Source organism: Biomphalaria glabrata, chromosome 2 (assembly GCF_947242115.1).
Source record: "Biomphalaria glabrata chromosome 2, xgBioGlab47.1, whole genome shotgun sequence".
NCBI classification, from domain to species: domain Eukaryota; kingdom Metazoa; phylum Mollusca; class Gastropoda; family Planorbidae; genus Biomphalaria; species Biomphalaria glabrata.
In genome coordinates, this window is record NC_074712.1 from 55,307,534 (window position 1) to 55,379,622 (window position 72,089).

The 72,089-nt window shown below is 37.8% G+C and overlaps 2 protein-coding genes and 1 long non-coding RNA gene across 3 annotated transcripts in view; 2 read left to right on the forward strand and 1 right to left on the reverse strand.

The window, feature by feature from the left end:
• Positions 1 to 29,222: 29,222 nt before the first annotated feature.
• Positions 29,223 to 33,607, reverse strand: LOC129924773 (uncharacterized). The gene is made up of 2 exons (XR_008776695.1): positions 33,456 to 33,607; positions 29,223 to 29,576 (listed from the first exon to the last, which is right to left on the reverse strand). It is a non-coding gene; the product is annotated as an uncharacterized LOC129924773 (long non-coding RNA).
• Positions 33,608 to 35,569: 1,962 nt separating this feature from the next.
• LOC106060386 (uncharacterized) lies at positions 35,570 to 51,716 on the forward strand. The gene is made up of 6 exons (XM_056021495.1): positions 35,570 to 35,587; positions 37,463 to 37,662; positions 38,885 to 39,001; positions 39,816 to 39,894; positions 40,281 to 40,454; positions 51,522 to 51,716. The coding sequence occupies exons 2-6, from the start codon at positions 37,495 to 37,497 to the stop codon at positions 51,620 to 51,622; spliced, it is 639 nt and encodes a 212-aa protein (XP_055877470.1). The 5' UTR covers positions 35,570 to 35,587; positions 37,463 to 37,494; the 3' UTR covers positions 51,623 to 51,716.
• A 12,544-nt stretch (positions 51,717 to 64,260) lies between these two features.
• LOC106056074 (lysosomal alpha-mannosidase-like) overlaps positions 64,261 to 72,089 on the forward strand; it is a 54,288-nt gene continuing 46,459 nt past the window's right edge. The window contains exon 1 of the mRNA XM_056021490.1: positions 64,261 to 64,369. Within this exon, the coding sequence (XP_055877465.1) occupies positions 64,286 to 64,369 (84 nt within the window). The 5' untranslated portion in view covers positions 64,261 to 64,285. The remainder of the gene's footprint in view (positions 64,370 to 72,089) is intronic.

Below are 72,089 nucleotides of genomic sequence, written 5' to 3' on the forward strand. Positions count from 1 at the left end.
AAAAAAATCTGTCACTGATATAATTTATATATGCCCCACCCCTATTCTTTAATGCCAAATGCAATCATTACCAGAAATTATAAAAAGGAGCGAGGATTAATCGTTTTCACTCTATCGCCCCTCCCCTTTCCAGGCATAGTTTATGTAATTTTACATGAATTTATCATAATTATTTTAAGAAAGACTTCGCTTTGGAAAAGTCAGAATTCAAACGAAATTTTTCAGTACAAGAGTCACGATCGAGATGAGTTCTAAACCAAAAGAATAGTTTCCTAGTCGCCTTTTTCAACCTTTACTCAATCTGATATCTTCTAGTTACATAAATTTAGGACTATAACTCACAATTTACGCTTGAAGTTTATTGAATATTATTTATCGAATAATTTTTTCTTCGGCGGCGATCCTCAAAGCTTTAATCTAAATATGTGGGGTATCTAATCTTTTAAAGGAACAAATCGGTTTTATTTGCAATGTATTAAGGGCCTATAAATTCATATTAGAATAGTTTACAACACTATTCAAAAGGTCCTTTTATAATAGGGAGCTGCAGGTCAGGAGAATGCGTTTCTTCAGTGAAGAATGCAAGAAAACACTTATGTCGTCGGGGCTTCGCCCCGAACTCGATTGATTAATAATGAGCTGTAGATGTCAGAAGAATACTTTTCTTCAGTGAAGAATGCAAGAAAACACTTTTGTCGTCGGGGCGAATTCCACTGATTAATAATGAGCTGTAGATGTCAGGAGAATGCGTTTCTACAGTGAAGAATGCAAGAAAACGCTTTTGGCGTCGGGGCGCCGAACTCCATTGATTAATAATGATCTGTAGATGTGAAGAGAATACTTTTCTTCAGTGAAGAATGCTTTGCCCCGAACTCCACTGATAAATAATGAGCTGTAGATGTCAGGAGAATGCGTTTCTGCTGTGAAGATTGCAAGAAAATGCTTTTGGAGTCGGGGCGAATTAATAATGTGCTGTAGATGTCAGGAGAATACTTTTCTTCAGTGAAGAATGCAAGAAAACGATTTTGGCAGCGGCAACCTCACTGGAGAAAGATACAGCGTTCCCCCAGACCCCCAAGCTTGCAAGAGAAAGGCCTCAACATGCCTTTTTTTTTTCTTTTTCGCCGAAGGTTGAGAAACACTGCTTTTTTAAAAATTCTTATATATATGCTGTACGCAGGTTTATGCATAGGGTTAGGGTTTACTTGGCGCTAGGTTTAGGGTTTGAAAAAAAAAATCGCCCCCCCACTCCAAAGTTCTGGATCCGCTAGTGGATCTATGACACCGGAAACCTATTACCTCTCTTGCGAATAGAATAGTTCTAAAAATAGAAAATGTTACATTTACAACTCCCAATATGAACATGTATAATGTCACTGCTCCTTTCATCACGCTAATGAACTATAACTCTGATAGCCTTGTTGTTGAAGTCTAAACCGCCCCTGACACAGAAGTTTGATAAGAAGCGGGAAAGGAAAATTAAAAAGAAAGAGAGGGGGCCAGGAGGAAATGCGATTTCTAGTGACTACAGGGGGGAGAAAAGATAAGTCTCTCCAGTTTCAACATGTCAGGGGCATCAAGTTAAAAGAGCGGGCACGTGACCTGAGATAATCACCTCTCATTTCTCTATCAGGACTTTGATTGGTCGCTTTCTTTGATCTATTCCTGGCACAATGGTTGTGATCATAGTAAGGGACATTATCCGAAGTTAACAATTAAATGTGCACTACATGCAAGGGGTGGTTCCCTCCCTTATCGTTCAGGCATCGAACGTAATGATTCTTGTCATTAAATGTTTTGAATTCACATCTCCATTTTGGCATTTCACAGAGACGCAGGAGAATGTGTGGTGAAAGCGCTCTGCTGCTGTTGAAACATCTTGGGTTCGGGTCCTAATAGTCACATTTGGAATTTTCATTATTTTTGTTATTATTGTAAAAATTGTTTATATTTTTTCAAGTTGCGGTTGTTCCTTCAGATTTGAGAAAATTATTTCCAGCCTTAACCTACCTCAGGACGTTGGGGGGGGGGGGGGATGTGGGTAGATGCCGGCAGGCAGGGTTCAAACCCGGAACAATCCAGACAATTGAATGACATTTCAGAGAGCATACCACATGACCAGGCAGCCATCCAATTAAATGGTTTATAATGGTTTTGGCTCCTATCTGTGGTATCAGACAACACTCGCGCTGACCTTTGAACTTAATGTCGTCTGCCCTACCCGCTATAGCTTGAAGAGAACAGACACACACATAAAGTGGTAGAGCTAAAAATAGCACATTACAATCAAATGGGAGCTAAAAATAAAAAAAGAAGACTTTGCATAACAGATTTCTTGGTGTATTTTTTTTTTAATTCAGATTAAAAGATATATAAAAAGGAAACAATGATTGTTGATTTGTTTTACATTAAAAAAAATATAATTTAGATTTATTAGTTTATTGTATTCATCTTTTGTCTTTAGATCTGCAGAATTCTGAAAGAATTTTGATTACACAATTCAAATCTGGGCCATTACATTAATTAATCAGTATAATTATCGATATTGTATACCACACATGCATTCGCCACTTAAAAATGTAATGAAAATAATCTAATGGGCTACTGGCCTTGCATTGCCTTCTCAAGGAACTCGTAAAGAGATATGTATACCTCCTATTATTATTGAGACTTCATGACCCGTACAAAAAAGCGGTACCTCTAGTACTTGTAATTTATAGTATTATAGCAGTGGTCTCAACGTGGGCCTGGATAACCAATCGTTAGCTTCAACAATCCCTTCTGACGTTGCAACCTGTGGGCAGCGGAGACCAATAACCCGTTGCCACGTCACAGGTCTGACGTCATGACCCTGACGAACTTTTGGTCTAAACTGCCCTATCGCGACGTCACAGGTGAGTATTGAGTCTCAACTTACACCATGACGAGTGGAGACGCTTCAAGAAACTAATATGAGCTGAACACTCCACGTGCAAGTCACTGGTGATAGAGTCCTGTGATCTGTAATACAGCCATGTGTACAACATCTGCAGTGAATGTCGTTAGAGCTTCGAGAAAAATGTTTTGATCGTTTACGTTGAGTTTAAGTTTTGTTGTGTGTGGTGTTGGGACGTGGCTGTTGAGAGAGTCTGATAGAGAGAGTCTGATAGAGAGAGTCTGAAAGAGCCAGTCTGATAGAGAGAGTCTGATAGAGAGAGTCTGATAGAGAGAGTCTGATAGAGAGAGTCTGATAGAGAGAGTCTGAAAGAGCCAGTCTGATAGAGAGAGTCTGATAGAGAGAGTCTGATAGAGAGAGTCTGATAGAGAGAGAGTCTGATAGAGAGAGTCTGATAGAGAGAGAGTCTGATAGTGAGAGAGTCTGATAGAGAGAGAGTCTGATAGAGAGAATCTGATAGAGAGAGTCTGATAGAGAGAGAGTCTGATAGAGAGAGAGTCTGATAGAGAGAATCTGATAGAGAGTGATAGAGAGAGAGTCTGATAGAGAGAGTCTGATAGAGAGAGTCTGATAGAGAGAGTCTGATAGAGAGAGCGTCTGATAGAGAGAGTCTGATAGAGAGAGTCTGATAGAGAGAGTCTGATAGAGAGAATCTGATAGAGTCTGATAGAGAGAGTCTGATAGAGCCAGTCTGATAGAGCCAGTCTGATAGAGAGTCTGATAGAGAGAGTCTGATAGAGAGAATCTGATAGATAGTATGATAGAGAGCGTCTGAGAGAGTCTTATAGAGCCAGTTTGATAGAGCCAGTCTGATAAGAGCGTCTGATACAGAGAGTCTGACAAGAGCGTCTGATACAGAGAGTTGATAGAGAGAGTCTGAGAGAGTCTGAAAGAGGGAGTCGTATCGATAGATGACAAAGACGTGTTCACATCGATTTTCTTGTTTGCACTTCTAGAATTAAACAAAATTTAAAATACTTTAAAAAAAAAAAAATGTGACAACCAATAAGGATATAAAGGAAGATAACCCCAAAAATGTCTTACAAAATATAAAAGAGAGGTAACCGGTGACGACTTTGGGTGAGAGAAGTAATTAGCTCCAGTCAATCTTGAAACGTCAGAGATCAATATAGGCTCATGGGAGATAATGTGGCTTAAACTTTTGATCTCAAGGGAGATCATGTGGCTCAAACGTTACAGTCTATCAAGTTCAGTTTTGGAATTTTTAAGATTAAAATTTCAAACATTTGAACCTATTTTTCATATGTATTTCTATTTAGTGCAAATAAGAAATTAATTCTGTAATTATACTCACAAACACCGGCGCTTTATATTAAACTAAGATATTGTAACCATGAGCGTAGTAGAAGATGAAGGGATCTAGAAGGAGTAAGAAATATATATATTAACTCTGAAACAAAATGTAGAACTGCTGATTGTTACTACCATTGTGTTACAGAAAGGTGGTTACAGAATTGAGTGGGATACATACATTTGAATCACCTCGGATTAGCACAGACACCTACATTTTTTATTTATTTCAACATAATCAATCAACTTTCTAGTTTCTTGAAAAGTTGGATGGGGGGAGAGGAGTGTGTGGGCGGCAATCTTCGTGTACTAAAACTGTCCAGTCTTTGATGTTGTCTTCCCATTGCCCTCTGTGTCCTCCTCTTCTTCCTGGTACTGTTCCCTGAATGAAGGTCTGAAGCGAGCCCTGTGGAGCTCTTATGATGTGGCCATAAAAGCTGGGTAATGTGAATGGAATGGCAGGCTGCAAGAAGACTGTTAGGCAAAGAACCAGAAATCATTAACATGGATATCAGAAATAGTAAGCTTAATCAATTGGGAAGCGTGGTCGAGGGCCTCTTACGCTTGAACTTGGTTTGGCTTGACTACCCATGAATCTATGAAGGGGGCTGGAGGTTCGACATCCGATTCGAGCAGAGTCGTGTTTACTGAGCGCCTCCTTCCCATCGGACCATAGCGCTCTGAGCATGCTATAAGCATGAAAGTAGCGCTATATAAAAGGCATGATTATTAATATTATTATTATTAATACAAAGGTAGGTAGAACAGACAACATTAAAGGCGACATTAGGTTCGACTTAAACAATGATACTCTAACTTTGACTATTTCAAAACAACATCTGGATAGACATCTGACTTTTTCTTTGTTTTCCCTCTGACTAGTAATAAGCAGTCCATATGATATAGTTTGACAGTTGTCGATCGGAAGAATTGCTACACATGTTGAAAGATAGAATTTATTTATTCAACTCCTTATTTAATACAAAGTAACATTTGAATTGAGTGCGAGAATACAAGCTGAAAGTGGTTCAATATAGCCAATTTTAATTTTAAGATCATTATGTTTCAAAAGATTATAACGGTTATCACTGTGTGGCTAATTACATTTTTTTTTCACCAAAGATATACATAATCTGTCACATTTCTAGGATAATCGTGATAGCACTTTTCGAAATGTGCAAGTAATGAGGTGCCACTCAGTGTTCCACATTTTGAACCCATATAGAAATTGCAAGCTAATAGGAGGAATAGCAATAAAAATCTAATTCATTCGGATACAATAAATACAAACAAATAAATACATGTGTTACAAAACTTACTATGACTCTAAGTGTAAAACAGGTACAATACAAGTAAGTATAACAAAAAAATGGGATATTTCTCCAGAACTATTTAATTAAAGCCAAATAGCCCTGTGAATCGTAAGTATCCAAACATAGACACCTAGACTTCATAACATGCTCTTAAAAACAATGTCAAACTTGGTGATTTATTGATTCTGTCCATCTTCCAGGTGGTGATGCATCATTAAGTAGTCCACTATTGCGTCCTATTGTTCTCATTCGTGGCCTTTCGTGGGATAGCACCCACACCCGCGCGCACACATACGCGCACACAGACACGCGCACCCACACACAAATGGAAAACATGGCTTTCATTCATGAACAATAGTTTTAAAAAAAAAAAGGTTTGAACCAAGTGATCGAAGAGTTAATCGATGCGAGGAAATTGGGGCACTAACCAGTTCACAAACTTTGTGTAGATGTTAGCCGAAGGGAAATGGACTTAGTCGACCATTCTATGTGACTGTCTTTGATCCTGGAGGTTAGTGGGGCACTTGGAAACGATTAAAGATTGAATTTATTACACGTCACGCCATCACAATGATGGAACTAGTGCACTTGAAAGCACCAGAGTTGTTCTCACTTTCCTGATTTGGAATCTTGATCTGCTGAAAACCTAGATAGATTTCTACCTTTCCGGATTAGGAATCTTGATCTGCTGAAAACCTAGATAGATTTCTACCTTTCCTGATTTGGAATCTTGACCTGCCAAAAACCTAGATAGATTTCTACCTTTCCTGATTTGGAATCTTGACCTGCCAAAAACCTAGGTAGATTTCTACATTTCCTGATTTGGAATCTTGATCTGCTGAAAACCTAGATAGATTTCTACCTTTCCTGATTTGGAATCTTGATCTGCTGAAAACCTAGATAGATTTCTACCTTTCCTGATTTGGAATCTTGATCTGCTGAAAACCTAGATAGATTTCTACCTTTCCTGATTTGGAATCTTGACCTGCCAAAAACCTAGATAGATTTCTACCTTTCCTGATTTTGAATCTTGATCTGCTGAAAACCTAGATAGATTTCTACCTTTCCTGATTTGGAATCTTGATCTGCTGAAAACCTAGATAGATTTCTTACTTTAATAAATTGGAATCTTGACCTGCTGAAAACCTAGATAGATTTCTACCTTTCCGGATTTGGAATCTTGATCTGCTGAAAACCTAGATAGATTTCTTCCTTTAATAAATTGGAATCTTGACCAGCCAAAAACCTAGATAGATTTCTACCTTTCTCGATTTCAATCTTAATTTGTAGAAAAAAAATTGAAATAATAAATAACTAAAACAAAAACATGGCTTATATTCAAAAGCACTATAACGTAGACACAAATGCTTGGCCAAGTCGCACTACACATTTTGTAAGTCAAATTCAAAACGTTGGGTGTGAATTTCACTTTTTCACATACTACTCAAACACACAAACACACACACACACACACACACACTTGCACATTTTTTTGTACTGAAATTTTGTAGCAAAACATTATTTGTTTACTTTTCAGTGAGTTTAATAAAAGCGTTTTTTTTTTTTTTGTTTTTTTTTTAAATATGCTTCTATCAACTCACTCTGTCTGTCTGGTACAAATCTTGAACACGTTATTTTTCCCACTTTTCATTCTCGGATCAACAAGGCCGGCCCTAACAATTGAGGGGCCCTATGCAAACGGAATGCGTGGGGCCCATTCTGGGTAGGGATAAGCATAATGTCAAAATTAAATTAAGATTTTGTATTACAAATTTTGATTAAAGAAAAGATTACAATGCCTTTTTTATCGCGCGTACGATTGGCACCCCAAAATGACGATTTTGTCTATTTTTCAGGAGATTTAAATGAGTTTTTAGGAGATTTTAATATTTTTCAGGAGATTTCCAGGACTTTTTCACATATTTTGCAATTTCAGGAGATATCCAGGAGGCCCTAGAAAATCACGAGGCCGCTGAAACCCTGTTATTTTTTATACACACATTATAATGGTTTAATTTTATAATTTACATCTTGTAAGTCAAATTCAAAACGTTGGGTGTGAATTTCACTTTTTCACATACTACTCAAACACACAAACACACACACACACTTGCACTGAGGCCATAGAAAATCACGAGGCCGCTGCAACCCTGTTATTTTATACAAATCACGAGGCCGCTGAAACCCTGTTATTTTATTATAATGGTTTAATTTTATAATTTACATCTTGTAAGTCAAATTCAAAACGTTGGGTGTGAATTTCACTTTTTCACATACTACTCAAACACACAAACACACACACATACACACACACTTGCACTGAGGCCATAGAAAATCACGAGGCCGCTGAAACCCTGTTATTTTATACAAATGACGAGGCCGCTGAAACCCTGTTATTTTATTATAATGGTTTAATTTTATAATTTACATCTTGTAAGTCAAATTCAAAACGTTGGGTGTGAATTTCACTTTTTCACATACTACTCAAACACACAAACACACACACATACACACACACTTGCACTGAGGCCATAGAAAATCACGAGGCCGCTGAAACCCTGTTATTTTATACACACATTATAATGGTTTAATTTTATAATTTACATCTAAAATTACCGCGGATCCTATGAAAGTGAGGGGCCCACTGCTGCCGCGTATGCTGGGGCAGCGGATCAAGAATAAACTTTGAACAATCTTTCACTGTTCTTAACAACACATTAAATCAATTTTAAATAAATAAACCAATTACTTAATCAACTATTTTAGTTAATTAATTTTGTTTATAGAGGAAATAGTAAGATAAGTCTTGCAGTACGGAGATATATGACAGTAGTTGTGCGGTTCTCTCTCCTATAATAGCTTGGTCTTTCAAAGTATTAGTTTCGCTTAGTTTTTTTGTTGTTGTTTTTTTGACCATTTATTGTTTTTAGAGGCACCCGTAAGGTGAAAGCCGCTATTAGGTTTGTGAAAAATGTCCGTTAGTCCGTCTGTCACACTCAGATCTTGAAAACAAGAAGAGAAATGAAAAATATCATTTCACCATGCGATGCGGCTTGAAAAGTTTATGTGCAACGGCTACTTTTGGTTTTCTAAAAGCAAACCGTTTAGTTTATAAAATTAATTATGCAAGAGATTTTTTCTTTAAAATACACCAATTCTAAAACAATTACATAAATGTAAGGGAGGCTATGTTACAATATGTTAACAGAGAATAACAACTTTTTGTGTATTTTCAGTATCACTTAGTCAAATATATTTATAAAATGTATTAGAAATGTTCACAACAAATATAAATAATAGTTAGAGGTGTTTTTTCTGGTCAACTAGCTGCTAAAATTAAAAGAAAACATTTCTGTTTGTTTATAAAGGCTAACAATGCACTTTGTATGTAAATATCACGCACATTTTTTTAAATGGGATTTTTTATACAGCGACTTTCGTGCAGTAGCGTAACGCCTCAGCAAAATACAAATACCAAATGATCAGATTTTTATTAATTTTTTATTTAGTGCCCACATCAAGAGAAAAGCAGCTTATTTTTTTGTATTTTGTCTGTCGGTCGGTCTGTCAGTCACGTTAATATAAAAAAAAAACACTAAACGCTATTGAAGATCTGAATTAACCTTTAATGTTCCTTCCAAAACATTGCAATAGTTTCAAGTTTCTATAATAGATTGTTCCGAATGTTTTTGAGAAAAACAAATGTAGCATTAACATTGAATGTTTTTTTGCTCTTCTAACTCATATTACATGTAATTTCCGTGCAGTGAACTGTGTGGAACTATGAAGTTGTTCCAGATATTGTTTTATAAAAAAAAGAATTATGTGAAACGAATAGGGTTAGAGTAATTTGAATTCTTTTAGCTTATAATTTACAGAAAGGAAAGAATTGTATAAAAATATTATGTATTAAACTTAAGCAGTTATTTTGAGATTACTGTAAATTGATAGGACATTATCTTCTTCTGTTACTATCGGTGCATTTATTCTATGGTCATTCTGAGTTTGTCATACTTTGGTGTCAGATAACAAGCTCTCATGGGAAGACCACCTTGGAACTCTGACAAAGAAAATAGCCCAGCGACTATTTTTTCGTATACAGACTCTATAGCTTTAAACTAAATAAGAAGATCCTAGATACTTTTTACGGCGCGACTTTACAAAATCTGCTAACATACGGAATAACTTGTTGGCAAGGCAACGCTTCATCTAAACAGTTGCGCCGCCAAGAAAACATCATAAAGAGGGCATCAAAACTCACACGCACAACCATACCCTATTTGAATGAACTTGATGAACAGAAATGTCTCAGAAAAAATCGTGAAAATCTTGGAACACAACAGCCTCCCGTTCCATCATAACTACGTCAAGTCGTCGCGAAGTGGGCGACTGCTGTCCAAGAAAAGAACAGAGCGGTACAAAAACTCGTTCGTATCTTACTCGGTCAGACTATATCAACGTCGAGCTGTTTACATCCTAGGAATATTTGGGCTTTTGCCTCTTTTCTTTGCCTCTTTTTTAGGCTCTGCCTCTTTTTTTTTTTTGGGGGGGGGGGGGCTATTGGCCTCTTTATTGGGCTTTTTTTTCCAATATATATATTTTTATTAGTAAAGATACAAAGTAAATAGTTACAATTAATAATACAATAATAATAAACATGGAAACAGAAATATTTACATTAAGGTTTTCATACCATTGAATGGATATAAGTGGATTTGTACAGGTTATTCATCATACGACATTTTTGTTTAATAATAGCAAAATATAATAATAATAATTATAACTGTTTGTTTAAGTATAAAGTTCTTAAAATATATAAACCGTAAAAATGTTAACAATAGTGGGTTCAATAGAAAAACCAAAAGTAAAAATAAACCTTTAACTGATATTTAAACATTTTAAAACCTCTTAGTCACACATTTTTCCCCATTTGTTTGTAAAATGTTTGTAAAATGTTTTACATGTTTCGGATGTTCCTTCAGAGTTGAAGATAGTTTACTTCCTAGTCCAAACCTCCCGCAGGACGACGGGGGATGGGAGCGGGCAGGGTTTGAACCCGGGACCATCGATAAATCTGAACGACAGTCCAGCGCGCAAACCGCACGACCAGGCAGCCATCCATTTGTTACTATAGCACAAGGTTTGTTTCCCTTTAACTTTGCTCTATTAAAACCAGTTCTTTATATTAACTTATATATATATAAATACACTCATACGTACATAGGCATCCGAACATTTTATTTTGTTTCTTTTGTTTTGTTTCTTTTATTTTGTTTCTTTTATTTTGTTTCTTTTATTTTGTTTCTTTTATTTGTCCCTTAATGTGACAATTTTTGATTTCCTCCCTTGAGATTTGGAACACTACTTCCTCGTCACCCAGGTGACAATCATGTCTGCTAGAGTCAGTATCCGAGGTGTTTCTGCTCTGCGACAATTTCTCTGTGACTGTGTTTTGGTCACAGGGGCTATTAGAGTCGTACAGAAAAGTTGTTTTTTTCTTCTTTTACTTTTCTCTTTCCATCTTTTTCTCTTCCTTTTTCCTTTTTTTGTTTCCTTTTTTTCCCCCTCTGTCTTTGTTTATCCAAACCGTATATTTGTCTATAGACAATGAGGGTAGAGAATAATTGTTGCAACATTGGTAAAGCAATAACATACAAGTTTAAAAAAAACAACAAAAAAAAAGATGTACACAAACATTAAAGTTTGAAAGTACAACACTTTATAGGAAAGTTTGTTGAAATATCATGAGGTTACGATTGATGTTCCATATAAGAACAACAGAAGAAAGACAGTGTTTCAAGGAATAGTAAAAGTCTGCCCTTGTTCTTCTTACTTTGTTTAGAGTTATTGTTCGTTCCCTTTCCTATGATTCTCGCGTGTTCCCTTCTTGAATTGTTATTTTGATTCGGTTCTTTGACTTGCTGGCTTAATGCTCCATGACAATTTCGTTTTCTGTTTAATCGAATAAGATCTTTCGTTTCCTCCTTCCAAACTCGCTCGTCCTTGTAGATCAGGCATGTCAAACACGGCATTCGGGGGACGCATGCTGCCCGCTACCACTTTGCATGCGGCCCGTTTGTCCACCTTAAAAATTGTCCAAAAAATGTTAAACTATTTCGCTGGTAAAATAAGACAAGCTACTTGAATTGAAAAATAGTATTTGTTAAACTGAACAACGAGTGTGAGTCTGCAGTGAAAGCAAGTTACATTTTGTCAAACTTAATTGCAAGCCATGTGAATGTGATTTTATGAAGGCGTGTGTCGTTAAAGCTTCGGAAGTAATTTGTCAAGAAAAGGTGGAAGCATTCAAAGAAATAGCGTTAACTAGGAACACTGAACACTGTGGCAGATAGAATAAATGACATGTCAATCAGCTTGCGTTAACAATTAAAAAACAAAATAGTTGATTTTAAACAATTGTTATTAGCTATCGACGAGTCCTCAGATGTAACGGGTGTAGCACAGTTGGCTATATTCATAAGGACCTTTGAAAGGAAATATGAGATACATGAGGAGCTACTTGAGCAAAGCTACTTGCAAAAATAAGAGAGACTGATGCTAATTTTAAATTTGCTCATTTTAAGTGCACCATTCACCAAGAAACATTCTGCGCAAAGCAACTACAGTTCTAACATGTCATAAGACCGTTTTAAGTCGCTCTCCAATTTTATTCGTGCCCGTGGCCAATTTTCAATGTTTCTGGATGACATTGGACACGAATTAGATTGTGTTCCCTACTACACAGAAATTCACTGGCTCTCATGTCATACAGTATTGAAGAGATTTTTGCACTGCGTGAGGAAATTGTATTGTATCTAAACATGAAATGTGAACCTGTTGAACATTTCCATGCTGAAGAATGGGTTCAGGATTTGGCATTTGCAGCTGATCTCACTGGTCACCTGCAAGATTTAAATTTGAAACTTCAGGTAAAGAAAAAATTGTCACAACTGCGTGTGATGATATGAAGTGATGATGTGAAGTGCTTTCAAGCAAAGCTACGACTGTGGATAAACCAAATATGAAGAGAAAAACTTGTTCACTTCTCAACGTGTCAGGAACCAAAAAGATTAAATAGGGATGCAACATATGGTAAATATGTCCTACACCTGTAATCGCTTTCAATGACAGTTTTCTTGACCTTGTTTCATACCAGCAAGAATTTTCGTTGTTTATATCTCTATTCTCATTTGCTCCTGAAACTGCTGCTGGTAATGTGCAACTAGAGCTGATAGAATTTCAGTCAGATGCTTTGTTGAAAGTGAAGTATATAGAATTGGCTATGCCAAAGTTTTAGTTATTTACCTGAACGGTACGTTGAATTGGGGAATTTTGCGGCTAGAATTATTGCTTTGCTGCAAGCATTGATCTCTGAGAGCAGTTCTTTTCCATAATGAAAGCTACAAAAGCAACTCACTGTTCGAGATTATCTGATCAAAATTTGTCGTCAGTGATGAAAGTGTCAGTGGCAAAAAAACTTCAACATGACATTAATATACTTGTATCCCAGAAAAGATGTCAGGCATCAGGACAAAAAAATAATGTGTAATCATAGTTATTTTTAATTATCAAATTGTACTACAAAATTAGCTAAGAGACAGGTATGCCATTAATTATTGTATTCTATTGTTTTGTAATTTACATAAAACTAGTAGGTTGTTTTGCAACTGATTTTTTGCTGCGGCCCCTCAGGTCACAGTAAGTTTTTTATGTGGCCCATACACCTTAATGAGTTTGACATTCCTGTTGTAGATCAAATCTTTTGTTTAAGTCTCTACAAAGTCACAAGGTCAAAATGTGACCCACGTGGTTGCGAACTGTCTTTGAATTGTCTTAACCTTGGTAAATTTCGAGAAGCTTTTACAATTTTTTCCCACTTTATTTTCCAAATGATACATTGCAAAAAAATAAGTATTGTGTTATGTTATCACAACAAATGTAAAAAAACTTTGTTCAGAAATTATTCATATTTCTTGCTTTCCTTTTCTTTTTTACAATTTTTTTTTTTAAGAACACATTTTAATGAAATTCGGGAACTCAGCTCCCAACATTGAGTAGCATACATAGCACGTAGGGGTTGATTGAAAGATAGTTGTTTATTACTATTATGATGTTAAATCTGTTATGATACTTGTGATAAGTCATTACTGAATACCTTGAAATGCTATACACTATTAACTAATACATACAGAAATACATTTGACTTTTGTTATACTCAACCTTCTTATTCCTAAACTCGAGCTAAGTATCATCATTATTGTAAAAAACATCAGTTGCTTTTCAAGTTAATTTGATCATTTTACTTTTTTTTTATTCAGTACTGAAGAGATTACATTACCAACAACACATAAGACACCAGGGGCGGACTGGCTATATGGGCATTCGGGCAAATGCCCGGTGGGCCGGTACCTAAATGGGCCTGTAGGACCACAGTAATCATCTTTGTTTTTGAAATCACATCTGTTTTAAAAGATAAATGTCGCATGGATGTCACTAAGGCACGTGTTAAATTGTGGAAGGTTTTCTAGTATTCTCTTACAAGAGGCCCTCTGAGTGAAGTATTTATAGTCACTATATGCATGTGTACAGCTATCGATACATTATCAAACTTGACAGAATGATTTTGAGGACATGTTGACCTAGAATTGGATGTCCATCATATAATATACAATTTATGGGCCGGACGAAATATAGATGCCCGGGCCGATTTTGATACCCAGTTCGACCCTGTAAGACACTAACATAAGTTTACGGTTTACAGAAAAATTCACGTTAAAATTGTTCATGAACAGTCCAAAACTGATGATCACTGGGTTGTCCAATGACATGCGTTAAAGACTAAAGAAGTTATTGGGATTCTTATGGAAGGATCAGTCCTTAATTCCTATGGAAGACCTAAGATTCCGATTCTTTTATAATGTAGTAGGGCGGAAACATTTTACAAATTGAACAATAAAAAATGAAAGTGAATCGTTTGATAAGCCTAAACATTATGTTTCAGAAAGAGTCTACTTATCTGCAAAGGGAAGTAATTAGCAAATTAACCCAGTCACAGTAGAACGTGTCGGAGCTCCTGACTAACATTAAGTCAGACTGATATTTGGTGATGTGGCAGTGTTTGTTTATTCGCAATGTTAAGACCGAGACCAAGATGACGGTAGACTGCTGATGAGATACACATTGAAAGTCATTGTTTAATAATATTTGTTTGTTATTTTTTCTCACTTTCTCTTACAAAATTTTACAACACATTTACAGCAGAATGGTTGAATCTAAACCACATTCTTATTTATGATACATTCCCAATATGACCAATTGTCTGAAATATACGAAAAAAGAACTATAGGACAGGAGAGCATTGTATAACACAGTGCCATATAAAGTTTGTTGTTTTTATTTAGTTTTTTTCTACATTAAATGTGTGTGTTAATGTAAACAGCGTTTATTCAATGTTATTGGAGGTTTTTCTCTATGGCAGCATCTTTACACTCCTCAGACAACGCCGCCAGCGCTGGCCCGGACATGTTCGCCGGATGGAGGACAAACGCATCCCGAAAATCATTCTCCACGGGCAACTCGCGTCTGACTCAAGAAAAGCTGGTCGTCCCCCACCTCCGTTACGTGGATGTAATAAAACGGGACCTAAAAACAGTGATACAGACTATTGGGAAGACATAGCCATAGACCAGGGGTGGGCAGCCTTTTACCATCGAGGGCCGCATTAAAAAAATTTTGGAAATGTATGTATATAAAATATGTAATTACAAATCAGAAAACTACGCTAGCTAACTGTGTAGAATATCTTTTAATTCACATTTTTACTGTCTTACACATTTACATTTCATTTTTTTACCCTCCCAAATGAGAAATTAAGACAATTCTGAAACTAATTCTAAATGGTGTGCTTGCTGCTGCGCAACATACACGCTGGTGGAGGGGCAGAGTAACAACACTTTATCTAATGGAGTCCTAGGACACTATCTGTGTAGAACTGTAGATGTCCATAACTCACTGACTATTTCTGCTCTTTTTGATCAGTGCTATGAAAGTAATAATCTATTTGAAATGATATTGGTTACCATACAAGTCACATAAAATATCAAAATACTGTAATGAAAGAGAGTTAACCAAGTAGATCTGTGATTTAAACACACGAACCTTTTAACCCCCTTCAGCTACTTCAACCAACCATTGAAAGATTCATCTATAAGTAAATGCTGGTTCACTTTTACAATATGCATGGATTGTATTTGCATAGGTGTATGGATTGCATTTGCATAGGAATTAAAGTGTGCATTATAGGTTAGGAACAAGAACCGTAACTCTACTTGTTCATGTTTAATTCTAGCTACTTATTCTCTCCCATCTACTTAGCAATGCTGGAACAGTTCCCGCCCTTTGAAAGTACGAGTAACGAAAATTTAGTGTTTTTTCTTATTTCTAGCGGAACACGGGTCTGACTTAATAGGATTATAATGAAGTAATGTAATAAAAGCAAGATTACAAAGACAGTTTGTTTTATCGCACAAACTCAGAAGCGGACCCTAGTGGATCCGTTTTGAAAAAAAAGAATAATGAGTGTCTAGGTTCTTCCAAGCGGAACTTTTAAACCATTGTTTGACTTACGAGTGATAATAATGATGTGATTTAAAACTGAGCGCATGAACTAGCAGGTTTTAGTGCAGGTTTTAGTGCAGGTTTTAATGCAGGTATTAAACTAACGATGAACATGATTAGGTAACTAGACAAAATGTTTATATATATTTGAATACTTTGTCAAATGGAAAGGACCTACTGCCTTACTTGATAAAAACATCGTTACTCTATTTCTCTAATACAGCTTGTCAAGGCGGGTTTACGGGTTTATCTCGGGGTTGGTATCAGTCCCCGGGTTCCCCACCCCTCTCAGGATAAAGCAGAAACCAAAGAATAACAGCACATTTAGTTGCATGAGACTGAACATCGAATAGAAGATCATTCAAACGGAATAGTTAATGAGTAATCAACCAAAACAAGAACAATATTTACAAATAAATCTGTCTGTCAGTCTATCTAGCTATCTGTATTATGTCTCTGTTAGTTTTTTGTCTGTCTTTTTACTGTGTCTGTCAGTCTATTTTTTTTTCTTCTGTCTATCACTTTTGTCTGTCTAAATCTGTTTTTTTATAGTCTATCTAGCTAACTGTATTATATCTATCTGGTCTGTCTTTATGTTTTCGTTTAATTAGCAGTTCATACAATTCAAGGAATTTGTTTAATATAATTTTACAGATATAAAAATAATTAATAATGAAGTAACTGTCACTTCTTACAGAACATTACTGTACAATCTGGACAAGTCTTGACAGGCAGATTTAGACATACAAAACGTTACATACAGAGGAAGACAGACAGATAGACATAATACAGATATCTATATAGACAGATAGACATAATACAGTTAGCTAGATAGACCAAAAAAAACAGATTTAGACAGACAAAAGTGACAGACAGAAGAAAAAAAGATAGACTGACAGACACAGTAGATTAGACAAAAGACTAACAGATAGACATAATACAGATAGCTAGATAGACTGACAGACACTGTAGATTAGACAGACAAAAGACTAACAGATAGACACAAGACATAATAGATTAGACAGACAGATCATGCTTATTATTTACATACCACTAGGCTGCAACTCACTAGCTCCCCGTTCATAGTCACAATACTAGCAAACACCCTACAAGACACTGGCCCTTGTTTAGTTCAGAATTAAAAATCGAAGCTGTATTTTTATTTTTCGCACACTCATTCAAATACAACTTTTTTTTTACCCAATTTATTGGCATTTGTTAAAGTTACTCATAAGAGTAGAATAAACAACAAGTAATTACCTGTCAAAGCCGTAGTTTACAATTGGCCTAACTATTTGTCATTGTTCTTTATTTACATAAAAAGTTAAATTCGTTTTAAGAAATTAGTTTTTAAAACTTTAAACTCTATAAAGAATTATTATTTTTGGATTTTTTCTATTTGCTTGATATAACATGTCTTTGAAGGGAGCAGAAAGCTAGTGTCAGATTACCATTTTTTATATTAAAAAAAAGACGTTAAAGTTGTGATACTATTAGCAGAGATAATCCGGAACTTAAAAGAAGGATTTTTGTTTAGATTTATCTATCATGAGACAAAAATAAAACAGATTTGTTTTAAGATTCATAAACATTATGGAAGATGCTCATGGTATTGTGTTGGCTTGTACAGAATATTGAGAATTTGTTAAAGATTAATAGACAATATGGAAGATGCTCATGACATTATGCTGGGTTGGTCATTTTCATGAAAATGTAACTTTGGGAATTTAAACTTTCTTCAGTAAGATGGTGGCTGAAATGTAGACAGGTCCATCAGATGAATTTGTTTTGGGAATAGTTTCATCTTGGTCGTGCAAACAAACAGCATTGTTGTTTCCCTTTTCTAAAAAGAAGATAATTATTTCCTACGCGTGTTCCTAGGTCAGTCTAGTCATGTATGTTAATTAATAAATTAATTTCTGCCTAGTCATTGGCTTGTCTTGCTGACTCTGGCAACCCATTCCATGATCTATCAGCACTTTGGAAGAACGATCATTTGTACACATTTTTTACAAGCATATGGAACAAAGTATGTGCTGTTATCTTTGTGTCTTTCTGAGTATTTTTTTTTAATGTTTATTTATTGTATTTGAAGATATTGGTTCTGTGTTTTCTTTATAATTGCTACTTAACTTTTTAAGTCTTCTATCCTAAAAGCTTTCTAAATTTTGTGATTTTACGAAAGGTGTTACTCTTGTCAAATGCGAATATTCGTTTGTTATGAATCTCACTGCTTTAATTTGTGTCTGTTCCAGTTTTTTAATGTTTTCTTGAGTTGAGGGGTCACAAACAAAAAAATGCATATTCTGTTATTGGCCTAACCAAGGTTACATAACATTTTAATTAACATGTTATTATTTGATTTGTAGAAATTTCTTTTAATAAACCCTAATGCTTTGTTTTTAAAAGTTTTAAAAAATTTTAAGGGGACTAATTCAATTTATACCACCTTATCATTCAAGTACAATTTCTTTCCCTGTTCGAGATTCCCCCCCCCCCCCAAAAAAAATATTAATTACCAATAGTCAATCAACTAATTTTTTGTGTTGATTGTTGTGTTGTCAGATAAAATAATAGTGCCAAATTTAAGCTTGATCTGAGATTGGGTTTGGGAGAAATAACTACAAACTTTTTACAAGACAGAGTGAGTTGATATAAGCTTTGTGAAAGACTTTCGTTATATAATCACGATATACATTGAGCCCAGGAAGCTGAGAGGTTGAACACAATATTATCCAGTATATCAGCTTCTCTTTCCTATTTTATGTACTCCGAACAGATTTCATATCTTTGTTTTTCTTGCTCTAACAAAACGTGAGAGGAATACAGTCCTAACAGTTCAGTGACAGTCATTTATCAGCCCAGCCACGTAGCCACACATACACAGAGTAATGGTGATAAACTTTTGTTTTTTTTCCCTAATGTGTCGATATGAGACGAAATCCTTAATAAAACATTAGCATTTGTTGTTCTCTAATTTTCATACATGCAAGAATTTTTTTTCTAGTCTAACATGCGTGAGAGATGAATGGACATAAAAAAATGTATTAAAAAAACACAGAAAAACAGATATATAAATTATTATTTGTTCTATAGCTATGACAGATAACTTCATTGTCATTGAATCTTTTTACCCAGCCATGACTAAATCATATATATATGTATATATATATATATATATATATATATATATATATATATATATATATATATATATATATATATATATATATATATATATAAAGAGAGAGAGAGAGAGAGAGAGAGAGATAGATAGATAGATAGATAGTGTTATATATATATATATATATATATATATATATATACATATATATAAAGAGAGAGAGAGAGAGAGAGAGAGAGATAGATAGATAGTGTTATATATATATATATATATATATATATATATATATATATATATATATATATATATATATAAAGAGAGAGAGAGAGAGAGAGAGAGAGAGAGAGAGAGAGAGATAGATAGTGTTATGTTTGTGTGTTAGTGTGAAAAAGGTTACAGTATTGTTATATCCCTGCCATGCACACCGCCATCCAAGCTAATCCAGAAGGTGCGCACTGTTAGCGACTCGACTAGGAAGGATGTTGACATTAGGGACAACTTAAAGAAGTTCCGTCCAATATGAAGACACTGTGCTCAAGGCAAACGATGTTTAATTTATTTGTGGTATCCTTATGTAAATAAATATATTTGCTTCCTTGAGTAGCCTCTTTGAAGTTATTACAGTATATTAATACTTTTTTTTAGATAGTTTTAGCTATTCCCATGAAAGATCGATTGAATTATTTAAATAGAAATATAAATAAAATCAAGAACGAGACATTCAGGCTTGTTTTTTTATTTTCTGTAGACTTCTGAGCGGGGGTGTCTTTGAGAGGTGTCCTCATTTTGACATTTGTGATTAATTAGTTTTTTTTTCTGGACATTAAAAATTTTTTTTTTTTTTTTTTTAATCATTCCTTGCACTTTCTACTTAAGAGAATATTAGGAACTAGTAGTTAAAATGAATCAATTTCTTTATTTATTGCAAACATGGCTTTGTAGATGAACCAATATCATTTTTATTTCTTGTTCTAGCCCATGTGAGACTTAAGAATGGAGGAGAGTCTCATACACGACCAGCAGTTTTATACTTGTTACTTCCAAGCTACGGCCCCTGGCACACATCGATATTCCTGAGCTAACAAAGCTGCAGGAGGATAAATTCCATTTGGACTGGACAAAGATATTTTCCGGTCATGAGACCAGTAAGAAGCTTGTCTTAAATGTATATGGTTAGGGTTAGGGTTAGGACTCCATAACTTTCACTTATCTGCAGATTCGGCCTTTGGAGGTGGCGAGTAGGGCAACCGCACAAGGCGCCGCGTTTTATGGAGGGCCCCGACATAAGGATTCTTATCAAAGTCAGCGCATTGTACAAATATTCTTGGACCTGACCTGATATAACACTCGGCCAGGGCCCCGCGCACTGGTAGGGCCAAATTTGATGCGAGGTATGTGGCTAAGTCGTGGCGAATAACGCCTGGCTACCTATCAAAGGACTCTCGCTCAATACCCAACTTATGATGAATAACACCTGGCTACCTATCAAATGACTCCAGCTCAATACCCAACTTATGGTGAATAACACATGGCTACCTATCAAATGACCCCAGCTCAATACCCAACTTATGGTGAATGACACCTGGCTACCTATCAAATGACTCCAGCTCAATACCCAACTTATGGTGAATAACACCTGGCTACCTATCAAATGACTCCAGCTCAATACCCAACTTATGGTGAATAACACCTGGCTATCTATCAAATGACTCCAGCTCAATACCCAACTTATGGTGAATAACACCTGGCTACCTATCAAATGACTCCAGCTCAATACCCAACTTATGGTGAATGACACCTGGCTACCTATCAAATGACTCCAGCTCAATACCCAACTTATGGTGAATAACACCTGGCTACCTATCAAATGACTCCAGCTCAATACCCAACTTATGATGAATAACACCTGGCTATCAATCAAATGACTCCAGCTCAATACCCAACTTATGTTGAATAACACCTGGCTACCTATCAAAGGACTCTCGCTCAATACCCAACTTATGTTGAATAACACCTGGCTACCTATCAAAGGACTCTCGCTCAATACCCAACTTATAATGAATAACACCTGGCTACCTATCAAATGACTCCAGCTCAATACCCAACTTATGTTGAATAACACCTGGCTACCTATCAAATGACTCTAGCTCAATACCCAACTTATAATGAAGTGTGTTTCCTGGAAGCATGAAGAGATTACGCAAATCTTCTGCCAGTAACCCCATGTCTTTAAAGGAGGTTGGACCAAAGCGAGGAAAGCATACAATAAGTATGCACATTCTCTAAGCTTAAGCTTTTTTTTCTTTTAAAAAACAGCTCTTTTGATACAATTGTTCACTTGGGTGACAACTCAAGTAAGCCAGATATGGATTTCTGGTGTTCTGCTTCTTGTCTTTTAACACTTGGAACACCTCCAGAGAACTTTAAACACCAAATCTTAACAAAGTTAGACAACTCTTATACAATGCTAATTCCTCTTACTGCTGAGTTGTCTTCAATCAGTCCAGGGGGCCACTGAGTACATCCTGAACGTAGGGAATAAAAAAAAGTTAAAGCAGGAACCGAGCTCCCCCCGTTCCATCTCTTTTTGTAGTGGTCAGTGTTTCAAGCAATATCCGCAGTGAGACTAGTCAATAATTATTATGGAGATCAGTCAGCGCGGACACCCTTCTTTCCTCACCCGGTCCGTGGTTTGTCCTCTGTTATGTTGATGTAAATTATTGGCGGCAGGAGACAAGGGAGTTAATTGGTCAACTTGAATATTAATGCGCAAGTTGTCTTTTAAAGCATGGGTACGGAGTGCAGTTGAAAATGAGAACTGCCTTTATGTTATTAGGTCTTGTAGTAATCATGCACGTCACGTCTCCAAGTCACCAGAGAACATGCTTATGCCTTAAATGTTTTTCTTTTAGACTAGTTCCTTTATAGACCTAGCAAACATCCCAGTAGATTTTTCCAATTTTGACAAGTTTATATTTTATTTTCAATTCTATTTGTAATAAAAATGTTTTTCTTAACATAAATGTATTTGATTGTATAATGTCCTGGCTTGGATTTTTTGTGCTCTCTTATACATATTGTTTTCTATTTCACTAGGGATCATAGGAATGACACCGCTATAGTATAGAAAAAAATGTCCAAATACTTGAGAAGATTGAGATACATGAGCAATAATGATAAATGAGACAAAATGACTTTCTTTCACTGTAGAACGCAAGTTATACTCATAAGATTTAATCATAAGTTTTAATCATAAATTTTAATCATTAATTGTAATCATAAAAACAACAAGAAATTTATTTAAAAGATGAACTGCATAAAAATAATCCGATGTAGGCACTGACCAATATAAAAAATTCATAGGAGGCGCGGTGGCTGAGTGATAGAGCGATTGGCTTATGAAACGGATGCCCTAGGTTCAAAACTAGGTAAAGACTGTAATTTTGAATTAGGGGAAATTTAGGGCCCCTCTGAATCCACCCAGTTCTGACATTAGTTGGAGAAAAGAAAAGAAATGGCGGTTGATGGTTGTGCTGGCCACATGACACCCTCGTTAACCATGAGCCAAAGAAAAAGATGACCTTTACATAATCTGCCATAAAGATCGTAAAGAGCCAAGACAAACATAATTCTATTCATATAACGAATTCCAGAATTGTATGGGGTTTGTACTAAAAGATATGCCATTGAAAAAAACAAAATTGAAATTAAAAAGTCTCGTCTTGCTTATACACTGTTTATCCACATTTCATTCTCGTCAATTATACACTTTTCATAAACAACCTATACACTTCATAATATCTAATTTATATTAATATAGTCTTATCTTATAAAATAAAGACGTTACTTCAAAAAAAAAAAGGATGGTTACGTCCTACGCGTCATGCATCTACTCATACATGTTAACCAATGTCTTAAATTATTTTATTATTACCTTGAAAACTATCAATTTTTTGGTGTGTTTGTTATCATCAGGCAGAATCTCCCAGCTTAGTCTTTTTTTGAGAGTACGGAGTACATGTTGATTTCAATAAAGCATCAATATTTTAAGATTTACTTTTGGGGTTCTCTTAGTGTTTAGTTGTGAGTGTTTGGGTGTTAGTGTTTAGATGTGAGTGTGGTTGAGTTGAGCCTTTTGAATCAGACCAAAGTCCATCATTGGTATGGACAGCGGCGCCCTGATGAGCTACAAGTCCAGTTGATCTCTCATCAACGTTCTCAGAGTACTGACCGCCTGGTTTCTTGCACTAGTCCTGAAGATTATAGCCTCTATTGATTGGCATCTAATTTGGTCTGACCACTTGCGCACCTTCTCACACGCGACCTACTACCCCCCCCCCCCCCCCCCCACAACGCTGATTTTTTACTTTCAAACCATCTAGACGCCAACATTTCCATTTGGCCGAAAGAATGAAGATTTTAGCAGTGAGATAGAGTTTAAAATTGGGCCAGTTTCAGGTCACGAGAACGGTAAGTAGAAAGTAATCGATGATAATTTGCTTAGCTAGAGCTTGGGAGTCTGTCTTCGAATCCACCCGAAGCTCATAAGTTAAACTCTTTGAAAAGAAGAGCTCCGTAATTTCAGTATATAACTTTTCAAAATAAAAGTCTAGTATCCTGACTGGGCTTCATGTACATATTTCCTTTGTCCTGGCTTCATTATTTATTTAATAAAGGTGATAACAGACGACACTGTGTGTTGAGTGACATCTTGATAAACAACAGAAGGAACTATTACAACTATCCCCTAAATACGATTGTCATGTCACTGCAGCCTAACACTTCGTATGGCAGTGCTCAATAACTGAAGAATACAAAAACAGGAAGCTACTTTTCCTTGGCACAGACTCCAAAAAAACCTGCAGAGCAGCAGCAAAAAGCTGGTCAGACGTAATAGAAGAATGGCTCTATGGCTGCTGGTTCCATGGCACATACCTCACACACTTGGGTCTCAACCAATTATGAGCAACACAACAAGATATTCCAAGAGTTAAAAACTAAAAGAAAAATATAAATATCCAGCAGATAAAGCTTCTGTTCTCGCATCCCTCTACTGTGTGCCACTTTAAGGTTGTATGTTTTTTAACACTCTCTCTAATCAAGTCACTCCTTCATGGAGGGGTGGACGCTGAAATTGCATACTGCAATAATGATTTCCCTACAGATTAAACAGTTGTTATAATCGCAGAGAAAAGAATTACTAGCTCATTAGCCTAATGTGTAGAATCTCTAGTTATACCGTAAAAGTTTTTTAAAGTTAAAAATAAATAAATGTAAACTTATCTAGGTCTAGAGCCAACATGGTGTAAACAACCGTCTTATCGTTATTATATTATAACAGTAAATTTAAAGTTGCATCAATTTTATAGAAGTTATAAGCGTTGTATATATTTTTACTTCAGTTTAATATAGATTAGATCTAGAAGTAAATCTAGTCAAGTGATAAGTCATCTCCCTTATGTTTATAAAATTATGTATAACTAGACATATGTTACCCGCGACCCGCGGGTCTTTATTTGCGCATTACTGTCGATATAGTCACTGAGAGAGTTTTGTAAACAATTAAACGAAATAATAATGTAATAAGTAAAGCGAATGTGTCAATGTAAAAATAGCTAATAGGCTTAAATCCATTTTTTTTAAATTAAAACATTTGCTTTTGAATAATCTAGTGGATTGGATTTAGATGTATGTTAAACGTAGCTAATGATCCTTTCACGTTATTTCTCTTTCGCTACGAAAATAAAATTAGTTTTGCGAAAATGGTTTACCCGAAGTCGATACATTCTTATCTATTAAAAACGAAAAGAGCGATAGCTTTGTTAAATAAATGGGATTATAAAGTGAACAATTAAACGAAACAATTTTTAGTACGCGAGTCATGAATGAATATAGATCTAGGCCTTTAACTCGGCTTCGCAGCTTTCGTAAGCGAATGTAGCTTTAGAAAACCAAATTTGAATGTTTATTTGATCAAAATATGAAATGAATGGACTTTAATTAATATGTTTATGTGTTAAAGTATAAGACTATCTGTGCGAAGAGAAGTTTTATCATCTTAGTGTTGAATTAGAGTTTTAGATCTAGGGATGGGATTATAAAGTAAACAATTAAACGAATTAATATTTAGTACGCGATTCGTTACTGAATTGTCTAATGAAAGAATGTTCGTCAGGAAATCTGTAATCACAGATATAAGGAACTAATTAATGTAAAAAATGCTTTTGAAACACAAAATTGAAGGTTAATTTGATTATATAATGAAATCAATGGATCTTCTTTTGTCTTTTCATGTGTCAAAGTAAAAAACTATCTGCGCAAAGTGTATTTCTTAAAATTAGATCTAGGTCTAAATCCTTTCTATCTTTTCTCATGTCAACATTGTAGACATGGCCTAGATCCATAAAATACTATAGCTGTAATAGAGTCGGACAACTTTATTTTTTTTTGAGGGTCTTACATTTGTTTTAGGGCTACAATACATTCACTAAGGTCTAAGTTGGTACCCAAGGAACATTCCTGCCTAGTTTTATCAAGATTGGTCAAGCGGTTTTGATGTCTATAAGTAACATACATACATACATACATACATACATACTCCACACATTCTACTTTATAATATAGATAATATGAAATATTTTTCCAATTTAGGTTAGTATTACTCAAAAAATTTTGAAGTAACTTTTCAATGCTTTTCCATTGACGTAACGTAGAGTTATGTACGTATTACATCTAGAATTATCACTCCATTCTTATGCTCTGACTGTTACTTTATTAGAGTGGTTATTATTATTATTATACAAGTATTTTCCTAACTGAGCGTCTAATGGGAAAAAATCAAACCTGAATGTTTCTAGTTACTTCCTTTGTTAAAGTATTTTTATTTAACTTCAAAATACGTCAGTGAATGTGATACTCCTACCTCTCTATTATATATAGAATGTCATCTGCACACTTCTATAAAACAACTTACAAATATAAACACTAACAGCCCTAACGTTATATGAATAGTCAAACAATGATTTATAACGAAAACTGAGACTCTGTATAACAACAACCAATTCTCCCCCTCCCCGTTATGTCTCTGAAGGCATGGCTTTATGATATTGCCATTATGGCTTTGTTTTTGCTTGTAATGACTACGAAAGGTGAGATCGATACAAGGGGAGATAATGCTATTACCCCCAAGCCAAATAGTGTCTAAAGTCTTTCACCATCTCTGCCCCGCCCCAAGCTTAACTATTCCGTATGCATCCCAGTTGTCAATAAATGACTTAGTCAACTGCTGCCCTGGGAATGGGGGCAGCAAGAAGACGGGCATAAATAAACGCTTAAGGCCAAGGGAGGCAAACACAACTGGTCTACGAGGGGAGGTAAAACGTGTTATTCAAATGATGTAGCAACACAAAACAAATCCGCTTTTTGTTGAACAGTGAATGAAAGAAAGAAAGAGAGAAGGAAGGGAAGAAAGAAGAATGACAGAAAGTTATAGAAGCTGGGGGGTGAGAGTCTGGAGGTATATGAGGAGTCTGATTTCTAGCATCAAGCGGACAGACAGAAAGACGGACAGAAAAACTTCAACGAAAAACATTTTAAGACACACAATATATCAAACCCGCATTAAGGCTTCAAACCTGAACAAAACATATTTAGATTACCAGTCAATCAAATTTTCAAGGGCTAGACGACACAATGGGACATAACTCAGCTTATACACACAATACTACACACACACACACAACCATTTCCGTATCTATTTACACCAGATGGAATTCAAGCTTACCAATTCTATTATACAGATAAAAAAAAACTTAGTGAAGTTATTTCCTCAAATCTACATCAGACTGTTAAACAGCTCTGCAATACAACTTATGCCAATGAGATTAATAAGCATATTGTCAATTAGAACACCGGGCAGTCTAACAGACTGCTGGCACTAGACTGCTAACCAGGGCTCGGGTCCAACTCTGCTACAGGGAAAGACTACTCTGTTATCAGTTTGTATACAAATTAATTTCGCTGTTGATTCCAATGAATGAGATAATGAAAGAGAACTCCCATGCATCCATCAATGTTGTACCAGGGTCTGAGTTCGCTCATCAATAAATAAAGACCAGTGATTCTATATTGATCAACTGTTCACTAAAGTTAATGTGCCTTTTTTATCTCTGATAAGCAAATTCCACATACAACGTCCCCGCATCAACAAGCCGGTCTTACACAGTAACAATAACGGGTTGAATGTGGCAGAGTTAGACTTCAAAGATTCTTTGTTACATATATTTAAACATACGGTAACGTAGGATAGCTATTGCCTGGTGGCTATTTAGACCTGGTGTGTTTATCTATGTGCGTGTGTGTGAGGTGTAAGGGTGTTTATACAATTTCATAATTTTCACTATCATCGCCATCATCATCTATTTCCTGGCTTTCGTCAGCAGCAGTTTCGAAGAAGGATATGAACAAAGAGACTGGTCCATTTTATAACAAAGTTTTTATCAACTCACTCTGTCTGTCTGTCTCGTAAAACGTTTGTATACTTAATTCTACCAAACCCATTATCGGAACTAGTTGAAACTTTGTACAATTATTCATTGACATAGACGAGACATAAATCAATTAAAAAAATAACCATTAAGTTAATTAATGACTGGTAATTAATTATTTTGTACTAACAATAGAATTTAATTCTTCATTATTCACATATACAGCTAAATATGTAGGGTTTCGTCCGATTAGATAATAGAAAACGTTATTTCTTCCACACCCATTCTAGGCTAAGGTTAAACTTTAAACTATTATTTGTTTCTTCTTTTTAGGTTCTGAGTGAAAACTTTGTGTAGCCTCACTCTTTACATTCTCTCTTGCAAGACTTGAGTGTATCCATCACAGGATGAAATGTTCATGTTCTGAACTTTTCTCTTGGCTAAATGTTCTTTTAAGCATCACCATTGATATATCCTATTCCTCATCTGCTTGTCTTGTAATCAACATATGGCAATGTTTTCTTTGCCCTTCCTTGAAACTAATGTAACATATCCCTGGAAACTTTGACAACATCAGAAAAGGAAGTTCACAAAGTCCTACAAGCATCTAGACTTTTTTTGGACGGGAGTTTCTCGTTGTGATTGACTTTTTGTGATCTTCATCTAGCAGTGATCTCCAAAAATATAATACTACCAGGGACTCTTAACTCCCCCCCCCCCCCCCCCAATTTTATTCATAATGTTTTTGGCTTGATTCCTTATTTTGCCTTTCTCGCTAGAATCAATATGAGGCTGATGCAATGCAGACATTATTTCATCATTTTTTATAAAGAATCCACTAGCCGCATTTGTCAAAAGCTTTGGAAATATGCAAATCTGTACCAACCATTTTTATTATTTACAACCATTCAACAAAGAATTTTAATTGACAATGTCTAAAGTTGTAGTCGACACCGTTAATATGTAATTTCTTTATGTATTTAAGGTTCAAATTTAAGTCATATAAGGGCACAAAAACATCCTCGTCAAATGATGTCAACAATCTAATTATAAAGCAGGCTAACAGTACATACTAAATAAAAGATGGGAACATTTGTCTCGTCTGCTGGCTCACTTGAACCATGCTGGTGTGTAGCGAAGCGACATAGAGAAATTCCCTAGGCATCAGCGTTGAGAGTAGAACAAATTAGATTAGTTTACTCTTTCCATTTTTAGTATAAAATTGTAATGAAATATTTTTTTTAATTAGTGAAATTCGATATTAAAAAAATATCATTATTAAGTATGTATGTGTCAATTGGTCATAGGCAGAACTTTTTATGGGGGCCCCAGCTCTCGGGGGCCTTAAACTATAGCTTATGTTACTAGTAACATATATCCAGCACCAAAGAAAATCTGACCACAATACAGACTTCCAATTAAACAAAATCTGGAACTTTGCTTAAATAAATCATGATTTAATTTTTTTTTTCTTCTTCTAAAGTCTCTTCATCATGTCGGAGGTTGAGAAAACTGGTCTTAGGTTATTTCTACAGCCTGTGCAGTAGTTCCCAGGTCAGGGAGCTCTCCAAACAGATTTTCTTCTATACAGGTGTTTGAGAGACCGGAACTCTCGATAAAGTTTGAAGTTTTGTAGGACATGGTCTTCATTCTCAAATAACACTCCACAAGGATGGGTTTCGGTAGTGTCCATTTCCATTGTCCGGAACATGTGTCGCTTCATTCTGTTGTGTCCGTTTAGGAGACGAAACATTCTACGTCGTGTCTGGATAGTTAGTAGTAGCTAGTATCTGTTAGTAGTAGCTAGCATCTGTTTTGGAGAAATGAATCGTTCAATTAATTTACATTGAAAAGAGACATATATTAAGCATTATTTATCTACCTTCTCAGTGCTTTTGTTTTTAAAGATCCCCTACACTAGAATATAAAGCCTAAGCTCTAGAAGAAGATGAAATGTTGAATGATGTATGATGTATGATAAATGCAATGGTGTGACAAAGATGAAATCGGGAAATAATGTTAACCTTTTAAGAAAAAAGTAAAATGCTAAAGCTCTATCAACAAAGTCCCTAAGACAGAGTTGGCCTGACGGTAATCCAACGCTTGACAGTGAAGATAAGTGGACTGGACATTTGCTTCATGATTTCAGAAAAAATAAAATGAGGAAAGATAACCACATGGGAGCACGGCCGGTCACGTGATTCGAGGCGTGACATCGAAAAATAGAAATGGGGGGCCATGACGTCATACATTGTTGGCAGCTCATCGAAAAAGGAAGGGGGATTATATATCACGTCATTACTTCAAATCAATAACATATGTAATTATACATTTCTTAATGATAGATAAGATACAAACAGAGCTATATCGTTTTTGTTTTTTTTTACTTTTACCAATGGAGTTTTTTGAGTAATGTGTTATTTAGTTTAGATAGTAGTTAGACATAATATGTAAGACACTGAACCAGTATCTTCAAAATTCAAATACAAAAACAAAATCTAAAAAAACACTCAGAAAGACACAAAGATAAAGGCATATTCCTCGTTCCATATGCTAGGACAAAAGCTCCTTCTTCCCTAGTGCTATTAGCGCAAGAAATTGGTTGCCTGAACCAGCCAGGAAAACAAGCGACTTGGCAGAATTTAAGTCATTGATTAACATGCATGAATATGTTTGAGTGCAGTGTTTCCAAAACGATTTTCCGCGGATCCCAAGTGTTCCCCTAGGCTTGAGTATGTGCTCCACGAGCTGTTGACATAATTAACTAGTAGGCCACCACGTGAATCTTTATTAAAAAAATAAGCAAAATGTTTCGCTAATTTCTCACAATGTGCGAAGTGTTTCGTTAAGGATAAAGAAAACAGGCTATCCTACAGTGTTGTTTCTCAAAGAGTTATATCTAAGACCAGTAATTTCATCTATCCACTCCTTCCAGAAATCTTAGTGATGAATAAAACATCAGGACTTATAATTGAACCATATAGCTTATTTTTACAAAGCTTATATTAACTCACTCTGTCTGTCTGTCTGTCTGGTAAAATTCTTGAACATGTTTTTCTCCCATTTCGTATTCTTAGATCAAGCTGAAACTTTGCATGGATCGAAAAAAATAACCAATTGTTAATTAATTATTGATGATTAATTATTTTGTTATATATCGAAATATGCTACTTAATAAGAGATGTGGATGTATATATGGATTTAATCCTTTTAGTACTATTGTCACGTTTTCTCACATTTACATTCTTGTATCAATTTGAAATGTTGCATAATTATTTATAGTCGATGACAATACACGAATCAATTTAAAAAATTAACCTATTATTTAATGAATTAGTACTGATTAATTAATCGTGTTTTGTGTTGCAGAAAGGGAATTAAACCCTGTCATTTACAGATAGATGGCAGTGATTAGAGGCTCTTTCGTTGACATGACTTGAAGAATAGTACACTCTTTAAGCATTCGTAACTTTGTTGAGATTTATCTATTTTAATGGCATGTCACCTACAATTAATAACTCTGAACATATGATTCACCATTAAGTTTGAAGAATATTTGTTGTACTGTTTAAACTTGAATAACGATATGAATAAACAGATATGAATAGTTAATGAATTTCATGTCAGCGAGGACAAAATATCCGATTTCCTAGTAGAGAATCTCCAACAAGATGTCTGCTTACAAAGGAAGAGCATCAACTATTCCGACTACATAAAAACAAACAGAATAATTAATTCGCTCAACCCGTAACCTGTTTTGTTTGGAAGTTCATATTTATGTAATGTGGCATTTCTATTTTAGGAAAATGCAGGACAGTCGTAGACTATTATAACCAAAACGACCTCGTTGGGCACTAATTCTTTAACTAGTACATTTTAACCTAAATGTCTTTTCTAGTATGACACATTTTAACCTAAATGTCTTTTCTAGTATGACACATTTTAACCTAAATCTCTTTTTTAGTATGATCTATTATAACCTAAATGTCTTTTCTAGTATGACACATTTTAACCTAAATGTCTTTTCTTGGTATGACCTATTATAACCTAAATGTCTTTTCTAGTATGACACATTTTAACCTAAATGTCTTTTCTAGTATGACACATTTTAACCTAAATGTCTTTTCTTGGTATGACCTATTATAACCTAAATGTCTTTTCTAGTATGACACATTTTAACCTAAATGTCTTTTCTTGGTATGACCTATTATAACCTAAATGTCTTTTCTAGTATGACACATTTTAACCTAAATGTCTTTTCTTGGTATGACCTATTATAACCTAAATGTCTTTTCTAGTATGACACATTTTAACCTAAATGTCTTTTCTTGGTATGACCTATTATAACCTAAATGTCTTTTCTAGTATGACACATTTTAACCTAAATGTCTTTTCTTGGTATGACCTATTATAACCTAAATGTCTTTTCTAGTATGACACATTTTAACCTAAATGTCTTTTCATGGTATGACCTATTATAACTTAAATGTCCTACTTTCCTTGGCATGACTAATGGTTACTTATATGTCTTACTATTCTTGGTTTGACCTATGGATGATCTTGCTACTTACATGGACTATTTATTTACATCACATTTGCACTTTGACCTTTTACTTATAGTAAGCTCAAATGTATGTGTGTGGGTATGACCTGCAGTATTGAATGGTGGTGTGTATGGCTGTTGGCTGTCTAGAAACCTACTTAAGAGCATTACAGTAGTTGCTTGGCGTTGGAAGCAGTAGAAATAACGTGAACTATTTTGATTGACAATATGGAGAGTTGCAGAACTTGGGTAGCTGGTAGCTGGTAGCTGGGTCATCTTGGGACTCTTTAGGTCCTGTCCTGGTAGAAATACTCATCACGCAATTTGGAGAATTATTACATGTTTCTATTAATTTCTTTTCATTTTTGGTGAAAAAAAAACTATAAATAGCTATCCTTTTGGTGTATTCGGTGTACAGAATATAGTTAATGTTGATACGTTGTTTTTTTAAGTTCAATTATAAATTTGTACAATTTCTCGCACTGGGGAATTAAATCTGCTAAGCTGTTTGTTTGTAGCTAATTTGTTTTTTTTTTTTGTCGAGTTGGCAGGAAGAGGTAAAAGGAGAAAATGTGTCGTTGTTTTTTAATCATTAAAAAAATGTACATAAAAATGAATTCATTAAAAAAAATTGAACAAACAGAAACAATGCAGACGAAACAGAAAGAGGACTTTTATTTGAGAAGAATGTTTTAATTGAATTCAACAGAATTATATTATGAATCCTAGGACAGAATTTATAATATTGAGCATGAATGTGGTCTGCGTTTGTGCTATGTCTTGTGTACTTCGAAGTGTGTGTTGTACTTCGATGTGTGTGTTGTACTTCGATGTGTCTGTATTTGTGTTGTGTGCTGTTTACTTTGCTGTGTAATGTTTTGACATTTTATTGTGTTTGTAAAAAAGTACGGCTTGATTCATTTTCCGACATTTTGTTATGGTATTCAAGAGATTCGTGAATTTGAAATGTAATTTATGTCATTTCAACTTTTCCGAAGTAGGCGCTTTTATCTGGTCACAATGATAAATACAACATAAAGAAAACAACAAATACACTGAACTCTTACATGTCAATGTTATTGAAAAAATCTTATGAAATTAAATTATTAAAAACAGAACATCAAACCTCTATAAGAAATCTAGATATTCACTTTTATGATCCAATATTGCAACCAATTGACAAGAACTAGAAGGATATATTTTTTAAATCTCCAACCAGACACCTTTGTATTCAAGTGATCTCTCTATTTCTGTCTCCCTACAGACTTGACTGTAATAAACTATCCTACCCGTATTCAGGAGACCGAAGACTATTTGCTGGCCAAAGGCTAATTGATCCCATGAAACCCCATAAAGAATTACATTTAGCGTTACGACCGATCCCTTTCCTTTCGGCACGCTCTGAAGTCTGTAACCAGGTTCTGAAAAAGAAAAAAAATCTAAATGGCCATTTAATATTGCTATTTATAAGAGATGGGTGCAGTGTGGGAGAGGTGCAAGGTGGGGTGTTGGATGTGGACAGTCGTGAGTCATTGGACAGTAGTGACGCAAGATACTGGGAACATCCTCATCTTTGATTGACAAAAGTCAAATATGAGAAGAAATGGAACCAGCTCAAATACAATCTTATTTAATCCGATTGATAAGTTCAGCTGATACATGCATACGAGAAATAAGGACAGACAGACAGACATTCTCAACAATACTGAATATCAATGCTGTGCAGAGACGTATTGTATTTTATGTTTATTTTATGTATTTTCTTTCTGAATCCTTTGAAAAAAAAATAGGAATATATTTGTTATCTGTGACTACGTGTTCTGTTATAAACCCAGACATAAAACTGGCATGTTTATCTCCAGCATTAACTACATGTATTTATGATCCTACGTTTTATTCTTGGTTTTTATTTCCTAAGTGTGTCAAAGATTAAATTAAATTTTAGTGCGTTTTTTCAATAAAATATCAATTAGATACCGTGTATAAACGTGGAGCCACTGTTTTGTCAATAATTTGTGAACTTTTATTCCCAATGTAACCTTTTTTTTTGGTATTAAACTAAAGGAATAAATAAAGCAGGGATATCACTTCTGGTTCCGTGTCGACTATTGGAGTCTGTCCCAAAAGTCAATGCAAAACTTTGCTATTGCTACTATCCAAATGATCCTGGGTCTTCCTTGTATTCTGGTGTAATTTTCTTTTTATGTTCTCAGTAAATAACAACACTTGAGCTGCAGTTCAACATATGTGCACTAATATGACCTTCGGTACTCAAATGGACTTTGAAAGTGCATAAACTTTGCACGTACTTGACCTTTGTACTTATGCGGGACACCACGAAAAAGTCATGGAAAGATAACTCATTTATTTCTGCAAGTCGGACTAGAGTTACCCCACGTACATTTTACGGCGACAGAGAGCACGCGCAGAAAATAAAAGGGGGGGGGGGGCGGAACAAGTAATCTTTCTCATTATACATTCGATATATGGCTACATTATTGTGTGTATCTAGTGTCATTAAAATAGTTGCATGTTTTTTTCTGTCGCTTTGTTTTGATTTTGCCCCTTCGTATTGCCCTTCGTTTCCTAACCATGGCCACTGCTTCAGATATATTTCGTGGAGTCAACAGGTCTTTCAATGTAGTCGAAATTTCTGGAAAAATGTCGTCGACAAAACTGTTGCTCTTGAACTTCGCAAGATGGCTGTAAGCTTTGTTTGCAAACATTGGGATAACTATGGCGGCGCCCTGTCCGTTGTTCTTAGTCACGGAAGCACAGTCCTACACTCTGCTCGACAATACGCTGCCACATGAATACTTCCGGCAAATAGCGGCGTATGCTGCGCGGCGGGTCGACTAGTTAAATGAATCTATTCTAATTAACTAATTCAAGATGATTGCATATTTCGTTTCTTTAATTAAAAAAAAATGAATATGAATGAAAAAAATTAGTTCATGTTCATTTCGTTTCTATAAATAAATAGGCAGTCTAAAAATGTAATCAAGTGCCTGGAGCAGCACTCAACTCAGGATTACATCAAATGTGCTGTAGTCTGAAACATGTTTCAATGCGAATGTAAATATGTGTATAGCTGCAGTATAGCCACAATTGTTGCAGGGATTACACTGACGTCACTATGTATTTTTAGGTGACAGACCTCTAATTACATAGTATTGAGGCGTCAGTTGTTTGAAGACCTGGGGACATAGATCCTGGATTACTCTTGACTATCTCAATCTGAATCGCGGGAAGTAACAGGTGCGGTTATAAACAGAGGGCTTATTTTAAGCATTTTGTGTGTGTGCTTCTGCGCGTGCGCCTGTGTGTGTGTGTTGTCTGTGCACACATGGTGGACTAATAGTGCATGGTGTGTATAGAGCTTATCTTTGTAAGTACAGACGTGGTGCTTAGTCCTGTAGTTTGTCTCATTCTGTGGTATTCATGAACATCAAAACCTTTTTAAAAACATTGTTTAGGGTGTGCACGCGATTCGATGCGGTAGTTACGGTAGTACACCAGGAATACATTACTAATTTAAAATGTGAAAAACATTGTGGCACGCTTCAACTAAACTCGGCAATTTGGACGCTACCAAGATATTCTCACATCCAAGATATTGTCTAGGTTTGATCGCCACATTAAAACGTAAGCTTTAAATTATGTACAGATAATTGATCCCAAGATACCGTTGAATAACAATGCAGCGAAGATATTATCTAGTTATTTATTCGCTGTTGGTAAATATGTGATTACGTCAAAATGTATTGTGTATTTAAAAATGTACATAAACACTATAATTATTTATTGCAAAGATTTGTGCGCCGTTCATGTCATGGAGTCAGTATGATAAAGTAGAACAATAAAAAAGAAACTTTTTTAAAAAAAAAAAGACATTACATCTTTTATACACCTCAGTTTACTCTTAATTTGTAACGAATGTTAGATTTAACTAGAAAAAAATTGTGCGAAAAAATTCTGGTAAATCAAGAAGAACAATGGCAGAGGTTCCCGGTGTGCTCAGCCTTCGGCCTTGTTTCTAGTCCGCGATTCCAAAGTTTCCGAATGACAGTGTAAGTATGTAAGTAAGGCCCTCTTACAGACAGAACACTGTTCAATCAGGCTGGTGAGAGAGACGTTTAGTTTGCCTACGCTGGCCTAGAGTTTCAAGAGTCTACTGACTCAACTCTACATGACAGTTTCAAATTGGTAAAGCAAATGTATAAATCTGCTAGAATTTATTATATTCTAATGCTAGGCCTTCAGATATAGACCGCCGGCGGACAACGGTTTTGTCTGCACTAGATGCGGACAAATATGCAGGTCGCAGTTTGGTTTGGTAAACTCGTAAATGAATAGGGCCTGCATGCAGGAATACTCGAAGACTAATAGTCTGAGCAAGAAAAAAGATTTTCTAGTTCTCTATCCTCTTATAAAATAAACAACAATGAATACATGACTGTGGAGAAGTTAAAGTTATTAGATTTATGCTTCTTATACACAAGTTATTCCGTTTTTTTTTTTATAGTTTGACAAGAAAAACATTCAAAATAACTTTTTAAAAAGACAATACTTTCTTTATACGAGTTATAGAACGACTTGTGTTTCTCTTAATAACTAAAAGAACTAATGAATGTAAGATTAAACAACAGTGGGACATTTCTTAGTCCACCCCCTCTCTCCCCTTCTTTCCCCTGTGAAAGAATCGCTGGTTAAGTGAATGTATAGATTTATAATGTTCCAATGATAGGCCTTTAGATCTAGACTTAGAGGACGATGCTGTTGAATCAATAATGTATTACATTCAGAAACTCTTTTCAAAGCCGATGTTGGATCTAGATCTAGACGTAGCTCTCAAGCCAAATTTAATTTTTCTTTTTACTTAAAAAAAATTATAACGGTCAAACAAGAAATAGCCATTGAGGCCATCGAGCTAGTAATTCTTTTCTCAGCGATATACATCAACTGTTACATTTCTAGGAAAGTCGTTAGAGCCGATTTTGAGATCAATATTTAGGTTCCTCCCTCCATGTAATTGTGACTTGAATAGAGGTATTGTAAAAAAAAACAACAACATTAAATTTGTTTTGTGTCTATGTATCTTGTTTATGTTTTTTTTTTAATTTTATTCTGCAGGCCAAGAGCCATATTCGATATCAATTCAAGGAATGGAGCTCTCTGTATTTCTATTAATTATTTACCTGGTGATAGTGAAGTCTGGAGAGGTGGCAGCCGACAGAGGCAATATTCACAATACAACTCCAAGACCTTGCTGTTTTCCTTATAAGTTTCAAGCTGTGGTCACTCAACTGACCAGTTTCAGTGTCCAGAATAAGGTGATTACACGTAGTCTTTCTTGATACGTCCAAACAACGTAATGTTATCTTTCGGAGTAAATGAAGCTTTTTAGTCTAAACCAGAGTCTTACGCCTGGTACGAGTTTTTATAGCATTTTAAACTGTTCCCAACTAATTCTAACAGCTATATGCAATGCATCATTACGGGATTTTGTGTTTAGCTTTGTTAATTAAAAATAAATCTATAATTATGCACTGTGATCAATTTAGCTTTAAATGCAAATACTTGACTTATATTATCTGTTATCTACATGCGAGATAAATCATGTGAAATAAAGCATGTGAGATAAAGCATATGACGTGAGATAAAGCATACAAGATAAAAGCATGTGAAATAAAGCATATGATGTGAAATAAAGCATGAGATGTGAGATAAAGCATGCGAGATAAAGCATGCTAGATAAAGCATGCGAGATAAAGCATGCAATGTAAGATAAAGCATGTGAGATAAAGCATCAGAGATAAAGCATGTGAGATAAAGCATGTGAGATAAAGCATGTGATATAAAGCATCAGAGATAAAGCATGTGAGATAAAGCATGTAAGATAAAGCATATATTGATAATGTGGCTGTTTTTAAATCATACATGTTATGAAACAGACTTATCTAATACCATTCAACTGTTCTCATTTATTCCCTGTACAAGCAGCAAATTTTGAAATCATAGATGAATTAATACGAATGAAAAGGATGCACAGGATCACCACTGGAAGACCTGTTCCTAGAGGTTTCAACCATCATAGAGAATATTTCTTTTCTTAGGGATAGATTTGTGGAAGTGACTGGTGTCAGAAGTAGGGTTGATTGTCACAGGCAGCAAGAGCTAGTAAAAGAATTGTCGAGTCCAATGGAACAGAACAAATATGCAGAAGATTGTTTTAGATAAACTGCAAACTTCCCATCAATCAATGTAAGAACTCGATCCGCGGATTTCTAATAGAAATGGTTTCGAGTCGATTTCATTTCGTTGGTTTTATTTTTTAAATTTTTCGTTGTATATAAGTGGCCCGCGCCACGAGTGTCGACATTAAAATGGCCCGAAGACTGAATTAGGTCAAAATACAATATGAATAAAGTATGAACAATGTTGTGATAGAAGTAATATTCTAGATATAACAAATTAATGTTGTAAGATTTGGGTTATAGAAGAACTAGACCAGTACTATGACAATAGTAAGTTGATTGTATTGACACTGTCTAGGTTGTGACTCGCCTCTACAGGGACTGGGACTCCAAAATTCAAGTCCAGGAACAAGCCACATTTACAGTGAATAACATACAGAGTACAGGCTTTAAAACAATAATGGATTACAAGCATGTAAGTTTGGCTTTCTTTTTAGACTTTGAAGATTTCATTTGACTAGATCAAGTTACTTACTACCAATAGATTGACATTGTTACAGTCATAGGTGGGAAAATATTGATCTATCTTTAATTACAATGCTTGCTGCATTTTAGATTGTTTAATTTATTTTCAAAGTGTTTTTCTGCTGAGACAAATATAACAATAAGACTTGTCCAAATATTAATGAGTATTGCAGTATTTCAATTGGCTGCGTAGTCCTAGTATTGATCTATATATTTTGGCACATCCAGCGCAGACATAACCGTTGTGTCCAATTCTGGTCGATTTAGGTTCTCTTTCCGCCGTCTCTTCAGTAGTAGATTTTCTTTTGGTCTCAAATGTGTATCCTGCGCCTTTTGTAATAAATCTCCAGCCGCCGGCTACCAGGTGCTTTCTTCTATGCCAGTTAAAGCAAGATGGCGCCTAAGACCCTCACCAAATACGTCTGCACGCCATCATGGGCATTGGCTGGCAAGACAGCACAACTACAGATAACGATGTTGTTGAGAATGTCTCTATGGACAATGTAGACTATAGAGGGACTACATCTAAGTTGGGTAGGGTACATATCCTGTATGGGTAACGCCCGAATAACAATAGCTGAATGAAAGGTGATCGGCGTAAGAAATGCATCCCCGGAAAACGCTTTAGACTAATATAAAATAGAGCTTATAAACTTTTATTGAGTTATTTTTGTAATTGAAAACATTGACTCACTTCATGCGATAGCTTCACTTTACTATATTGTTTGTTTTTTTTTATTTTCAATACGCAAACTATTTGTCAGGGGAAACTGTATACGGTTAATGGTGATGAGTGTAGACAAGCGCCACTGAACAGTGGAATGTTAGAGCCTTGTATGCCAGGTATGTCTTTGTCTAAGTTTCGTATCTTTATCTACAAAAATGTAATTCAGATTAGCTCATACATACCGTAAGACCGTAAAAGATATACAACACTATTTAATTAGTAATCAAGATGTTCGTACGCAAAGGAAAACTAAAATCCAGAATTAGTTAATTGATGAAAAAGGTTTGGTGCCAAATGAATTAGGATAGTTATTAAGACGAATTATATATAGAACAAAAATCGATCCCACGACCACGTTTAGGAAGAGACATCACTGTAAGAATTATTCAACGGATAGAAGTCAAATTGATCACAAAATCCGCTCTTATCGAGAATTATCTCCCTTGTCCCATAGTTCCAATGACGCTTGTAAATAAATCATCTCATTTTATATACATTTCAGACAATGCGGTGTATCTCGGGACATCCTACGTTGGTCAAGAATCCAACTCGGCCAACTTCGACACCTGGTACTTTAAACGTAATGATTTCAACAGAAACCTTGAAATGACCGTCTCAGTGACCAGCGACAGCTGTGTACCAATAATGGAACATATAGTCGGAACCATAGGAGGGGGTATGTAACATAGAGGGATCTGCACAGCTCAGACAAACCATTTCTTATAAGTGTATTTTATATTTAATGTAGTCATGACATAATTTGTTAATGAGAGGAAATACGACTATTTACAAACAATACACTTTCTTTATTACTCTATTTATGGTGTAATGATAAGTAATCTTTCTAAATTGATACGGTCTGACGAAAGAGCGATAACCATACATTTCTCATACCTATGTGGAAATAAACCACAGTTATAGCCCCTTGATAATAAATACTCTCTTTATGACATGTGCTTCGTTATTTGACAAAGTCGTGTATTATCAAATATTAAAAGTGTAACACAACATGACCCTAACGATTGTTTGGAAATAACGATAGAGAGATAAAAAGAATAATCTAATAGGGAAGGAAATAAGGTTACCAGGGGTAACCAGGGGTAAAGTTATATATGAAACTGAAGGGCAGAAAGCCTCGAGTAATACGGAACTATCTACATTGCTTTTTTTTTTCTCCAGGCCCGTAGTGGAAGACATCTTGAACAGTGTTTAGGACTAGGAAGTAGGCGTTAGAGGGGGTTGGCGAGTGTCACTTGCAATGTTTTATATTGTATTGATGGTTGTTGACTCTTGTAGAATGTGCCGTGTTGTAGACATCCATCTATCCAAGTAGCATTACAACCCATGGAGTGGCCCTGGCCTGCTTTAGCACATCTCTCCATTCTGATCTATCCTGTACTTTACATCTCCATGGAGTGGCCCTGGCCTGTTTTAGCACATCTCTCCATTCCGATCTATCCTGTACTTTACATCTCCATGGAGTGGCCCTGGCCTGTTTTATCACATCTCTCCATTCTGATCTATCCTGTACTTTACATCTCCATGGAGTGGCCCTGGCCTGTTTTATCACATCTCTCCATTCTGATCTATCCTGTACTTTACATCTCCATGGAGTGGCCCTGGCCTGTTTTATCACATCTCTCCATTCTGATCTATCCTGTACTTTACATCTCCATGGAGTGGCCCTGGCCTGTTTTATCACATCTCTCCATTCCGATCTATCCTGTACTTTACATCTCCATGGAGTGGCCCTGGCCTGTTTTAGCACATCTCTCCATTCTGATCTACCCTGTACTTTACATCTCCATGGAGTGGCCCTGACCTGTTTTAGCACATCTCTCCATTCCGATCTATCCTGTACTTTACATCTCCATGGAGTGGCCCTGACCTGTTTTAGCACATCTCTCCATTCTGATCTATCCTGTACTTTACATCTCCATGGAGTGGCCCTGGCCTGTTTTATCACATCTCTCCATTCTGATATATCCTGTACTTTACATCTCCATGGAGTGGCCCTGGCCTGTTTTAGCACATCTCTCCATTCTGATCTTTCCTGTACTTTACATCTCCATGGAGTGGCCCTGGCCTGTTTTAGCACATCTCTCCATTCTGATATATCCTGTACTTTACATCTCCATGGAGTGGCCCTGGCCTGTTTTAGCACATCTCTCCATTCTGATCTTTCCTGTACTTTACATCTCCATGGAGTGGCCCTGGCCTGTTTTAGCACATCTCTCCATTCTGATCTATCCTGTACTTTACGTCTCCATGGAGTGGCCCTGGCCTGTTTTAGCACATCTCTCCATTCTGATATATCCTGTACTTTACATCTCCATGGAGTGGCCCTGGCCTGTTTTAGCACATCTCTCCATTCTGATATATCCTGTACTTTACGTCTCCATGGAGTGGCCCTGGCCTGTTTTAGCACATCTCTCCATTCTGATCTATCCTGTACTTTACGTCTCCATGGAGTGGCCCTGGCCTGTTTTAGCACATCTCTCCATTCTGATCTATCCTGTACTTTACATCTCCATGGAGTGGCCCTGGCCTGTTTTAGCACATCTCTCCATTCTGATCTATCCTGTACTTTACATCTCCATGGAGTGGCCCTGGCCTGTTTTAGCACATCTCTCCATTCTGATCTATCCTGTACTTTACATCTCCATGGAGTGGCCCTGGCCTGTTTTAGCACATCTCTCCATTCTGATCTATCCTGTACTTTACATCTCCATGGAGTGGCCCTGGCCTGTTTTAGCACATCTCTCCATTCTGATCTATCCTGTACTTTACGTCTCCATGGAGTGGCCCTGGCCTGTTTTATCACATCTCTCCATTCTGATCTATCCTGTACTTTACATCTCCATGGAGTGGCCCTGGCCTGTTTTAGCACATCTCTCCATTCTGATCTATCCTGTACTTTACATCTCCATGGAGTGGCCCTGGCCTACTTTAGCACATCTCTCCATTCTGATCTATCCTGTACTTTACGTCTCCATGGAGTGGCCCTGGCCTGTTTTAGCACATCTCTCCATTCTGATATATCCTGTACTTTACATCTCCATGGAGGTCCCTGGCCTGCTTTAGCACATCTCTCCATTCTGATCTATCCAAGTAGCATTACAACCCATGGAGTGGCCCTGGCCTGTTTTATCACATCTCTCCATTCTGATCTATCCTGTACTTTACATCTCCATGGAGTGGCCCTGGCCTGTTTTAGCACATCTCTCCATTCTGATCTATCCTGTACTTTACATCTCAGTGGAGTGGCCCTGGCCTGTTTTAGCACATCTCTCCATTCTGATCTATCCTGTACTTTACGTCTCCATGGAGTGGCCCTGGCCTGTTTTATCACATCTCTCCATTCTGATCTATCCTGTACTTTACATCTCCATGGAGTGGCCCTGGCCTGTTTTAGCACATCTCTCCATTCTGATCTATCCTGTACTTTACATCTCCATGGAGTGGCCCTGGCCTACTTTAGCACATCTCTCCATTCTGATCTATCCTGTACTTTACGTCTCCATGGAGTGGCCCTGGCCTGTTTTAGCACATCTCTCCATTCTGATATATCCTGTACTTTACATCTCCATGGAGGTCCCTGGCCTGCTTTAGCACATCTCTCCATTCTGATCTATCCAAGTAGCATTACAACCCATGGAGTGGCCCTGGCCTGTTTTATCACATCTCTCCATTCTGATCTATCCTGTACTTTACATCTCCATGGAGTGGCCCTGGCCTGTTTTAGCACATCTCTCCATTCTGATCTATCCTGTACTTTACATCTCCATGGAGTGGCCCTGGCCTACTTTAGCACATCTCTCCATTCTGATCTATCCTGTACTTTACATCTCCATGGAGTGGCCCTGGCCTGTTTTAGCACATCTCTCCATTCTGATCTATCCTGTACTTTACATCTCCATGGAGTGGCCCTGGCCTGTTTTATCACATCTCTCCATTCTGATCTATCCTGTACTTTACATCTCCATGGAGGGGGGCCTGACCTGTTTTATCACATCTCTCCATTCTGATCTATCCTGTACTTTACATCTCCATGGAGTGGCCCTGGCCTACTTTAGCACATCTCTCCATTCTGATCTATCCTGTACTTTACGTCTCCATGGAGTGGCCCTGGCCTGTTTTAGCACATCTCTCCATTCTGATCTATCCTGTACTTTACATCTCCATGGAGGGGGGCCTGACCTGTTTTAGCACATCTCTCCATTCTGATCTATCCTGTACTTTACATCTCCATGGAGGGGGGCCCTGACCTGTTTTAGCACATCTCTCCATTCTGATCTTTCCTGTACTTTACGTCTCCATGGATTGGCCCTGGCCTATTTTAGCACATCACTCCATTTTGATCTATCCTGTACTTTACATCTCCATGGAGGGGGGCCCTGGCCTGTTTTAGCACATCTCTCCATTCTGATCTATCCTGTACTTTACGTCTCCATGGAGTGGCCCTGGCCTACTTTAGCACATCTCTCCATTCTGATCTATCCTGTACTTTACGTCTCCATGGAGTGGCCCTGGCCTGTTTTAGCACATCTCTCCATTCTGATCTATCCTGTACTTTACATCTCCATGGAGTGGCCCTGGCCTACTTTAGCACATCTCTCCATTCTGATCTATCCTGTACTTTACATCTCCATGGAGTGGCCCTGGCCTACTTTAGCACATCTCTCCATTCTGATCTATCCTGTACTTTACGTCTCCATGGAGTGGCCCTGGCCTGTTTTAGCACATCTCTCCATTCTGATCTATCCTGTACTTTACATCTCCATGGAGGGGGGCCTGACCTGTTTTAGCACATCTCTCCATTCTGATCTATCCTGTACTTTACATCTCCATGGAGGGGGGCCCTGACCTGTTTTAGCACATCTCTCCATTCTGATCTTTCCTGTACTTTACGTCTCCATGGATTGGCCCTGGCCTATTTTAGCACATCACTCCATTTTGATCTATCCTGTACTTTACATCTCCATGGAGGGGGGCCCTGGCCTGTTTTAGCACATCTCTCCATTCTGATCTATCCTGTACTTTACGTCTCCATGGAGTGGCCCTGGCCTACTTTAGCACATCTCTCCATTCTGATCTATCCTGTACTTTACGTCTCCATGGAGTGGCCCTGGCCTGTTTTAGCACATCTCTCCATTCTGATCTATCCTGTACTTTACATCTCCATGGAGGGGGGCCCTGACCTGTTTTAGCACATCTCTCCATTCTGATCTATCCTGTACTTTACATCTCCATGGAGTGGCCCTGGCCTGTTTTATCACATCTCTCCATTCTGATCTATCCTGTACTTTACGTCTCCATGGAGTGGCCCTGGCCTGTTTTAGCACATCTCTCCATTCTGATCTATCCTGTACTTTACATCTCCATGGAGGGGGGCCCTGACCTGTTTTATCACATCTCTCCATTCTGATCTATCCTGTACTTTACATCTCCATGGAGAGGGGCCCTGACCTGTTTTATCACATCTCTCCATTCTGATCTATCCTGTACTTTACATCTCCATGGAGGGGGGCCCTGATCTGTTTTATCACATCTCTCCATTCTGATCTATCCTGTACTTTACGTCTCCATGGAGTGGCCCTGGCCTGTTTTAGCACATCTCTCCATTCTGATCTATCCTGTACTTTACGTCTCCATGGAGTGGCCCTGACCTACTTTAGCACATCTCTCTATTCTGATCTATCCTGTACTTTACGTCTCCATGGAGTGGCCCTGGCCTGTTTTAGCACATCTCTCCATTCTGATCTATCCTGTACTTTACGTCTCCATGGAGTGGCCCTGACCTGTTTTAGCACATCTCTCCATTGTGATCTATCCTGTACTTTACGTCTCCATGGAGTGGCCCTGGCCTACTTTAGCACATCTCTCCATTCTGATCTATCCTGTACTTTACGTCTCCATGGAGTGGCCCTGGCCTGTTTTAGCACATCTCTCCATTCTGATCTATCCTGTACTTTACGTCTCCATGGAGTGTCCCTGGCCTACTTTAGCACATCTCTCCATTCTGATCTATCCTGTACTTTAAGTCTCCATGGAGTGGCCCTGGCCTACTTTAGCACATCTCTCCATTCTGATCTATCCTGTACTTTACGTCTCCATGGAGTGTCCCTGGCCTGTTTTAGCACATCTCTCCATTCTGATCTATCCTGTACTTTAAGTCTCCATGGAGTGGCCCTGGCCTACTTTAGCACATCTCTCCATTCTGATCTATCCTGTACTTTACATCTCCATGGAGTGGCCCTGGCCTGTTTTATCACATCTCTCCATTCTGATCTATCCTGTACTTTACATCTCCATGGAGGGGGGCCCTGACCTGTTTTAGCACATCTCTCCATTCTGATCTGTCCTGGGCTTTACGTCTCCATGGAGGGGGGCCCTGACCTGTTTTATCACATCTCTCCATTCTGATCTATCCTGTACTTTACGTCTCCATGGAGTGGCCCTGGCCTACTTTATCACATCTCTCCATTCTGATCTATCCTGTACTTTACATCTCCATGGAGGGGGGCCCTGACCTGTTTTATCACATCTCTCCATTCTGATCTATCCTGTACTTTACGTCTCCATGGAGTGGCCCTGGCCTGTTTTAGCACATCTCTCCATTCTGATCTATCCTGTACTTTACGTCTCCATGGAGTGGCCCTGACCTACTTTAGCACATCTCTCTATTCTGATCTATCCTGTACTTTACGTCTCCATGGAGTGGCCCTGGCCTGTTTTAGCACATCTCTCCATTCTGATCTATCCTGTACTTTACGTCTCCATGGAGTGGCCCTGACCTGTTTTAGCACATCTCTCCATTGTGATCTATCCTGTACTTTACGTCTCCATGGAGTGGCCCTGGCCTACTTTAGCACATCTCTCCATTCTGATCTATCCTGTACTTTACGTCTCCATGGAGTGGCCCTGGCCTGTTTTAGCACATCTCTCCATTCTGATCTATCCTGTACTTTACGTCTCCATGGAGTGTCCCTGGCCTACTTTAGCACATCTCTCCATTCTGATCTATCCTGTACTTTAAGTCTCCATGGAGTGGCCCTGGCCTACTTTAGCACATCTCTCCATTCTGATCTATCCTGTACTTTACGTCTCCATGGAGTGTCCCTGGCCTGTTTTAGCACATCTCTCCATTCTGATCTGTCCTGTACTTTAAGTCTCCATGGAGTGGCCCTGGCCTACTTTAGCACATATCTCCATTCTGATCTATCCTGTACTTTACATCTCCATGGAGTGGCCCTGGCCTGTTTTATCACATCTCTCCATTCTGATCTATCCTGTACTTTACATCTCCATGGAGGGGGGCCCTGACCTGTTTTAGCACATCTCTCCATTCTGATCTGTCCTGGGCTTTACGTCTCCATGGAGGGGGGCCCTGACCTGTTTTATCACATCTCTCCATTCTGATCTATCCTGTACTTTACGTCTCCATGGAGTGGCCCTGGCCTACTTTAGCACATCTCTCCATTCTGATCTATCCTGTACTTTACATCTCCATGGAGGGGGGCCCTGACCTGTTTTAGCACATCTCTCCATTCTGATCTTTCCTGTACTTTACGTCTCCATGGATTGGCCCTGGCCTATTTTAGCACATCTCTCCATTCTGATCTATCCTGTACTTTACATCTCCATGGAGGGGGGCCCTGGCCTGTTTTAGCACATCTCTGCATTCTGATCTATCCTGTACTTTACGTCTCCATGGAGTGGCCCTGGCCTACTTTAGCACATCTCTCCATTCTGATCTATCCTGTACTTTACGTCTCCATGGAGTGGCCCTGCCTGTTTTATCACATCTCTCCATTCTGATCTATCCTGTACTTTACATCTCCATGGAGGGGGGCCCTGACCTGTTTTAGCACATCTCTCCATTCTGATCTATCCTGTACTTTACATCTCCATGGAGTGGCCCTAGCCTGTTTTAGCACATCTCTCCATTCTGATCTATCCTGTACTTTACGTCTCCATGGAGTGGCCCTGACCTGTTTTAGCACATCTCTCCATTCTGATCTATCCTGTACTTTACGTCTCCATGGAGTGGCCCTGGCCTACTTTAGCACATCTCTCCATTCTGATCTATCCTGTACTTTACGTCTCCATGGAGTGGCCCTGGCCTGTTTTAGCACATCTCTCCATTCTGATCTATCCTGTACTTTACGTCTCCATGGAGTGGCCCTGGCCTGTTTTAGCACATCTCTCCATTCTGATCTATCCTGTACTTTAAGTCTCCATGGAGTGGCCCTGGCCTACTTTAGCACATCTCTCCATTCTGATCTATCCTGTACTTTACATCTCCATGGAGGGGGGCCTGACCTGTTTTAGCACATCTCTCCATTCTGATCTATCCTGTACTTTACATCTCCATGGAGGGGGCCCTGACCTGTTCTAGCACATCTCTCCATTCTGATCTGTCCTGGGCTTTACGTCTCCATGGAGGGGGGCCCTGACCTGTTTTAGCACATCTCTCCATTCTGATCTTTCCTGGGCTTTACGTCTCCATGGAGGGGGGCCCTGACCTGTTTTAGCACATCTCTCCATTCTGATCTATCCTGTACTTTACGTCTCCATGGAGTGGCCCTGGCCTGTTTTATCACATCTCTCCATTCTGATCTATCCTGTACTATACATCTCCATGGAGGGGGGCCTTGACCTGTTTTAGCACATCTCTCCATTCTGATCTGTCCTGGGCTTTACGTCTCCATGGAGGGGGGCCCTGACCTGTTTTATCACATCTCTCCATTCTGATCTATCCTGTACTTTACGTCTCCATGGAGTGTCCCTGGCCTGTTTTATCACATCTCTCCATTCTGATCTATCCTGTACTTTACATCTCCATGGAGGGGGGCCCTGACCTGTTTTAGCACATCTCTCCATTCTGATCTATCCTGTACTTTACGTCTCCATGGAGTGGCCCTGGCCTACTTTAGCACATCTCTCCATTCTGATATATCCTGTACTTTACATCTCCATGGAGGGGGGCCCTGACCTGTTTTAGCACATCTCTCCATTCTGATCTTTCCTGTACTTTACGTCTCCATGGATTGGCCCTGGCCTATTTTAGCACATCTCTCCATTCTGATCTATCCTGTACTTTACATCTCCATGGAGGGGGGCCCTGGCCTGTTTTAGCACATCTCTCCATTCTGATCTATCCTGTACTTTACGTCTCCATGGAGTGGCCCTGGCCTACTTTAGCACATCTCTCCATTCTGATCTATCCTGTACTTTACGTCTCCATGGAGTGGCCCTGTCCTGTTTTATCACATCTCTCCATTCTGATCTATCCTGTACTTTACATCTCCATGGAGGGGGGCCCTGACCTGTTTTAGCACATCTCTCCATTCTGATCTATCCTGTACTTTACATCTCCATGGAGTGGCCCTGGCCTGTTTTAGCACATCTCTCCATTCTGATCTATCCTGTACTTTACGTCTCCATGGAGGGGGGCCCTGACCTGTTTTAGCACATCTCTCCATTCTGATCTATCCTGTACTTTACATCTCCATGGAGGGGGGCCCTGACCTGTTTTAGCACATCTCTCCATTCTGATCTATCCTGGGCTTTACGTCTTCATGGAGGGGTCCCTGACCTGTTTTAGCACATCTCTCCATTCTGATCTATCCTGTACTTTACGTCTCCATGGAGTGGCCCTGGCCTGTTTTAGCACATCTCTCCATTCTGATCTATCCTGTACTTTACATCTCCATGGAGGGGGGCCCTGACCTGTTTTAGCACATCTCTCCATTCTGATCTATCCTGTACTTTACATCTCCATGGAGTGGCCCTGGCCTGTTTTAGCACATCTCTCCATTCTGATCTATCCTGTACTTTACGTCTCCATGGAGTGGCCCTGACCTGTTTTAGCACATCTCTCCATTCTGATCTATCCTGTACTTTACATCTCCATGGAGGGGGGCCCTGACCTGTTTTAGCACATCTCTCCATTCTGATCTATCCTGTACTTTACGTCTCCATGGAGTGGCCCTGGCCTGTTTTATCACATCTCTCCATTCTGATCTATCGTGTACTTTACATCTCCATGGAGGGGGGCCCTGACCTGTTTTAGCACATCTCTCCATTCTGATCTATCCTGTACTTTACATCTCCATGGAGGGGGGCCTGACCTGTTTTATCACATCTCTCCATTCTGATCTATCCTGTACTTAACGTCTCCATGGAGGAGGGCCCTGACCTGTTTTAGCACATCTCTCCATTCTGATCTATCCTGTACTTTACGTCTCCATGGAGTGGCCCTGGCCTACTTTAGCACATCTCTCCATTCTGATCTATCCTGTACTTTACATCTCCATGGAGGAGGGCCCTGACCTGTTTTAGCACATCTCTCCATTCTGATCTGTCCTGGGCTTTACGTCTCCATGGAGGGGGCCCTGACCTACTTTAGCACATCTCTCCATTCTGATCTATCCTGTACTTTACGTCTCCATGGAGTGGCCCTGGCCTACTTTAGCACATCTCTCCATTCTGATCTATCCTGTACTTTACATCTCCATGGAGGAGGGCCCTGACCTGTTTTAGCACATCTCTCCATTCTGATCTGTCCTGGGCTTTACGTCTCCATGGAGGGGGGCCCTGACCTGTTTTAGCACATCTCTCCATTCCTATCTATCCTGTACTTTACGTCTCCATGGAGTGGCCCTGGCCTGTTTTATTACATCTCTCCATTCTGATTTATCCTGTACTTTACATCTCCATGGAGGGGGGCCCTGGCCTGTTTTAGCACATCTCTCCATTCTGATCTATCCTGTACTTTACGTCTCCATGGAGTGGCCCTGACCTACTTTAGCACATCTCTTCATTCTGATATATCCTGTACTTTACATCTCCATGGAGGGGGGCCCTGGCCTGTTTTAGCACATCTCTCCATTCTGATCTATCCTGTACTTTATATCTCCATGGAGGGGGGCCCTGACCTGTTTTAGCACATCTCTCCATTCTGATCTATCCTGTACTTTACATCTCCATGGAGGCGGGCCCTGGGCTTGTGTCTTAGTATTGAATGAATACTGGCCTGGGCTTGTGTCTTTGACTGAATTTATCGAAATATTACCATTTAAAATAATCTTCGTTTACTTTCAGCTTTTTAGAATGACGTTTAAAGAAAGTGTTTCTTTAGCCTCTTCATTAGAAGTGATAAGAATCAAGTTTCCATAATTTCTATAGATATTTACAATTATTTATTTTATTATTTTTAATATACTTGCATTTTTGTATGTGTAATGTGTGGGCACACCTAATTTCTTTAAGTGTCAGCGGGCCGCATAAAACATTTTGGCGGGCCGCATGTTGCCCGCGGGTCGTAATTTGCCCACCAATGATTTAGAACGTTGGCATGCTTTTACTGAAATGTAATGGATAGCACATATAAAGTCAAAAGATACAATATTTCAGTAGCCTAATCCTGTTACAGATGTGAACGGTTTGAAGCTTAAGGAGGAACTAACGAGATTAATGTTAATGATAATGTCGCTGGTTACTTATATATTTACAGTCTACGTCACGGTCCTAATTGATTCTGCCATTAGTTTTCCGAAACACAGTCTATGTTATATAACTCCTCTAAATTCATCGTTTGATTAAGAAGGGGGTGAATTTAGAATTTTAGTTTATTCGTGTTATTTACCATTGTTATTGCCCTTATTTTAGGTCTTCCTTATAAAAACAAGAATTGTATCTATTCTCATTCTTATTGTTGTATTTGTGATTCTTTCAGGGGCTACAAATAATCTCGTCTTCTTCACTAACGTCACTAGTGTGACTGACGTCTCTGTCTTCAACCTCCCTAACACCTGTCTCAGCAACGTTCAGATGTGAAACAGAACTAGTGAAGATGTCAAGACTGCGTTGGCGTGCATTGACCAAGGGAAGCAACTCGCAGATTTACTTGAAATAAAAGTGATATAACTTATGAATGGATTGAATTGTCTGACCGTTTGAACTGGTGTTTTGTAAAATATAAAGAAATGACTATCTGGGAGGTCCAAAGTCTTTAGTAAAAAAAAAAAGCATCCAGTTTCATACTTTATTTGCCTTTTTTCTATTAATATTTACTTAAGTGAAACTTTAAGATCTAATGGTATTTGCTTAGGCGCCCTTCCTACATCTCTCTATATACACGTTGTGAAAGTGGGTCAACTATGCGGAATTTGCACGCACGCCGATTCCCTTACCCTCGATGAAAAAGTCAAGGAAAGATAACTCTTTTATTTCTGCAAGTCGGACTAGAGTTATCCCACGTAACTTTCGCGGCGACAGAGAGCGCGGCTCAGAAAAAAAATAGAGGGGGGCGAGAGAAAAAAATATCCTATATCCTCCCGGCCCACACCCGCGCCTTCCTCGCTCTCCAGGCATGCTCACAGAGTCGTTTGCCCAAACCCACTCCATTTAAACAACTGTGTCTTTCAGGAAGTATGCACCCATCACTTAATAGCAGCGTAAACTACGCTGTGGGTATGTAATATAAAGTTCCTTATTCTGAACTTGTAATCTACAGGTCATATAAAGGGCATCTGTTTCTTTGGCTTACGGTTAACGAGCAGGGAGTCCAGGTCGTGTGGACAGAACAACGACCAACCGCCTTTACTTTCCCTAACTAAAGACAGGTACACATTAGAGTTGGATGGACTCAGTGGCGCCCTGAAAAATCTGTAATTCAAAATCCCATATTTAACATACGGCGCCTGCGTTCCCGTACACAAATAAAAGAGATGATTGCTACTGAGTTGCTCTATGCGGACGATTGCGCCCTTCTTGCACAGCCCGAATAGGAGCTTCAACTTGCCGTCCATGGTTTTGCCGAGGCTGCTGCCTCATTTGGTTTGTCCATGAACCTAAAAAAAAGTGGAGGTCATTCTTCAGAGGTCTCCAGTTGGAACAAATCCAGGTCCACAAATCCATGCGAATGGTCATTTCCTTAATCTTTTTGGCTTCTATACCTTCCTGGGCAGCACAGTGCCAAACTATGGGTCACTATCTATAGAAATAGACTACCGTCAAGCAAAGACAAACGGCGCTTCTAGTGGCCTCAAAACTCAGAGTATAACGGAATAGATTTAATCAACAAAAATCAATGTTTATAAAGCAATGGTTCTGATCACACGTGTGAATGGCTCCGAGACCTGAGTGCTCTATCAAAGACGTTTAAGGCTCCTCGAACGCTTCTATCAAAGACGCCCTAGCACTATAATGGACAAACGCTTGCAAGACTACATCAGAAATAACTATGTTCTGCTGTAGGCCGCTGTGGACAGTATAGAAGGGCTAATTATCATTCGACAGCTGCGCTGGGTTGGACACTTATCCCGTTTTGGAGACGACCGCTTGCCAAAGGCGATCTTCTTTGGCGAGCTTGAAAGAGGACGGCGAAACAGATTTGCCCTCATTAAGCGCTATAAAGATCACCTCAGGTGCCATTTCACCCTCGCTTGCATAGAGGAAAGTAGCTGGCAGCAGATGGCCTCTGAAAGAGACGGAGAGCTCTCACAATGACTCCGGAACACACTTTTAAGACACAAAGGAAAGCCCTTAATGAAGACAGACGCAGAAGATACAATAAAACTTAAATAGACCGCCGGCGGACAACGAGATGAGGAATCGAAGACACTCCCGTTATATATATATGTGTGTGTGCAGAAAGATAGATAAACAAGTAGATATTAGATCGTACATATGTATTAGATAAAAAAAATTATAATGTCTTTGATTCAGAAGATTAAAAGTTTTGTATGACTACCCAAACCCAGCTGCGACCTATATATTTTGTCACACCTAATGCAGACAAAGCCGTTGTCCGCCGGGGGTCTATTTAAGTTTTATTTTTGTATTTGCCTTCAGATTTAAAGATGATTAAATTACATGCTAGCCCTGACCCTTCGAAGGGTCGAGGGGATGACAACTACAAGGTTTGAACTCGGGCCCTTCGTGACCATCAAACGACAGTCTAGAGAGCATACCACATGACCAGGCAGCCATCAAACATTCTCTAAAGTAAGAGAAAATAGGAAAATATATAGAAATATAGAAGTAGATGCAAGGATATTATTTATAGAAAAATAAAACATTATAGTATATGGGATATACAGTTTACTTTATACAAAGAATGATTACAATATATAAATAACATGTTACTATTCTATTGTTTTGGAAGAAAAAAACAAAAAGCAGCAGAACTAGATTTGAAAGAAATCTGTAATGAAAAAAAAAAAGCGCGGTCTCGACAGATCGTCACATTCTATTGTGAGACATCAAAGTCATTTTGTTAGTTACTATCAATAATGTAGCTGTAAGTCTGTTGACAGAAATGTCTTTATATCTCCAGCATTGTCACAAAAGAAAGCCAAATAATAGAGTGTAGACTCAAAGGTTTAGGGTGTAGACTCAAAGGTTTAGGGTTGTATTTTTAGCTTAATGTGTTTTAATTCCTACGTTCACATGATTTCAATTCATCGTTATCTGCAACGTTTTATGTACGTTAAAGCAAAACTCTAGCACGAGGCATAAAAATGTTTCTTCTTAAGTAATAACACGATTCATTCAACTATTTGTTAGTTAGAATATAAGACTTGTCTTGAGTCCGAAGATTAATGAGCAGTGCACCATGTAAAATGTTTTATTTTATTTATACTTTGGATGTTCCTTCAGAGTTGAAGATAATTACTTCCTAGTCCAAACCTCCCGCAGGACGACGGGGGATGGGAGCGGGCAGGGTTTGAACCCGGGACCATCAATAAATCTGTACGACATTCCAGCGCGCAAACCGCACGATCAGGCAGCCATCCATGATACTTGGCTACGCTACGCAACTCCATCTGCAACTTACATAGACATACAGCGAAGAGATAACATGAGAAGTACATAAATATGTTTATTCTTTAGCTATAACTCATAAACAGGGTTTATTCCTTAATTATAACAAATAGGTTTATTCTTTAGCTATAACGTGAGTCAAAAATAGGTTTATTAAAATATAGCACTAGGTGTCACGTAGCCAATCCGCGAAACTTTGGTTTTACGAAGGTTTATCTGGAGGCCAATTTTGAGTGCGTCTCCATTGAAGCTCTCCTCAGTCTCTTGTATACATTAAACTGTATTTCCCATACTATATCGTCTGCAATATCAAAGTCTGTCGGTTTATTTCACGCCCTGGGATTCTTTCCCTTTTTTGAGTCAGGTTTTATTCGGTCGACCCCTAACTAAGAATATATTTTATTATTTTACTTGGAAGCTGATGTTTCTCTTCCATATTTTTCACGAATCACTGATAACGTTGTTTTTTTTCTCTCTGTTAATAATCCATTCTAACTGTGTACTTGATTGTGACATCTATATACTGACAGACAAGAAAGTCGAGTTCATTCGACATTATATACTTGTTATTGACTGGGAATAAAAATAACAATACAATCTTGACATTACAGTACGCGTTCTTGTCAAAATGGCTGCTGCCTGTACAAATGTGTACAAAAGCTCCTTGTTCTCTAGTGCTATTAGAGCATGGAATGGGTTGCTTGAGAAGATCTTAATTGACCACAGGCGGACAATGGTTACGGCTTGTCTACCTATGAATGGGGCGCGATGTTCGACACCCGACTCGAGCAGAGTTGTGTTTACTGAGCGCCTAAAGGCAGCACACAAAAAAAAACCCACCTTCTCCCAGGTACCCCCTCTCCCTCTCACTGGTCCACTAATGAGATGGGACCACAGCGCTCTGAACATGCTATAAGCATGAAAGTATGATGAAAGTAGCGCTATATAAAAGCTATAATTATAAATTATATATAAACATATAGTTCGTCCATCTACATAAAACATTGACTACTGAAAAGTAGACTTAAAATGGACAAGGAGCTAAAAGTGTTGGTTAGGTTTGACTACCTGCGTAAAAGTATACATATATAAGTATTCATGTATTAGTTCTTTGAAACCCTTGACACTATTAATAGTGAGGCCAGCTAAAAAATACTGAAACCAGTTTAGCCAAAGTAGAAACTGTACATTCTTAAAGTCCCCTACCTATGATAGTAACTATGAACATAAGGGCACTCTGCCATTCAACAAGTGTCTTCCGTGTGTATACATCAGCGCACTGGGCTTAATCTACAATACAAAAGATTTGGATCACTTGCTATAGTGAACAGGAGGACACAAATGTTTGAGGCAGAGGCGAGGAAAAAAAAAGGGGGGGGGGGGGGCTGCATTCTTCTTCTTCTTGAAACTGTCAGGTAGAGTTGAGCCTTCGGCTCTTGGAACTCTAAGCCAGCAAAAGTGAACAAGAGCTCCCTTTAACCGGCCTGAATGAGAACAGTGTACACTGTTCTGTCTGGCGGGTGGGTCAGACTCACGGCAAGAGGCCACGTACACTAAGACCCCCGCCATTTTCCTTTTCTATACCAGGCTAACCGTGCAGGACACACCATTTATGTAACGGCCCCTTAAAGAACGGCGCCTGGATTGTGACAAGGTTTTGGGAGCTTTTTTACAACTCCGCACAGTGCAATGAGGATGCTCTCGCACCCCATTAGGCACCCCCACGGGAGTCTTGTTTTGCTACCCTTTAGCCTAATCGTTTCTTCCTACGATCGTTTCCACCCGGGCGCCACTATGAGGCAGGGTAGCATGCCCGGGGTGGGGGGCTGCATAATTGAAGGATTCTTTCCATTGCATACTTTTTCTGTCGTTATTTCCTAATATCGGAAGTCGTCCGAGATACATTGTAGTAGTATAACATAACACTGCTAATAGAATAGCCTGGATGTAATGATCCAACACTGTTAGTCTTCTATTTGTTATAACAGTCAGAGCGTAATGAACTCTGTACAGTCACCATATATACCGGTAATGGTGTCAACGATAACATACTTCTAATAGATAATTCGAATTGACTATGCAAGATGTCTGCACTATGATGTCCCATCTGAAATATGAGCTCAAGGACAAGAGATCGTCTGACAAATCGCACTTCATTCCCAGCATGCATCTGTTAACATAGTAAATGAACTCTGAAAGACGTGTCATCATTATTGAGAAGCGGCCACGTATCACTCGCTAGTTGTCCTATAATTTTAAAGTACTGCTCTACTCTTTAAGCTTTTAAATATTATTTTATTTTCCTCCCCCCAAAAATCTTTTTTTTTCCAATGTCCAGTTTCATATTGATGAGTCATGTGGGCAGTTGGAGAAGCTCAACTTTTGCTTACAATTATTATTTTATAATCTTGGACTATAGAGATCTGATATATACTTAGACTATAGAGATCTGATATATACTTAGACTATAGAGATCTGATATATACTTAGACTATAGAGATCTGATATATACTTAGACTATAGAGATCTGATATATACTTAGACAATAGAGATCTGATATATACTTAGACTATAGAGATCTGATATATACTTAGACTATAGAGATGTGATATATACTTAGAGTATAGAGATCTGATATATACTTAGACTATAGAGATCTGATATATACTTAGACTATAGAGATCTGATATCTACTTAGACTATAGAGATCTGATATATACTTAGACTATAGAGATCTGATATATATAGACTATAGAGATCTGATATATACTTAGACTATAGAGATCTGATATATACTTAGACTATAGAGATCTGATATATACTTAGACTATAGAGATCTGATGTATACTTAGACTATAGAGATCTGATATATATAGACTATAGAGATCTGATATATACTTAGACTATAGAGATCTGATATATACTTAGACTATAGAGATCTGATGTATACTTAGACTATAGAGATCTGATATATACTTAGACTATAGAGATCTGATATATACTTAGACTATAGAGATGTGATATATACTTAGACTATAGAGATCTGATATATACTTAGACTATAGAGATCTGATATATACTTACAGACTATACTGATCTGATATATACTTAGACTATACTGATCTGATATATACTTAGACTATAGAGATCTGATATATATAGACTATAGAGATCTGATATATACTTAGACTATAGAGATCTATCTAGTTTGACTTTTCAATTAACACGTTTTTCAAAATAAGAACAGTAGGACAAAACAAGATGGGCCAAGACTTAGCGAGAAATATTGAGAAATTCCTTTTAGAGAACTTTTAGACTACACTCAAAACATTGACCCTTTTTATGGGTATGTAAACCTTTCTCATGACACGCCTATGAATGTACAGCTAACTCTTGATAGTCTGACTGCTTGACACCAATCGGTATAGAAGGCCTGAAGGCTGACATGTAACGTCACGACCTGTGGGTGGTTTAGACCAAAAGCTCGTTGACGCGTCGTACAGACCTGGGACGTGGCCACGAGATATTGGCCCAAACTGCCCACAGGTCGTGACGTTGCAGGTCAGTGTTTGGGCCTTCTATAACAAATGTTCTCGGGCGATTACGGGATCTGGGTGGGTGACGGTTAACCGAAAACGTCAAATGATAGAAAAAGAATCATGCCTCAATGTCATGAATATTTCTAGAATTTGATGCAATATGATAATCATATAGACTTTATATGGCATAAAGTAAAGAATTAATAAAGAATTAACAACCAAAAAAAAAATAAACAAAATGTTGATTTTAAAATACATATTATATGATTTCAGCTTTCACATAGTATACTAAATCACAATCTACATTCTACAAGCATTCATTCTGCAGTGTACATTCATGTCAAGAGACATTCTAAGTGCATTTAAAAAATGTGAGTTAGTCTTTTGTTTCGTTCTACGCAATAACTCTTTCACGTGACTTGTTGAAGTGTCCTTCAACATTGACAAATCCACGTGCTAGTTCACATCCATACATTGGTGTCGTGTCGGATTACTGATTCCGACTCAAGGGTGTCAATTGTCAAGAGTCAACTTAACGAATTACATTTACACGCCTATGAACATATAAAGTGTAGGTTTGCATCAGTATTACCTGTACCCCGTGGCACGCCTATGGACATATAAAGTGTAGCTTAACTTCAGTATTACCTGTACCCCCTTAGCACGCCTATGGACATATAAAGTGTAGCTTAACTTCAGTATTACCTGTACCCCTGTGGCACGCCTATGGACATATAAAGTGTAGCTGAACTTCAGTATTACCTGTACCCCGTGGCACGCCTATGGACATATGAAGTGTAGCTTTACTTCAGTATTACCTGTACCCCCGTGGCACGCCTATGGACATATAAAGAGTAGCTTTACTTCAGTATTACCCGTACCCCCGTGGCACGCCTATAGACATATAAAGTATAGGTTTGCATCAGTATTACCTGTACCCCGTGGCGCGCCTATGAACATATAAAGTGTAGTTTTATTTCAGTATTACCTGTACCCCCGTGGCACGCCTATAGACATATAAAGTGTAGTTTTATTTCAGTATTACCTGTACCCCCGTGGCACGCCTATGGACATATAAAGTGTAGTTTTATTTCAGTATTACCTATACCCCCGTGGCACGCCTATAGACATATAAAGTGTAGTTTTATTTCAGTATTACCTGTACCCCCGTGGCACGCCTATGGACATATAAAGTGTAGTTTTATTTCAGTATTACCTATACCCCCGTGGCACGCCTATAGACATATAAAGTGTAGTTTTATTTCAGTATTACCTGTACCCCCGTGGCACGCCTATAGACATATAAAGTGTAGTTTTATTTCAGTATTACCTGTACCCCCGTGGCACGCCTATAGACATATAAAGTGTAGTTTTATTTCAGTATTACCTGTACCCCCGTGGCACGCCTATGGACATATAAAGTGTAGTTTTATTTCAGTATTACCTGTACCCCCGTGGCACGCCTATGGACATATAAAGTGTAGTTTTATTTCAGTATTACATGTACCCCCGTGGCACGCCTATAGACATATAAAGTGTAGTTTTATTTCAGTATTACATGTACCCCCGTGGCACGCCTATAGACATATAAAGTGTAGCTTTACTTCAGTATTACCTGTACCCCCGTGGCACGCCTATAGACATATAAAGTGTAGCTTTACTTCAGTATTACATGTACCCCAGTGGCACGCCTATAAACATATAAAGTGTAGTTTTATTTCAGTATTACCTGTACCCCCGTGGCACGCCTATAAACATATAAAGTGTAGGTTTATTTCAGTATTACCTGTACCCCCGTGGCACGCCTATAGACATATAAAGTGTAGTTTTATTTCAGTATTACCTGTACTCCCGTGGCGCGCCTATGAACATATAAAGTGTAGGTTTATTTCAGTATTACCTGTACCCCCGTGGCACGCCTATAGACATATAAAGTGTAGGTTTATTTCAGTATTACCTGTACCCCCGTGGCACGCCTATAGACATATAAAGTGTAGGTTTATTTCAGTATTACCTGTACCCCCGTAGCAAGCCTATGAACATATAAAGTGTAGGTTTATTTCAGTATTACCTGTACCTCCGTGGCAGCCTATAGACATATAAAGTGTAGGTTTATTTCAGTATTACCTGTACCCCCGTGGCAAGCCTATAGACATATAAAGTGTAGTTTTATTTCAGTATTACCTGTACCCCCGTGGCACGCCTATGAACATATAAAGTGTAGGTTTATTTCAGTATTACCTGTACCCCCGTGGCACGCCTATAGACATATAAAGTGTAGTTTTATTTCAGTATTACCTGTACCCCCGTGGAACGCCTATAGACATATAAAGTGTAGGTTTATTTCAGTATTACCTGTACCCCCGTGGCACGCCTATAGACATATAAAGTGTAGTTTTATTTCAGTATTACCTGTACCCCCGTGGCACGCCTATGGACATATAAAGTGTAGTTTTATTTCAGTATTACCTGTACCCCCGTGGCACGCCTATAGACATATAAAGTGTAGTTTTATTTCAGTATTACCTGTACCCCCGTGGCAAGCCTATAGACATATAAAGTGTAGTTTTATTTCAGTATTACCTGTACCCCAGTGGCACGCCTATAGACATATTAAGTGTAGGTTTATTTCAGTATTACCTGTACCCCGTGGCACGCCTATAGACATATAAAGTGTAGCTTTACTTCAGTATTACATGTACCCCAGTGGCAAGCCTATAAACATATAAAGTGTAGCTTTACTTCAGTATTACCTGTACCCCCGTGGCGCGCCTATGAACATATAAAGTGTAGCTTTACTTCAGTATTACCTGTACCCCCGTGGCACGCCTATTAACATATAAAGTATAGGTTTGCATCAGTATTACCTGTACCCCCGTGGCGCGCCTATGGACATATAAAGTGTAGTTTTATATCAGTATTACCTGTACCCCCGTGGCACGCCTATAGACATATAAAGTGTAGTTTTATTTCAGTATTACCTGTACCCCCGTGGCACGCCTATGGACATATAAAGTGTAGTTTTATTTCAGTATTACCTGTACCCCCGTGGCGCGCCTATGAACATATAAAGTGTAGGTTTATTTCAGTATTACCTGTACCCCCGTGGCACGCCTATAGACATATAAAGTGTAGTTTTATTTCAGTATTACCTGTACCCCCGTGGCACGCCTATAAACATATAAAGTGTAGGTTTATTTCAGTATTACCTGTACCCCCGTGGCACGCCTATAGACATATAAAGTGTAGCTTTACTTCAGTATTACCTGTACCCCCTTGGCGCGCCTATGGACATATAAAGTGTAGTTTTATTTTAGTATTACCTGTACCCCCGTGGCACGCCTATAGACATATAAAGTGTAGTTTTATTTCAGTATTACCTGTACCCCCGTGGCACGCCTATGGACATATAAAGTGTAGTTTTATTTCAGTATTACCTGTACCCCTGTGGCGCGCCTATGAACATATAAAGTGTAGGTTTATTTCAGTATTACCTGTACCCCCGTGGTACGCCTATAGACATATAAAGTGTAGTTTTATTTCAGTATTACCTGTACCCCCGTGGCACGCCTATGGACATATAAAGTGTAGTTTTATTTCAGTATTACCTGTACCCCCGTGGCACGCCTATAGACATATAAAGTGTAGTTTTATTTCAGTATTACCTGTACCCCCGTGGCAAGCCTATAGACATATAAAGTGTAGTTTTATTTCAGTATTACCTGTACCCCAGTGGCACGCCTATAGACATATTAAGTGTAGGTTTATTTCAGTATTACCTGTACCCCGTGGCACGCCTATAGACATATAAAGTGTAGCTTTACTTCAGTATTACATGTACCCCAGTGGCAAGCCTATAAACATATAAAGTGTAGCTTTACTTCAGTATTACCTGTACCCCCGTGGCGCGCCTATGAACATATAAAGTGTAGCTTTACTTCAGTATTACCTGTACCCCCGTGGCACGCCTATTAACATATAAAGTATAGGTTTGCATCAGTATTACCTGTACCCCCGTGGCGCGCCTATGGACATATAAAGTGTAGTTTTATATCAGTATTACCTGTACCCCCGTGGCACGCCTATAGACATATAAAGTGTAGTTTTATTTCAGTATTACCTGTACCCCCGTGGCACGCCTATGGACATATAAAGTGTAGTTTTATTTCAGTATTACCTGTACCCCCGTGGCGCGCCTATGAACATATAAAGTGTAGGTTTATTTCAGTATTACCTGTACCCCCGTGGCACGCCTATAGACATATAAAGTGTAGTTTTATTTCAGTATTACCTGTACCCCCGTGGCACGCCTATAAACATATAAAGTGTAGGTTTATTTCAGTATTACCTGTACCCCCGTGGCACGCCTATAGACATATAAAGTGTAGCTTTACTTCAGTATTACCTGTACCCCCTTGGCGCGCCTATGGACATATAAAGTGTAGTTTTATTTTAGTATTACCTGTACCCCCGTGGCACGCCTATAGACATATAAAGTGTAGTTTTATTTCAGTATTACCTGTACCCCCGTGGCACGCCTATGGACATATAAAGTGTAGTTTTATTTCAGTATTACCTGTACCCCTGTGGCGCGCCTATGAACATATAAAGTGTAGGTTTATTTCAGTATTACCTGTACCCCCGTGGTACGCCTATAGACATATAAAGTGTAGTTTTATTTCAGTATTACCTGTACCCCCGTGGCACGCTTATAAACATATAAAGTGTAGTTTTATTTCAGTATTACCTGTACCCCCGTGGCACGCCTATAGACATATAAAGTGTAGCTTTACTTCAGTATTACCTGTACCCCCGTGGCACGCCTATAGACATATAAAGTATAGGTTTGCATCAGTATTACCTGTACCCCGTGGCGCGCCAATGAACATATAAAGTGTAGTTTTATTTCAGTATTACCCGTACCCCCGTGGCACGCCTATAGACATATAAAGTATGGGTTTGCATCAGTATTACCTGTACCCCGTGGCGCGCCAATGAACATATAAAGTGTAGTTTTATTTCAGTATTACCTGTACCCCCGTGGCACGCCTATAGACATATAAAGTGTAGCTTTACTTCAGTATTACCTTTACCCCCGTGGCACGAATATGAACATATAAAGTGTAGCTTTACTTCAGTATTACCTGTACCCCCGTGGCACGCCTATGAACATATAAAGTGTAGCTTTACTTCAGTATTACCTGTACCCCCGTGGCACGCCTATAGACATATAAAGTGTAGCTTTACTTCAGTATTACCTGTACCCCCGTGGCACGCCTATAGACATATAAAGTGTAGTTTTATTTCAGTATTACCTGTACCCCCGTGGCACGCCTATAGACATATAAAGTGTAGCTTTACTTCAGTATTACCTGTACCCCCGTGGCACGCCTATAGACATATAAAGTGTAGCTTTACTTCAGTATTACCTGTACCCCCGTGGCACGCCTATAGACATATAAAGTGTAGGTTTACTTCAGTATTACCTGTACCCCCGTGGCACGCCTATGGACATATAAAGTGTAGTTTTATTTCAGTATTACCTGTACCCCCGTGGCACGCCTATGGACATATAAAGTGTAGTTTTATTTCAGTATTACCTGTACCCCCGTGGCACGCCTATAGACATATAAAGTGTAGCTTTACTTCAGTATTACCTGTACCCCCGTGGCACGCCTATAGACATATAAAGTGTAGCTTTACTTCAGTATTACCTGTACCCCCGTGGCACGCCTATAGACATATAAAGTGTAGGTTTACTTCAGTATTACCTGTACCCCCGTGGCACGCCTATGGACATATAAAGTGTAGTTTTATTTCAGTATTACCTGTACCCCCGTGGCACGCCTATGGACATATAAAGTGTAGTTTTATTTCAGTATTACCTGTACCCCCGTGGCACGCCTATGGACATATAAAGTGTAGTTTTATTTCAGTATTACCTGTACCCCCGTGGCACGCCTATGGACATATAAAGTGTAGGTTTATTTCAGTATTACCTGTACCCCCGTGGCACGCCTATGGACAAAAACATAGCGTCTCGGCGCTAGCTTTTTTTTTTATACTTGTCCACAAGAGATCGTCATTGTATCGGTGAAATAGTGGTAATCGATTATGCCCTTTCTGTAAATTCATGCCTGTAAAGGAAAGATCTGCACTCGCCCAGTTAGTATCTAGATCGAGACGGAGTATTGAAACCAGCCAGGACAACGTAAAGGTAAGACGAACGTTTTCTTTATAAACCGGAAGAAAATAACATTGGGGAGGGGGAAGTGAGAATCATATGTTCATTTTTTTTTACAATAACTTGTCTCGAATGTGCCTATTGCATAATAGTTGTTTTAATCACCCATAAGTAACGAGCTAATGTACAATAGTTATATATTATAGAATGTTAAGGCTAAATGTATGGCATTTTAAAAATCATACTATGTATTCGCCTGGTGCATGCAGTTTAAAATAATACGATTAAAGTGTCCTAATGCAGGTCATCTACTAATCATTAATGCCCAAATGCAGGACATATGCCAATACTAAAATTTAATGTCCTAAAGCAGGATAGCTGTAAATAATAAACATTTAATGTCCTAATGCAGGATAGCTGTAAATCATAAAAATGTTATGTCCTAAGGATAATCTAAGGTATAATATTTGTAAATGATACAATGTAATTAGATAACCCAGCGTCTCCTGCTTGTTGTGAATCAAAAAATATAACTTCCTATTGCACATTATCTAGGATTACTGAAAACAGATTGCAGAGTTGAAACATTTGTTAATAATAGGGGAGGTATTAGGTGATCAGGACAGTTGTTCGGTCGTCCTGACCGCTGCCATCTGCCCCTCCCACCCCCCACCAACATTCTTCGTCAGGTACCCCTGGTACTGTCTTGAAAATAAGTCAGTAGAAAATAAAATCAAGTCTACACGGAGTTTTATTATAACTAAAGATTTAAATCAGAAACACAGAGGTTCCGAATACGATTTCATTTTAACAGAAGAAGACAAATACTAGAAAGCTGACACCACACAATAGTTACAATCTTGAGAAACAAGGGAACAAACTGAGCATTAGAACAAGGGGTACCACTCAGAGAATACACACACCATCCTCCTCAGTCTGGAGATATATAAATACAAAGATGCAACTCTCGGGGCCGGAATCAAGATACCCCCTGATACAGGAAGTCTCCAGGTGTTTAATAATAATAATAATAATAATAATAATCTTTATTATCCGTAAGGAAATTTGTCTTACAATTTGTGCATTACACCAAACAAAAAACATTATAACTATAAGAAACCAAAGTGTACATACACACCAGACGCACTCATAATTTACATGTGACAAAGTTTATACCAGATTGTTCTTATTTAATGATTTGATTGCCAGGGGAACAAAAGAGTATTTGTGTTTGTTTGTCTTTGCTATCGGTGTCTTGTATCTCTTTTGTGGTTCTAACGAAAAATTACCATCGTAAACACGGACTTGTAATCAACAAGGTTCCGCAAACTCGTCTAAGATTGGAATTAATATTTAATCTACAACAAAATGAATCAGAATTTGTAGTTGGTCATGTTTGTCACCAGACTACCAACTCAATTGATGAAGAGTCGAAATGTACTTTCTCTCATGTCTTCACGTTACCTGCAACGCGTACATTTCAAAGCAACGTTAATTTGAATGACGCTATATTTAGTAGCACAGTGAAGCCTATCTGTGATGGGTTTTAATCTTTAGAAAATCAACCAGAACATTACGGAAATAAATTGTCAACAGATGCGCGGTGGCTGAGCGGTAAATTATTAATCCAAACATTCACTGCTTATAGCCAAACTAAAATACGGAACATTGTTTTCGGAACTCAACCCAGAGGGAAAATTCAGAAGGTGGCGTTAGGACAAAGTATTGCATTCTCACCATTTGTAAGCCTCCATGCACTGAGGCTCCGTACTGGGATTAATCCCTTACAGCAAGGTCCAGGTATCTGGCAGTGTTCTGTAGGGCCTGCCTGTCTCCGCACAGAACATGAAAACAATTAGTAAACTAGTGGTCAGAGCAAGAAAAAATTAGTGATCTAGTGGACAGAGCATGAAAGAATTAGTGAACTTGTGAACAGGACATGGACGAATTAGTGAACTTGTGGATAGAGCATGAACGAATTAGTGAACTTGTGGACAGAACATGAACGAATGAGTGAACTTGAGGACAGAACATGAACGAATTAGTGAGCTTGTGGACAGAACATGAACGAATGAGTGAACTTGAGGACAGAACATGAACGAATTAGTGAACTTGTGAACAGAACATGAACGAATGAGTGAACTTGTGGACAGAAAATGAACGAATTAGTGAACTTGTGGACAGAACATGAACGAATGAGTGAACTTGTGGACAGAAAATGAACGAATTAGTGAACTTGTGGACAGAACATGAACGAATTAGTGAACTTGTGGACAGAACATAACTAAACAAATGAGCAGAAAACATTTAAACCTGAATAACTTGGATCCCCAAACTTCAAGATGGTGGACATACCAGGTAAAAGTCTTAGTTTGACAGACGATACGATAACGTAAGCCTGTTACCTATGTAGTGCGACTCAAGAAGCAGGATTTAACTTTTGATCTTATGAAGATACATTCATAACCAGCTTCCATTATATGATTATAACAATGAAAATAGTTTTCTTTTTATCAGTATATATTATGCACTATCGATTTCCTCTTCCTTATCATTTGTCCGTCTCTCTATGTATATTCGCTAATCTGCTTTTTTAAAAAATTGTTAGAGTAAGTGAATAAAACTCTAAAAAGTTCAATATTTTGTTCACTCCAACAGATGTGCTCTCTCTAAGGCTAGTAGAATAAAAGCCACGACAAAAAAAATCAAGACGCAAATATAAAGAAAACACAGAAACCAAAACACTAAAAGAAAGAAATCCCAAGTAAAAACATAACACAAATACAAATCATAAGCACAAACATAAATCGCAAACCAAAGTGAACAAAACAAAAATAAAAATAATTCCTAAATACAAACAAAAAAAAAATAACAAATAGAAATCAATCACAAATATGAATAAGACTCTGGCGTTTGGCATGCCAAAAAAATCTGATTTAATCAATCATATTTAAAAAATAAAAACAATCTAATAAAAGAAACATTACTTAAGACTCGCATGTGAATATTTATGTAAAATACAATTTTTAAAATACAATTATTTATGTTAATTAAGTCTCAAGTTGAAAACGAGGTCGAGAGGAGCACATGAAAGCAGAATGTGCAAGATCCGGTTTTTGAAGTCATACTAGCCGGATATGACCCGCGTCTCGTGTGTTGTGGTTCAAGCAGACGTTATGATCTAAGGAAGATATGGGCCAAGTTTTAAAAAGATTGGTCGAACGGTTTTAATTTCTATGCTGGATATACATACATACATACATACATACATACATACATACATACATACATACATACATACATAAATACATACATACATACATATGCCTTACTTTGTGATCTGTATATTAAGATTAATTCCAGTTTAATTTCTTCTATATAGGGCGTATAGTGTCTTTTTAATTGATAATGTCATATGCGTGATAAAATTATTAACTCATTCAACGTAAACTAATTCAGTACGTAGACACTCCATGAGCTTATCTTCCAGTCGACATGTCAAACCTTCTGTTTACCAAACACTGTCCCCCACCCCCTAGCCCCAACCTTATCGAACTATCCAGTAGGCCTACATGAGAACCTAGAACGCCCATCCATACATTCCCCCAGTGTGTATAAAGTAGACTTCTGAAACTTGTAACAGTCAGTTAAAGATCAACTTAAGTGAAAAGATTTAAGGCATACTGAATTGGGTTCTATTTGCATGTGTACATACCTGGGAGTATGGAAATTATCTCTTGAGATCGACCACCCAGTGTCTTTTAATGTGTCGAATGTAGCAAGGGGAGATAAAAGTGTAGGCAGATAAAAATAGATTTATCTTTTATCAAAATTACACTTTTTAAAATATTTTTTTTTAGAAAGAGTAATTTAAGTTATATATGTTTACATTATATTTCTACATTACAAAGAAAATTTAATTTTAATAAAATTGCCAAATGTGACATTTTATCTTGTTTGCTCTTTATATATGGCAATATAATGTGCTGTCAATGAATATACATTTCTTTCACACCGATTATACATTGTACCTTATTTAAACTTATTCCATTACTATAATTTATATACCCACATTATGTTGATCCCATAACTTATAGTACATATATTTTAGATAGTAAATAAGAAATCCTAGACAATTAATGTTCTTTGCCTATCGTCACAATGTAAACTTATATCTAGATCTACATTATTATTTGTTCCAAGGACTGTTGGATTTCTGCTTCCCCTTAAATGCCAGAGATCAAAATATCTAAACTGTTTAATTCAGGAATAATTTTATTAGCTCAAGAAAAAAAGAAACATTTTATAGAGACAATTAAATGAAATTGCCCATTGCGTGTTCTGCCCCCCCCCTTTATAATATACCTCCGGAACGCCTACATTCTATCAGACACACAGACAATAGTGCGACCGTTGGCACAACTTACAGACTCGCATATATTTTATGTTTACCCCATTGGCACAGCTTACAGACACGCACATATTGTATTTTTACCATTGGCACAGCTTACAGACACGCACATATTGTATTTTTACCATTGGCACAGCTTACAGACACGCACATATTGTATTTTTACCACTGGCACAGCTTACAGACGCGCAGATATTGTATCTTTACCAGAGGCACAGCTTACAGACACGCACATATTGTATTTTTACCAGAGGCACAGCTTACAGACACGCAGATATTGTATCTTTACCAGAGGCACAGTTTACAGGCACGCATATATTGTATTTTTACCAATGGCACAGCTTACTTTCACACATATACAGGGGCGGTCCTACAGATTGCGGGGCCCTATGCGAAACGGATCTCGCGGGGCCTATTCTGGGTTGTAATAAGGATAATAAGTCAAAATTAAAATTTTGTATTAGAAAATAAATTCATCTTTGCATTTTATTCATACTTGACGAAGTACAAAATCACTATCAAATTAACTTTAGGAGCCATCTACAGTAGATGGTAGTTTTTCAACAAAAAGCTGATAAACATTCAGATCCGCCTTTTAGATTTACTTTCGACTAGCAAAATATTGCTTTTTTTAAAGAGATCGAGATAGATTTAGATCTATATTTGTATGCCAGTGACTATTTAAGTAAATTAAGAATGTGAACTTCTTGTTTGGGTTAAGATTCGCCTTATTATTACAATGCAGTTTTTTTAATTGCTAGTAGGATTGGCGCTTTCCATATTGAATGACAACCAGTAATGACAATTCCGTCTGTTTTTATTTAAGGAGATTTGCATCCGTTTTAAGAAGATTTTAATAATTTCAGGAGATTTTCCTGACTTTTTCGTATATTTTACAATTTCAGGAGAATTCCAAAAACCCTTTTAATAATAAGTTAAAATGGTTTATTTTAATAATTTACACCGAGAATTCGAGCGGGGCTTATGAAAGTGCGGGGCCCACTGCGACCTCATAGGTTGCAGTGGCCTAAGACCGGCCCTGCGCATATACAGTATTTTTACTAATGGGACAGCTTACAGACACTAGGTTTCGCTCAAGACAATTCTCCCCACGCTATACCCCCCCTACTTATTGTTAGATTATAGGGCGCAATATCCCACTGTATGTCCAGATGCACTGAAGATGGTAATCGATAAGACCTATTTGCGCGCTCAACGCACATGCATTAGCAGGCTACAACTGCAGACAATGTCTCTTTAAGTTTATTTCTAGGCATTAATCAATAGCTTTTATGTTGTTAATAATAGTGGGGTATCCCTTGTCTCATGTAAAAAACAGTACAAGAATTTAGAACAGTGTAATACATTCTCCTGGGATCTACAGCACATACATTTTTAATATCACAAGAATGCAGGTCAGGTCAAAACATTTAAACAAGACAAACTTAAGTGTGAGAGACAGTCGATGCGCTTATAGAGAAGGAACAACTGTTTTTTGCATTGACTGTAGAAATACCATCATCTTGTTAAAAGCATGAAGAAGATATTGCGTTATTGAGTAAGTAAACTGTTTGGACCTTAGAAAGACAGGCAGAATTGCGTTCGTGGAGAAGTATTAACTGCAAGGTTGTGTCTCTGTTGTCTCAGACAACTCTTACGATGACGGTATTAGCATGGCTGGTGAAATTAGAAAGTTACTCTAATTGTATTAAAGTCAGACACGATAAAGACAAACGTATGTCCAGACACTTGTCCAAAAGTTCGGGTTTACGTAGAGGAGAATTGTGTTTGTTTAAAGACCGAGTTCATTCCTCTTTGCTCATCTCTATGCACACCTTCAGGAAGACAGGGGGCAACATAGTGTGAGAATCGCTGCCAATATAATAGAGACAGAGTAGTGGTCAGTGTAATGGTCAGTGATGGATGGTAACCATTTTTCATGGTTTCCTTACATACGAGTATTATCTGCTGTTGTTTTTCTCTATATATCTCTCTTTCTATATCTCTCTTTTTATATCTCTCTTACTCTCTATATCTCTCTTACTCTCAATATCTCTTTCTCTCTATATCTTTCTTTCTATATCGCTCTTTCTATATCTCTCTTTCTATATCTCTCTTACTCTATATCTCTTTCTCTCTATATCTCTCTTTCTTTCTCCAATTCTCTTTCTCTCTGTATTTCTAATTCTATATCTCTCTTTCTCTATCTCTATCTCCATCTCCCATTTCTCTCTCTCTATCTCTCTTTGGTTCTCTCTCTCTTTTCCGCTATTTCTTTCTTCTAAACACATAGAGAGCATTGTGTGAATGTGTGTGTGTGTGAGAGAGAAAGAGAGAGAGAGAGAGAGAGAGAGAGAGAATGAGGGGCAGGGTGAGAAAACATTGAAATAGAGAAAAAAAAAACAGAAAGAGAAAGAAAATGTAGTCCAAAGATCAACTTTAGAAAGTAGAGCTTAGAAATAAAATTATAGAAGAAAAATAGAAGAGCTGATCAAATATAGCTAACAGGCTAGATGGATTAATAATAATAATAATTATTATTATAATCTTTATTGTCTGTATGGAAATTTGTCTTACAATTTGTGCATTACACCAAACAAAACATTGTAACTAGAAAAAAAACACAATGTACATTCACACCAGACTCACTCATAATTTACATGTGAAAAGTTTATATCAGATTGTTCCTATTTAATGATTAGATTACCAGGGGAACTAAAACGTGTTTGTGTCTGTTTGTCCTTGCTATTGGTGTCTTGTATCTCTTTACAAAAACTCGTAGACGGCTCCTGGAGATCTGTCGTACTGACAAAGAAGTACTCCACAGTACCTTCAGCCACATCAATGGCCCAACACTTCTATAAGACCATTATTATCATAAACAAATTCAATCTGCGTAGCTTGTTTATCTGCGTCAATGATTTCTTGCAGGTACTCTTTCGCATTTTAATAATATAAATTGGTTAAGAATTGCCTTTTTAAAATCTAGTTGTACAAAAGGTTGAAAAGTATGTACATATTTAATTTTTTAAAAATTAGGACACGCTTTATGAACAAAATAAATTAGTTGATACCCACCTGAATATATTTTTAATTTAAATAAAAATTAAGATGTCATTGAAAGAGCAATTACAAAAGTGTATATATATATATACACACACAAACACACACACACACACAAACACACACACACAGAGCCGGCCTTAGGGCACTGCAACCTATGCGGCCGCAGTGGGCCCCGCACTTTCATAGGCTCCGCGCTAACTCTAGTTGTAAATTATTAAATTAAACTTAACAAGGTTTCCGAGGCCTCCTGATTTTCCAGGAGCTCCTGCATATCTC

What these genes read in the sequence shown, in the direction of transcription:
- LOC106060386 (XM_056021495.1), top strand. Translation starts at nt 37,495, where the DNA reads ATGGAGCTCTCTGTATTTCTATTAATTATTTACCTGGTGATAGTGAAG. An exon ending in GTTTCAGTGTCCAGAATAAG is followed by an intron (nt 37,663 to 38,884) that starts GTGATTACACGT and finishes GACACTGTCTAG; the next exon opens with GTTGTGACTCGCCTCTACAG. An exon ending in GTTAGAGCCTTGTATGCCAG is followed by an intron (nt 39,895 to 40,280) that starts GTATGTCTTTGT and finishes TATACATTTCAG; the next exon opens with ACAATGCGGTGTATCTCGGG.